The 69096-nt window shown below is 57.7% G+C and overlaps 1 protein-coding gene and 1 long non-coding RNA gene across 4 annotated transcripts; both read left to right on the forward strand.

Annotated features, from left to right (window-relative positions):
- The first annotated feature begins 16032 nt into the window (after window positions 1-16032).
- GADD45G (growth arrest and DNA damage inducible gamma) lies at window positions 16033-17563 on the forward strand. Its single transcript, XM_045882128.3, has 4 exons — window positions 16033-16199; window positions 16449-16550; window positions 16666-16879; window positions 16964-17563. The coding sequence occupies exons 1-4, from the start codon at window positions 16147-16149 to the stop codon at window positions 17072-17074; spliced, it is 480 nt and encodes a 159-aa protein (XP_045738084.1). The 5' UTR covers window positions 16033-16146; the 3' UTR covers window positions 17075-17563.
- Window positions 17564-19602: 2039 nt separating this feature from the next.
- On the forward strand, window positions 19603-35275 carry LOC135362763 (uncharacterized). Of its 3 annotated transcripts, XR_010407913.1 has the most exons (6): window positions 19603-21134; window positions 22908-23025; window positions 23949-24111; window positions 25174-25256; window positions 28429-28539; window positions 34550-35275. It is a non-coding gene; the product is annotated as an uncharacterized LOC135362763 (long non-coding RNA). The 3 variants fall into 3 exon arrangements; XR_010407912.1 differs by having other exon boundaries at window positions 22908-24111; XR_010407914.1 differs by lacking the exon at window positions 25174-25256 and having other exon boundaries at window positions 22908-24111.
- Window positions 35276-69096: the final 33821 nt, after the last annotated feature.

Raw genomic sequence — 69096 nt, forward strand, 5'->3', positions numbered from 1 at the left:
TTTAAGATGATTCTCTTATGTTTTAAATACATTGCTCCATTACCTTCCAATTGCGATCATTTTATTTCCCACTTTTAAATAATTTTACATCTTGTTTCTGTTTTATTTATTTTTTAATCTTATGAATTGGCTAAAACTTCCAGAAAAATGTTAAATAATAGTGGCAACAGGCAATTTTGTTTTGTTTCTAATTAAAATGAGTATCTCTGAAGTATGATTTTCGTTGTTGCTCAAAGGTAGGTAATGCTTTCTTTTTTTTACCGGTAGGTATAAAATGTTATTATGTTACTTTTGGTAAAATTTTTATTAGAAACACTTTTTACTAGACCTTTACTTAAAGACTGGAAGAGTCAAAGTCTGTGACTTTTAGATGCATCTTTCACCAGAGGAGGATCGTTTAATGCACAATTGGGCCACTAGGTGGTGCTGTGCCCCCAGTTTTTGGATTCCCTAGCATCAAATTACTGCTGAATCATTGTTCCTTTAGACCTTTCAAATTTAATCTGATCCTCAAAGTATTGTCCTCCTTTCAACGTTCTCCAAAGTGGCCCTAAATTAAGACTATGCTTTAGGGGCTCCTAGGTGGCTCAGTCTGTAAAGCATGTAACTCTTGATCTTGGGGGTTGTGAGTTCAGGCCCCACATTGGGCATAGAGATTATTAGAAAAAAAAGAAAAAGAATATGCTTTAAAAAATGCTTCTTTTCTTTTCCTTATTTGGTCAGTTTTATGCGGGGTTAATTTACGCACAATAAGATGCACCATTTTTTTTTTTAAGATTTCTATTTTATTTTTATTTTTGGAGGGGGTTGGGCAGAGGGAGAGGGAGAGAGAATCTTTTTTTTTTTTTTAAAGATTTTTATTTATTTATTTGAGAGAGAGAATGAGATAGAGAGAGAGCATGAGAGGGGGGAAGGGTCAGGGGGAGAAGCAGGCTCCCCGCCGAGCAGGGAGCCCGATGCGGGACTCGATCCCGGGACTCCAGGATCATGACCTGAGCTGAAGACAGTCGCCTAACCAACTGAGCCACCCAGGTGCCCGAGGGAGAGAGAATCTTAAGCAAACTCCATGTTGAGCGTGGAGCCCGAGGTGGGGCTCGATCCCACGACCCTGAGATCATGACCTGAGCCGAAGTCAAGGGTCAGACGCATAACCGACTGAGCCACCAGGTGTCCGAGATGCGCCATGTAAATAGAGCAGACAGTTCTAACAAGTTAGTCTTGCAAACCACCCCTCGGCTGTGACGGAACATCTCCGTCACATGGTGGGCCCCCTCCTGCCTTTCTGCCGTCAGTCCCCTCCCACAAGCACAAGCCACGGATCTGCTTTGTCGCTAGCTTCTCCTCCTCCGTGTGTTCATGGCGTGCAGCGCGTGTTCTGCAGAGTCTGACGTAGCATCGTGCTTTTAGGATCATCCGCGCTAGCAAGTGACAGACATCGCCTCTTTGTATTGTGGAATGTAGGGATACACGACAGTTTGTGAACCTGTTCGCACCTGCTGGACGTGTACGTTGTCTGTAGCTTTTCGATTTTATGAGTAAATCCGCTCTAAACATTCACACCCAATTCTCGTGCTGACTCGTCATCCACATCGCTCTCGAGAGATGCACCGCGGTGGGATTGCTGAGTCGGCCCCTCAGTACAGGTTTAGTCCTACGAGAGGCTGCTTTTCAAACTGCTTTTCCAACGTGGCTGCACCATTTTACATCGCTCCTACCAGGGCCTGAGGGCTCCAGTTCCTCCCCACACCTTCACCAGCACTTGGTATCCTCAGTCTTGTCAATTCTGGCCGGCGTGCAGTGACAGTTCATTGTGGTTTTCCTCTGTGTTTCTCTCACGTCTCACGATGCTGAGCATCTCTTACCGCCCCCTGATAGTTTCTTTGGTGAACTGCTTGTTCAAATCTTTCGCTCCTTTAAAAAAATTGGGCTATCTCCCTATTGTTGCATTGTAACAGCTCTTTACATATTCTGGATAGAAGGCCTTTATATGTTTTATGACTATTCTCCCACAGTCAATGGCTTGCCTTTTCATTTGGCTTAATGGTGTCTTTTGAAGAGCAAGCATTCTTAATTTTGTTGAAGACTAATTTACTACATATTAAAATATATGGTTCATGCTCTTGGGGTCCAATTTAAGAAACCTTTGCCTAACTCCAGGCGACCAAGACTTTCTCCTATTGTTTGTCTCTAAAGGTCCATACTTTCGGCATTCGCGTGTTGATCTAAGACCCAGTTCAAGCGAGCCTTTCTGGTTCGGTGAGGTATGGGTTGGCTTTAATTGTTTGGTTTGGTTTTGCTGAATCAGCACCACTTCCTGACAAGGGTACACTTTCAAAAATTCACTGGCCGTCTGGGTGGGTCCACGTCCCTCCCCTGCTGACGCCACGCCATCTGCTGACGCCACGCCATCTGCTGATGCACAGCGCATGATTCTGACTCCAGCTCCGGTATGTGGGGCCCCCGCCCCAGTGTGGACGTCCCCCCAGAACGGCTGGGTGTCCCGCAGTTCAACTCGATTCTGGCACCATCTGCCTAAGGACGGCATCGGACCCCACAGGGTGAAGGCTGGTGCACGACAGCCCTCTGAACTGAAAGAGAAGGGCCGGTGGGTGAGTGGGAGCGCACGCTGACCTGATGCGGTTCTGGAGCCCCTCCTGCCCTCCCCGCCCCCCACACCACAGGAGGAAGGGGTCCACCCGGCCGGGGGTCTCGTCCCATCCAGCGTGTCCTGGCTGGCGGGGGGAGTGGGGGCGTGGAATCCTCACGGGACAGCTCATGTGAAGGTGGGCAGCTGGGCCTCTTGCTGGGCTCCACGCTGCTTTCCTCACTGGGAGGAGGACAGTGCACCTGTCAGCCCGGGGGTGTACCCTCCCCCCCTCCACCGGTGGATGCGCTTGGGGTGGGGGCTCTTCCCCTACAGCTGAGAGGGGGGCCGAGTTTGTCTGGCTCCCTTGTCAGGAACTCGTGTCTTCTCTGCTGCTAACACAGGGCATCACCCACATCCGCTAGGAGACCTGTTGACCCTAACTGCGGTTGGGGCCACCGGCGGGCCGGGGAGACCGTCTCTGTGGTGTGGGCAACACTCCAAGCAAAGTGTGTCCAGCCCTGGCAGAGCCCCCACCGGGCAGCACGGGAGGGGCCGCACGTGCGTGTGAGTCAGGACAGGCTGGTAACAAACAAGCCCCAAGCCACCCACAGGCAGATGTGCTCAGCCCGAGTCCCATTTCCTTCATTGTTGCCGTGCACGGCACTGAAGAAGGAAGGGTCATCCGGTGAGGGCTTCTCGACTCGGGGGGGGTCTGTCCCGGTCTGGGTGCGGGTGAGCAGCCGCAAACCTCTCCGTGTCCAGACACGGGGTACGGAGCCGCATTCCAGGGTTGACCCAGGCGCACGCGCTCTGGGCCGTGATTCGCCGTCGGCAGAGTGAGAGTCCAGGTTCTCGACCCCCAGGAGGGGCCGGGCTCCTGCTGCAGCCCGGCTGGTGGCTGTCCGGGGCGCGGGTGACTCGCTGCGGGGTGGGGGGCAATTCAGAACAGAGGCCATGGACTCACACGTGTGCATCACACATGCTGGAAACACGCTTCCGTGTGTTCACAAAAACAACCTGGAATGCGCACGTCTCAGTGCGTCTCCTCTCTTCCCTGCAGCGCCCAGGCACACAGGGCTCTGTCTGTGCATCCTAAATCCTGCTCTGGGGTGCTGCCACCCCCGAGGGGCCGGAGCCTCTGGGCCCTCTGAGCCCCCTGAGCCCCCTTCATCTCTCTTCTGTGCCTTTGTGAGCCCAAGCGCGCTGTGGGCGTCGGGTGTGAGTTAATGCTTCCCAACGCGGTTCTGAAATTCAGAGTTAATGCTACTGTCTGAAAGTGCGTATGCGTATGCCCAGACCAGGACCGTGGAAACGCTACCCCCAAATCTCACACCCTTGAGTGAAAGGGAGACTGTGTAAGTGAGTTGCACAGTTTGGGGTGGAGAGACCTGTGCCCTCAGTCAAAACCTTCCAGCATCTAGGAAATAATCAGGAAAGTGCTACAGCAGACTTTGTCTTGAATGTCCACAAGGTCTGTAGAAGGACGGCCCTGCCCTGCTGAGCTGGCCACCATGCAGCCAGCCCTATCCTGGGGGAGAGAGGCGCGGAGGGTGGGAGCCGGCAGCTGACCTCAGCCTGGATTGTCCCCTGGGCATGACCTGAGGAGCTGCCAGGGGCTCACCCTGTTACTTCTGCTTAGTTTGGCCCAATTTCCAGCAATTAAAGTTCCCCCGGAGGCTGTGTTGCCCTCGGGGTGAGGGCTGTGTCCTGGTGGTGACATCTGGGTCCTGAGTATGTAGGGGGCTCCGGGGGGGGGGGACTCTGCTCCCCCTCTCACCCCCGCACGTTCTCTGGACAAGCCTCACGCTGCAGACGACCCTGGGCTTCAGGTCACGTTCCTGGCTGGCTGAGCCTGTCCGACGTTGATGTTTGCAATCTTCACCCCAAGGGACGAAAAGCCTCCGTCCCTGCATGGCGACAGGCCTTTTCCGGGTCTGGTGGTGACCGTGGGGCCCTGCATGGGGTGGGGGTGCTCCGTCACCCTGCAGAGCGGCCCTGGGCTTGGCCGCATGGCCCCTCACCCAGCTACCTTCAGCTCCGTAAACTGCCCCTAAAATTCCTTACTCCCTCTGTTGCCTTTGAGGGACCCTCCCTCCCCAGAGTCCGGCTTTGACGTCAGAGGGCGTCAGGATTGTCGTCAGGCTCCCCGATTTCCGTGCTTCTCAGACTGGGGCAGGGGTCAGAATGCCCTGGGGGCTGTGTTACGAGCTCAGGGTGTGGACGCCTCCTTGAGAAGTGCTGTCCTCTGCGAATGAACCCCTATCAGGGTTGGGGCTAGGACACACTTGGGACATTTGTCCCCCCCAGCTGTGTCCCATGGAACCCAGATGTCATGGCCCATACAAAGGGTGTGTGGCCACGTAAGTCTGATATCCACAGATTGCCAAAACCTCTCTCTCGGAAAGTTGGGAAACACTGTGATAAAGTAAAAGCTTTGCTAAATCCTGTAGAGCTGGTCCAGGCGTCTTCCGACCCAGCATTGCCCAAACCTATTTGAAAACGGAGCGGGTCCGTGGCCACCGTCCCTCCTACCCTGGGGTGGGTTCCCTCGGGTATTAGTCTGAGGAGCTGCTCTGGAGCTTCCCCTGTCCCCGGGACACGAGCGCCATCTGACGGCGGGGCAGACCCCTCCTGTTCACATGCTCCCCCGAGCCCTCTTGGCTGTGACTCATCTAACTGCCGTGCATCTCCCAGGACCCCCCCTGCCCCCCAAGGCCGCATCCTTGGCTTTCTGCCAAGGCCACATGAAGAGGGAGACGGTGATGGCCGGCAGGGTTGGAAGGTGCTCAGCGGCCCGTCCGCCTCCCCTGGACGCTGGACTTCCTGAGGTCAGAGCCCGTGTGAGCTGCCTTGCACACAGTAGGTGCTCAACTAGTGATTGCGGCCGGGCTGGGACTGGGCGGCCTGCCTGCCCTTTGTCCTCCTGAACACGGGGGAGCTGGCCTTTGGAGAGGACAGAGAGGATTACTCCGGGGCACACGGTCGTCCCTTCGGAAACGCTCGCTGACCTCACAGAGTTCAGCCGTGGCAGGGAGGACCCGTCCTGGCAGGGAGGACCTCTGAGCACCGCCCTGGGTGACACCGGCTTCTGAGGGCTGAAGAGGGTAGTGGCCACGGTGTGGACGGTCACACGGTCTCCGAGCCTGAGCTCGGCAGGCTCCGGCGCACACCCCCAGGGTTTCTGGGTCACGGGGTCCCAGACGGGATTGCACTCGAAGGTGACGGCCTCCTGCTGGGCTGACGTGCGTGTCACAACAACACACATAACCACAGACACAGAATCATCCCCGGCAGAGAAACACGGTCGCTCAGGCTGCTGTCGTGCCCCAGAGGGGACCCGTGGTCATGGGCCCAGTGCCGTGTCCCTGGAGGGGACGTGGGTGGTGGGGGGGGCTTGGGTCACCGGATTTTCCCTTCCTGCAAGGACCCTGGTGGGATGGCTCTGAGGGAGGAGTGGCCTCCGCCTAGGGCCTGGGGGCTGCTGGCTGTCCAGAGACAGGGTCCACTTCTCCCGTCCATCCCCGCTGATGTCTTTGCTGGTGACATGATGAGTCCTAGGCCCCCTGTGAACATAAGCCGTGTCTGTTAGGAAATTCTCCATGTAGAGAGCTCGGGGGAAACTTCCACCTGAGTTTCAAGGCTTCCTGGGATAAGATGACCCACATCCGCAGAGTGGGGAGAAGAGGTCTCAGCATAGTGCAGGAATTGGGAACTTCGGGCAAGATGTGTGTGGGGCTGGCCGTCTGGGCAGGGCCCGAAGGATGTCAGGCCCACCTGCGCAGGCTCTGGGCCCCCACTCTGGGTCCCAGTGCAGAAGGCAGTGGCCTCAGTCCATGGAGAGTGGCACGTGGGCAAGCGTGGCCCCATCTCACTCACAGAGGCAAGTGCTGTGTGCGTTTCAGAGATGAGCCGAGGCGAGTTTTCATCACGCTGCACACTTCCGACCACATGTCGGGGAGAAGGGTCTCTCCCCTCCTCTCCCAGAATTCATTCTGCTCATCCACTCACTCCTAGAAACCGCCCTGTGTCAGCGGGAGCTGGTGCTGACCTGGCATGTATCCCCACCCCCTCACATCTTCCCCCCTCCTCTGTCCTGGGTCTGGTCTGTGTCGCCCCCTGCCCCGGGCCTGCTGAGCAGGGGTCCCTGACTTCCCGTAGGGAAGGAATTCCCCTCCCCCTGGACGGGGATGTGATCGAAGCACTTTCTTCATCCAGTCCCTTTCTTGGGGGGGACAGTGGACGGGGATGTGATCGAGGGCTGTGCGAGGATGAAGGCCGCACTGTTTGCCCTGGAGATGGGGGTCTTGCTGTCGGGAGTCCAGGGAGGTCAGGAACCCCTTCCCTTAGTATGAAAATAAAAAGCTTCTGTGCAGCAAAGGAAAACATCAACAAAATGAAAAGGCAACTTAGTGAATGGGAGAAGATAATTTGCAAATGATATAACCGATAAGGGGTTAATATCCAAAATATATAAAGAACGTATACAGCTCAACACGAAAAAACCAAGCAATCTGATTAAAAAACGGGCAGAAGACCTGAATAGACATTTTTCCAAAGAAGACATCCAGATGGCCAACAGACACATGAAAAGATGCTCAGCATTGCTCATCGTCAGGCAAATGCAAATCAAAACTGCAACGAGCTATCACCTCACACCTATAAGAACGGCTTAAATAAAAAAAAACCCAAGAAATTAGTGTGGACAAGGATGTGGAGAGAAGTGAACCCTGATCCACTGTTGGTGGGAATGCAAACTGGGGCAGCCACTGTGGAAAACGATACGGAGTTTTCTCCAAAATTTAAAAATAGAAATATCATATCATCCAGTAATTCCATTGCTGGCTATTTACCCAAAGAAAGTGAAAACACTATTTCAAAAAGATATATGCAGCCTTATGTTTATTGCAGCATTATTTACAATAACTGAGATATGGAAGTAACCCAAGTGTCCATCGATCAATGGATTGATGGATGGATAAAGAAGAGATGGTATATATGTAATGCGTGGGGTTGTGGACTCATTATGTTGCACGCCTGATGCTAATGGAACATTGTGTGTCGACTCTACTCAAATAAAACAATGTTTACAAAGTTTAATGTGGGTCCAGGGGAACTAGCAAACATTCTCTGTCTATCCAGAACAGTAGGGGGGGATGTAAGCCTGTAACACAGCTAACCACTACTGCCCTTAGAGGGCTGGGGTCTGCAGCAGACCCGCCTGTCGCCGGGGGCAGGATGGCTGTCACCGTGGGCAGGACGGCCATCACCGTGGGCTGGATGGCCATCGCTGGGGGCAGGACGGCTGTCACTGTGGGCTGGACGGCCGTCGCTGGGGACAGGATGGCTGCAATGACCCCCAGCATCTAACTGCAGAGCACTCACTAGTCGGAAAGGACAAAATAGTACCTTCATGTTGGAGAAGCCTGGCCGACTGCCTTGGTCAGACGACCACCAACGTGGGACCGCGGGTAAGAACAGACCCATCAGAGCCGGCGCGACACCTAACGGGGAGGACACGGCATCCCCAGAATCGAATCCTGAGGGAGCCTCAGATGGACCCACGTGACGGGAGAGCCGACAACAAGATGTCAAAACACGTCATGTCACCGAACAGACCCGGAACGGTTTCAGATGACAGGAGACAAGAGTGTGTGGCCGTGACCTTGGGCTCCCTGTGCTGGCATGCACATCACTGGGACAGTCGGTGAAATTGCACCGTGGCCGCAGGAAAACTGAAGTTGCTAGAAAGCCATTCCTGTGTGAGCCAGGGCTGGGGACGCTCCCTCTCCGCTGGCCAGAGCTGGGTCAGGTGACGAGGGAGATCGGGAATACTGGTCCGTGTAGGAGGGGAGAGTGGGCTCAAGGAGACCGCGGCCTGCCACCTCGCCCTTTCTCGGGCTCAGAGGACTTTTGACAAAGGGCCATGGCCTTGAAGAGTCTCGAGGTTATGCATCCAGCCCGGGTGTCCCCGTCCATGTCCGTCCAGCAGTGGCCTCCCCGGGTCCTTCAAAGGTCCCAAGCCCACTGGGGTCCCGAACAACTAGCTCACGGCTCCTGGCTCGCAGTTCATCCTTCCTGTCCCCGCACCCTGCTGCACCGCCCGCCACACAGTGTCCTCGTGCCCGAATGCGGGTGAGTCCCCCCCACCCCAGCCCCCGCCCGGGACCTCTCGGCCTGGCTGCTCTCTGTCATCCTGCACCCGGGCTCCCTAACAGCACATCGCTCACAGGATGTGCAGAGGCGCTGCCCCATCTTGCTACAGTTGGGGCTCCCAGGCCGCGGGGCTCTGCGTGTGTGACGAGCTCCTGGGGGAGGCTGATGCTGCGGGTCCAGGGACACACTGGGCCGCCGGGGTCTGCGGGGCCATCGGGCTGGAGCTGCGTCCCAAGGTGACGGAGGAGTTGTCACCCTGTTACTAGTGAGACAGGAATCACAGGTGGAGGCAGATGAACCGGGGGCAGCCCGTGGAGCTGCCCTCATCTGGGATGGACATCTTGTGGGGTACTGTGTGTCCCAAACCGGCAGCATTTTGGGAAACGTTGCCTTGGAGGTTCCTTCAAATTTCAATTTGCCCATGAGTTTGCAAGAAAAAAACAATCCATACACTCACGTCTTGTGGCTGCTGAGGGGAGCTCAGAACGCCAAAGGACGTGGGGACACGCCGGCCCCAGGCCCGACCCACCATGAGGCAGCATGAACCTGAGGTTTGCATGAGGTCCGGCGGCGGGTGGCCAGAAATCCCAGCTCCATCATTAACTGTGTGACCCCGATCCTCACTTTTCCCATCTGTGTAGTGGGCAGGAGCATCTCCACTGACACAATGTTCCCGGGGGTCGGTTCTGCTCCCGTGACGTTGGTGGTTCACACTGACGATCTACTGTGGCAAACCCCACGGAAGCGTCCTCTAGGTCTGCCTGCTTTCTACCCCATGATTCAACGCGTGGATTGCGGAGCAGGCTCAGGGCTCCTTGCTTCAGGGAGGGAGCCTGCTGCTTCTGTGTGTTATTGGGGGCGTGTGGCCCGAGCTGCTGGCCCCGGGGAAGCCCAGAAAGGTCTAGATAGGAAGAAGAGGCTGCTTTTCAGAGCTGGAAGCTATACTCTTCCTGACCACAAGATGGCGCGCTGCAGTCACGCTATCCCGATAGGCACCGCTGGTCCCGGCTAAGGAGAGCCAAACAGGTTTTTGGTTTTTTTTTTTTTAATTTTTACTTCGCGGACCAAATGGTTTGCCCCAAAGGCCCTAGAAAAGATTTTACGGAGGAGTTTGTCTCTCCCTTCTTTGTGACGAGCTCCAGAGCTAGCTGGTCAGAGTTCCAAGCCACGCTTTGCCTCCTCTTGTCTGTGTGACCTTGGGTAAGTTGCTTACCCTCTCTGTGCCCACATTTCCTTATCTGAGACTGCTGACAGTTGTGACCTAACAGGGTCATCGTGAGGATTCAGTGATGTTTTTGAAGTGCTTGGAATCGTGCCTGACATGCAGCAAACGTTATAAAAGTCTGGTAAATAAAACCATAACATGAATACCCCTGATAACAGGATACACAAGACTTGCTCTGCTCTTTTCAAATGGATGCAGTCCGGCACTGAAAAATGGAACGGGGCGCCTGGGCGGCTCAGTTGGTTAAGCACCTGCCTTTGGCTCAGGTCACAATTCCAGGGTCCTTGGATCCAGCCCCATGTCGGGCTCCCTGCTCCGTGGGGAGCCTGCTTCTCCCTCTGCCTCTGCCCCTCCCCCTGCTCCTGCTCTCTCTCTCTGTCAAATAAATAAGTAAAATCTTAAAAAAAAAAAGAGAAAGAAAAATGGAATTGCACCTACAAGAGTCTCAAATATAGGTTAAAATATACTTAACTATATTGATTTTCTGGAGTTCCCGATTATATAAACAGTGGAAACAATTTTCACAACTTATTGCTGTAATTCACTTCTGGGAAGTAGACATCTTTGCAGAGGGGGAGTGAGAGAATTTTATCTACCGCTTCTTGCGAGAACGCACATCTTGGCGACCTGCGCATCTCTGGGAAGGCGCGTCCTCAGGTGTTTGGCGGCCATGCCTCCTCCTTCGTGCCTCTGCTGAGCCACCCGAGATCGTATCTTGGTCATTCCAGAGTTAACCTCCCAGGGCGACGCAGCCGCTGCCCCTCAGCTACGAACAGACCAGAGTCAAACGGCAGGAGACACAGCTCAGGAGTCAAAGGTCACGCTCCGGGCCTCTCCCTCCCTGGAAGCACAGCCCCGCGGATGTCTGGCTTCTCGATCTGTTACCATATGGCCACCAATCCCTCTGCACAATGCCCAGCGCACGCGTCAGGTGGACGCCGTCTGGCGCTGAGACTGTCGTCCCTGAGAAGTTTGAATTTGTCTTACAGAAGATCAAGTTGTAGGCAGTTTAATTGCAGAAAAGTACAGAGAAGAAGACAAACAATCTTGCATAGTCTCAGCCCTCCAGCATCCAGCCGGGATTTTGGTTTAGACATTGTGTGTAGTGAGAGTCATGGGCACCGAGGGCTTACACACTCCCGGAATCAGACCATTCTCCGCATTGTGTCTGAGGCTTTATTCCACCACGAGATACTCTTCAGAATATCTTTTATGGCCACATAGGTTTCGTTTAGGGCTACCCCGTAATATACCACCCGCCTCCATGGTGGCTTCCGGTTTCCAGTATTAGGAAGAAATGTTGCAACAAACATTTCCTTATAATACACATTTGGGGAATGCACTTTTTTAAAAAAAGATTTTATTTATTTATTTGTCAGAGGGAGAGAGAGCCCAAGGAGGGCAAGTGGGAGAGGGAGAAGCAGGCTTCCCTCTGAGCAAAGAGCCCGATGTGGGACTCGATCCCAGGACCCCAGGACCCCAGGATCATGACCTGAGCCGAAGGCAGATGCTTAACCCACTGAGCCAGCCACCCAGGCGTCCCAGGGAATTCACTTCTTTAGGAGAACTTAGAAAGAGTAGATTTAATGGGTGAACAAGCAGGGACTCTTCCCCTTACAATTTAAATCATGCACTAACTTTTTGCTCAAGGCCAAAGCTAAGTAAGTAGCAAAACCCAGCTCTGAGCCTGTTCTGCTAACCGCATCTCCAATGTCATGCTCCCTTTTCTGGGTATTTAGACACTTACTCTGAACTGTCTTTCAGAACCTAAAGGAGGACTTTCGGTTCGGAAGTTCTGTGGTTCTACTCGCCTCTTGTACGTTGTCCGTTAACGACCTCAGAAGGGCGACCACAGCGTCTCAGCTCACCCCTCGCTGCTACAGACAGGCTTAAGTGCCAGATCGAGTACCCACAGAGGCTGAGCAGGGGGCTCAGCGTGCCAGCAGGCCAATGTGATGTTTGGGACGTGTCTTGGGTGACATGGACAGCTACCACCCACTCCCACCTACACAAACAAGTCCGACTGAATTTGCAAGCCATCTTAGCACACTGCCCCCCAAACCAAACGAGTGTGGGCCAAATGGTGACCCGGTGTGACCTTTAGAAACTCCCAGTGAGGCTCATGAAAGGCAAAGGGCAGATCTTCTTTTCGTAGGGGGGAGCCCAGGCTCAGAAGACTTGGTGCATGGCCACGCCGGGAAGGACAGCACATCTGTGGTTTCTCGGGGGTGGGGGGTTTTCGGCGGCAATGAGAGCCGCCGGGTTATGACACGTGTCACACATCATTGCTGACTCATGGTGGGAAAAGTGGCAAGCGCAGGGATGATTTGCCCCCACCTCCTGAGGGGTTTCAGGGGGTTTCACCAAGCCAGGAGTAACTGCTCCTTCCAGAAAGCCCTCTCGACACAGGGATCGACCACAGGTGTCCAGCTTGCGCTCTAGGGATTTCCCTTTCTCGGTTTCCTGTCCCCGTCTCAGCTGCCCTCTGAAGCCTCCCCATCCACTGACCTCACAGCTCCCCAGGTGTGGCGGTGGGCGGGGGCGCCGCTGCTCTGTGCCCGTCAGATGCCGGGACTCACTGGAGGTGCTGCTGCTGGGTTTTAGGTCGTAGGTGTGCGTCTTGCACAAAGATGTAGTTTCTTGTTTTGAGTCAATTTAGTATTGTCACCAAGTCATGCCCACACTGCCTTCTGTGAGTTCCTGGGGGAAAAAACCCAACACTCTTCTTGAAACCCAGGAGGCCCACCCTGCCTCGTAGGGGGGCTGGACGCAGGGGTGGGGCTGGGGTACGAGGAGCCACGGGATGCTTTGATGCCCCAAGAGCCCTGGGCTGATGTCGGAGATACAGTCCTGCCCAGCATGGGACACAAATGGTGCGTACCCAATTTGAGCTCATCTTTTAAGAACCTGACCCCTTTATTTTGCTTTTCAAACTTGTTTCTTTGTCAAGTTTGCAAAAAGCCCCGCAGGGGAGAAGCAGGTAAGGAAGGAGCAGAGGGGCTGGGTGTCCTCAGAGGGCTGTGGTGGGGACTGTGGGGAACACTGCAGGGGAGTTGCCAGTCTGGGGGTCCCCGTGAATCTCCCCCCAGATGAAGGTTACTTGGGGCGGGTGGGGGGGACCTCAGGCACATGGTGGCCAAATCTCTCCATTTTCCAAGAGAAGCTGGAAATGCAGATTTTTATGTAAGAGCTGCTGGTTTTGAAAGGTGGTTCTGCCTTTGTCCCTGAGACAAGCCAGGGGCCACGGGAACCTGCCTGCAGGCTGCACAGAGCTCAGAGCAGCCCACCGTGTCCTGCAGCCTCTGGTGGGCTTGCTGTGCAACGGCACCGTGCTCGCTCCTAAGCAAGTGGTTTGAGAAACCGCAGCAGGGAAGGTCTCCTAAGCCTTCCTGCTTACCTGAAGCCTCTTCCTTCCATCCCCCGGGGAGCGGTAACCCCACCAACATTTTAGCCAGGCCACGAGAAAGAATGTGTTAGCAAAAACACTTAAATAGCATTTCCAAAGAGTTTTTCAAACAGAGCATCCCCGAGGATGTGTGCTTAATAAACTCACTACCACCTGAGTAATAAGGTCCAGGGGAAGGTTTAGGGGTGCGGTCCCAGGGAGTTTGGATGACATCACAGCATCCGAGGACTTGGGGCTCCAGCAGGCTGAGACACCGGCTGAATGCAGTTTGCGGGTGGGGGGCGTGTTGTCTAGCTTGGGGCGGGTGACCCCGGACAGGGTTTGGGCATTCCCTACTCTCTCCCTTTAGTCTGTTCAGCAGACGGGAATCAGCCAACCTAGAGGCTTCTGCATTTGTCTAGACTGCAAGGTGGTGGTGGGGTCTGGTGGAGGCCGAATTTGCTTCCAGATAAAATGTTTCTTTCCCAACTGAGATGAGGGCTTGACTGCCTTTTGGACTGACCTAATAAATCCATGTGAAGCCGTAACCTATGTCAGAAAGGCGGTTTTCCTGAAACTGAATACCTTAAAAATGTGAGCAAAGTAGAACAACCCCAAGGGGTTGTCAATCAGCCCTCTTCCTGCAGGTTGGCTCAGTGCCAACTAGAAATGCTACTCCCTGTCCGCCCCCCCCACCCCCCCCAGTCAGGCCTGTCCGGTGGCCTTCCTGTAAGAGGAGGGCCTAAGACCTGGGGAGCCTGCAGGTTTGTATTGTTATAAATGGAGGGGCAGGGTAAGATGTGAAATAAGTCTTATTTGCAACATTCCCTGGGGCGGGAACTAACACATTTTAAGAAAATCTGATACATAAAGATGAGCAATACCTACACCTCGGTCACTTAGGAATAAACATATTTATCCAATCCAGGCACACTATCATTTCCTAAACCACCAGCAAAGAAAGAAAGGAAGCAGTAGTACACGAACGTGGCAGGTGCACCCGGGATGTCAGGGACATTAGGTAAGCAAAGAGCGGCTTCTGGGATTCCGGGAGGAGGCCCCGACTTCGCAGCTTCTACTTCCACGGGAGGGCGCAGGACGCCGGCTCACTCGGTCCTCTTACTCTCTGTCCCGGTCCTGCAGCTGAGCCTGGGCTTGCCTGGAAACCCCCCGCGCTGTCCCGCCCAGGCTCCAGGCTCCAGGCCGCACGTAGGAAAGGGGGCCACGAAGGGCACCCCGGCGCGAGTTTCCAAGCAGCACGGAGAGATGCAGACACCCAAAGTGATGCTCTCCGTGGGCAAATGATCTGGACGCGCTGGCTTACGGGGTGGTGCCAAAATGCTGACATCACAGCACTGTCTGTTCACATCTTCTAGTTTTATTATGCTATAACTGGAAAACGACTTGTACATATGTATATTTAGGTAATTCGAACATTTCAAAAGAGCGTAAGAAATGCGGGCTCTGCCTCCATCAGCGCTGGGTCGGAGTCTCCTTTTGTCCTCACCTCCTCCCGGGTAGGTTTACGCAGCCCTTCCTCTGGCTGCCATGAGCGCGCAGCCGAGATGGGGCTCAGCGGACCCGCCAGGGCCTCTCGGTGGCCGCAGGGCCCGGGGCTGGCACCCTAGACGCCAGTGCAAGTGGGGGCGGGGGTGTCCCGAGGTTTTCTAGACAGCCTGTAGATGGCGCCCCAGGAAAGGGACTCCGAGCCGCGTTCTCAAGCTCCGGGGGACAAGAGCCCCCTGGTCTCGCGCAGCGCGCAGACTGTGCCGCCGGTGAAAGGACCCGGGTGGGGGTGGGGAGGGAGGACGGAATTACATTCAAACGGGCCGCGGGTGCAGGGGCACCGTGCAGCGGATGAGCGCCGAGGGGAGCAGGAGCGGCACGTGGCCCGACCCCCACGCGCGGCGGGGCCCCACCCACCCCACCCTGCGGCAGGTGGACAGTGTCGCTATGAAGAGAAAGCCTCGATTGTCCCTCCTGCAAACCGCCACACGCCAGACCTCCGCTATTGTGCGCGCTCCATAGAGATGCAAACGAGCCGCGTGCGCCGGCCGCAATCTGCTCGCGCGTCCCAGCGCCCCGCGGCGCTCGGCTGCGGGCGGGGAGGTCGGCCCGGACCCTCCAGCGCGGCGGGGTCGGGGCGCCGAGCGTGCGGGGAGGCCTCGCCGGCGCGCTGCGGATCCTGCGGGCGCTGGAAGGGGCGGGCAGTGGCCAGGCCTTTTGCAAGCTTAAAGCCCGCGCTGGGTGTTTTTAAGTTCCGGCTTAAAAGCAACAGTTTTATAAACTTCCAATTAAAAGTAAAGAAAAAAATAGAAAAGTAGCAACAAAAATAAATGCAAAAAAAAAAAAAAATCTTCAGTTTCCCCAAAGGGGCATTTCAGAAATTGCAGCGTCCTATTAGCAAGCAAGGTGCTTTGTGCTTTTTTTTAATTTTTCCTTTTAAGGACGTAAAAAACAAAAAGGCGAGCGAAATCTGCAGGCTCCAGTCTGCCTGGTAACACCCCGACAAAAGCGGCAGATTTGGGGCATTGTCATCCCCCGCGCCCCTCCCCACGTGGCCTTCTGGCACGAGCCGCGGCGGCCGCCTCATTTGCATCAGAAAGCGGGCGCCGGCCAATGGGCGCGCAGCCTCGCGCCAGCTGGCGGCGCCGCGGCCGGGCCTATATTAGGGCGCGCGGCGCGCCGGGGCGCACTCGCCAGCCGTGCGCTCGCCGGGCTGCCTCGGCTTCCGCGCTCGCCGCGTCCGCGCCGCTCGCTCCGCTCGTGGGTAGCTAGCGGCTCGCCCCCCGAGCCATGACTCTGGAGGAAGTCCGCGGCCAGGACACGGTTCCCGAAAGCACCGCCAGGTGGGTCGGCGCCGGGCGCCGGGCGCCTCGGGGCGTGGGGAGCCTGTCCCCGTCCGGGCTGCAGCGGCTCGGGCGGCCGCCTTCGGGGCCCGCCGGGACGGGGAGCCGCGGGGCGGGAGCTGGGCCCCGGCGGTGCGGTGCGTCCCCGGGGGCGGGGCGCCGGGCAGGGGCGCCCGGGCTGTGTCCTCGGGGCTGGGGATCCGCCGCGCCTTCGGCCGGTCCCCGCTCACCGCGCTGGCTCGTCCGCAGGATGCAGGGCGCCGGGAAGGCGTTGCACGAGCTGCTGCTGTCCGCGCAGCGCCAGGGCTGCCTCACCGCCGGCGTCTACGAGTCCGCCAAAGTCCTGAATGTGTGAGTGTGGACACGGCCCCGGGCGGGGCGGCCGGGGCGGGGAGCCCCGCGAGACGGCGGCGGGGTCCCCCGGGGCTCCCACCTTGCCCTCACCACCCCGTGCCCGCCGGCGCAGGGACCCCGACAACGTGACCTTCTGCGTGCTGGCCGCCGACGCGGAGGACGAGGGCGACATCGCGCTGCAGATCCACTTTACGCTGATCCAGGCGTTCTGCTGCGAGAACGACATAGACATCGTGCGCGTGGGCGACGTGCAGCGGCTGGCGGCGATCGTGGGCGCCGGCGACGAGGCGGCCGCGCCGGGGGACCTGCACTGCATCCTCATTTCGGTGAGTGTCGCCCCCGCCCCAGCGTCGCCCCGCCGCGGCCAGCGGCCCGGGCCCGCCAGGCTGACCCCTGCGCTTTCCCCGCAGAACCCCAACGAGGACGCGTGGAAGGACCCCGCCTTGGAGAAGCTCAGCGTGTTCTGCGAGGAGAGCCGCAGCATCAACGACTGGGTGCCCAGCATCACCCTCCCCGAGTGACAGCCCGGGGGGGGCCCTGGTCTGATCGACATGGTGACGCCCCGGGGCGCCTAGCGCGCGGCTGGCTCTGTGGATGCGCCCTCGGAGGGCGCGGGCCCGGCGTGCTGCGTGGGGAGCAGCGAGGAGGGGCGGCCCCCGCAGGAGGGGCCCGGCGGCCGCGGCGGCGGCAGGGGCGGGCTGGCCCCCAGCCTGGGACTCTGCGAGTGTGGGGAGCGGCTGCTTGCCCGGGACGGCCGGAGGCGGGCCGTGGGCCACGGGGCCGAGAAGGACGGGCGGCAGGGCAGGCGTGACTCAGCAGCCTGCGCTCTCGACAGGAAGGAGGGGAGAGGCCAGGCGGGCGAGGCCTGGACTCGGACAGTTGAAGGAGCTCGGAGGGACTGAGCAGCCTGCGCCGCTGTCTCAAAGCGGACGGGGCGATGCTCGGGTTCTAAAGGATCATACGGCTGCAGCGTTGACTCTTTTTTTTTACAATAAACGTACTGAAACAGACTTATTCTCTTTATTGAGGGTAGGGGTCCCCGTCGAGGGGGAGGTGGTTTGCAGGGGTCCCGTGATTGTTGAAGCCCCCGGACGGGGACCGGATGGCACCTACGCTGTCTTCCTGTGGGGCTGAGTGACGGGCTCCCGGGGCGCTGGGAGTGGGGGCGGGGACGCAGAACTTGAGCCCTGCTCCCGTTTCTCTCTTTTTTTTTAGGGAGATTTTTAAACCTGCAAGACAGGAGCATACTTGAGATAAGCCATCAGTGCAGCAGGTCAAGGCTGGTCCTCCAGCCTGGTAACAGCGGCCTCTCCTTCCCCTCCCCCCCTGCCCCCCGCAGCCCCCTCCCTTCCGACAGCCGCTTATCGCAACAGCTTGCAGGATGTAGGCGGTGCCCTCCCCGCACAATGAGCAGGCCTTCTGCAGCCGCCGCCCTTTGTGGTCCCTGAGGATGGTGGCGGCAGAATGCTCTCAGGAGCCTTTTCCTCTTAAAGGCATGGGGCTTACGGCAGTGTCACCACGGTATTAATACCGTGTATGACATGATGACTGCATTTAAGTATGAGTCATCATTTGTCATAGCTGTGATAGAACTTCAAACATCTGAGCAACAATGGGAAGACGGCGTCCACAGGAACGGGGTGAGCGACTGTGAGCGCAGTCAGCATCCGCTACCTGCTCTTCTGAGGGCCCTCTGCCCACCGCCGAGTTCTGCCGGCCGCCGCTGCTCACGACCCCATTTACAGACTTACGGGAGCGGAAGAATTGAAATCTTTCCCACAAAGACTTGGCTTTGAGAACCATCCAGGGGGAAGTGTCCTGAGTGAATCAATCTTTTTTATGAGGCCGGGATGTCTGGACTGCGCCTCTGTGCTTGACCGGAACCCTGTCCAGCCAGGGAAAGGCGCACGGGGCTGGCACGCCGTGAGCAGGCTGCCCGGCAGGCCAGGGAGCCTTCTGGGCAAAGGCGGGGTGCTGTGTTGTTTTTCTAGCAAGAAAATTCTGCTGATTTCCTAGCAGTCCCAGGTGGCTGATTCACCCTGTTGGGCTCCACTTTTTAAATTCTTTCCAAATCCTGGAAGCATTCACAGGAAAACAGGACTGTAGGAGCTAAATTATTCTTCCCAGAATGAAAGCATCCTGTTTCTCATATATCAACTCTCCAAGACACTTCCCCCCTTGATTAGACGGAGGCCCAAGGAAAGAGTTCAGCTGTGTTTGTGCCCCAGTTTCATCAATATTTTACCTACTTGCTTCTCAGAGCACTGACTTCTCCCTGTTGGGGTGGTGTCCTGAGGGGTGGGCGTGCAGTCTGCATCCTGGCAAATGCCCATCTGCCACAGCACGCTTTAGCAAACACAAATGCGGCATAATGACTTTAGAATGTAGCCTTCGATGAATACATTTAGCAGAACACAGGGCAGGGCAGGCAGGCAGACCCTACGGCTGGCCGACTAACCGCTGCAGAACATTAAGCCAGCAGCTCCTAAGAAATGTGGCTTTCTTGGATTAGAACCTACAGCAAGGGTACCTGTTGGAACCCCAGGGGCTAGGAGAATTTGCCGGCAAAAAAATGCACGCTTGGACACAGTGCCAACCCCAAACATGCTGCGCTTCTTCCTTCCTTTCTTTCTTTCTTTCCTTTTTTTTTTTTGATGAATGGGATTTTGTGCTATTAAAATAAAATACTCCAGAGGACAGGTAATAAAGTGCACAGTGCTTACAAACACATTATTGCCTTCATACTTCCAACAGCCCTCAGTGGCAATGCAGAGATAAGCTAATTATCACACACATGTTGAGGTGATCCATACAGATTGTTGGACACCATGCCCTGTGTCTAGAAAGTGCTGGATGAGTGTTAATGACAATAATACTCAAAGGTTAATGAAGGCATTTGCTACAGATCATGGAGCTCGAAGTGGACCGGTGGATTTAAGACGCAGCCGTCTGGTTCCGGGACTCAATGCTTGATCTACTGGGACCCCCATCCAGGTCCCAGCTTATGCTGACTTCGCAAGGGAGGCTACTTTCATAAGGTAGTGCTGTACATTCCTTAAAGTTTTAAGTGGCCTGTTGGATGCCCCCATGTCCCTCAGTGACCTTGGGGGCTGGGGTCTCTTTGCGCTGCGGGATGCACTCCGAAGCAGGGGATCCCGTCAGGGCACCTTCCTTACTTGGAAGGCCTCTCTCTCCAGCGCAGCTGGATGTCAGCTCTTTGCAGGCCTAAAGCAAAGCTGTGCTCGCCCCAAACGGTGGGGGTGAGTCGGACTCCTCTTTATGGCAGGCGACCCTTGTCCACACCAGGAGCCGCGGCCTCCGTTCTTTCCCTGGTAGGATGGGCGGGAGGCTGAATGCATCCCTGAGGCTCGTGTATGTTGACAGCCTGCAGCCCTGGGGGTTATACTTTCTATGAAACTGTTAGCAGCACGAGCACAGTGAGTGTTGCACTTGGTGCTTACAAAGAGCCATTTGGGAAAAAGGCGATAAAAAGAAATTTTCAGGAGAAAAGCAAGGATGTTGGCAAACCAAGTGACACTGTGGGTCAGCTCAGGGAACGTGTTTTGTTTTTGCTTTTTTCAAAGTTCTTGAGCTTAGATGTTGGGTCTTCTAAGCTCCTGTCCTTTTCATTTGGCTGCATTCCCCCCAAAGGTCAAAGAGAATGATTCCTCCCCAGCCAATGTGGAGAGACTTTGGCTTAACGGGGGGAGGGATGGGGAGGGGCGTGATCCCACCCGGGGAACCCGAGTCTCTCTGGGGGGACTGTGGCATGCCTTCAATTCCTGTTTGAGGGCAAAGTTACACTTGGTCTTTGTAAGCAGCCCTATGTCCTAGTCTAGCTCCAGCTTTCCTTGTGTGTCTTCTAGGAAACGATTGGCAGATAATTTCACTTCTCTTGCTAAGGAGAGGTATGTATGAAGGTCTCCCGAAGATCTCTCTTCCAAGTAGAGGCAGGTGTGGCCAGCGGCATCAGCGAGGGGCCAGGACTACTTGCAGGGGTCTGGATTCTGGGAGGAGGTGGCTGCTGGAAGCTGCTGGAGGCACCTCAGGGCTGCACGGTTCAGGCCGGCAGGCAGCAAAGACCTTTAGAGCCGTGTGAGCAGAACCTGGGAGGGGCTGCCGCTCATCCACCTCCTGGTGGGGAGGAAGGCATGGCCCTTGGCTGCCAGGCTCAGGGGTGGGAGGCAGGCTGCTGATTCATTGCCTCATTCCCTCCTTCATTCAGCTGGTGGTTACTGTGTGGGGCACAGTCTTCGGCACAGACTCCTGCCGAGTTCTTGCCACAGAGACTCTTGTTCCAGCAGAGGGGCGAATGGTGTCAGGCTGTGAATCAGCCAAGGTCCCAGGAAGAGTTTCTCTCTGTTGGGGAGCAGGACAGCCCCACAAAATCCTCTCCGAGCTGAGCAGCTTTATATTGGTACCTCTCTCAGGAGGACCCAGAATACCCGGTGCCACCGCCCACCATCCTGATCCGGGACAAGCCGCTGACCACTGAGCATCTCACCTGGAAGCCCAGCTGATGATGAGGCTGCCATGTGCCCTGCCCCTCCGTGGCTTCTTAGAAGCTGCCATCTCCAGCAGGTCTCCCCCCACCCCCCCGATTCTGCTCCTCCCATGCAGAATGTGGGATTCCACCATGGCCCCCTGACCTCCACCCTCTGGGGTCACTTCCCCGAGAATGGGATTAAAGGATTTTGTAGATGCAGTCAAGGTTGCTAATCAGTTGACCTGAAAACAGGGAGATGTTCTACATGGGCCAAGCCTAATTTCCACGGGTGCTTTTAAGCAGAGGGTTTTCTCTGGCTGGTTGCAGAAGAGGAAGCGAGTCTTCCCCCCGCCTCCTCCCCTGACATCAAACAGCTGTGTTTTTTACACCAATTCTCCAAATCTCCAATGCCCACTGGGTGTCCGACTAGTCAGTTCACTTCTGACTCGCCAGAATTAGCATCAGAGCTGACAAGTGACACTGTTCCCCACTTTGGACACCAGCCACAAACGGAGTCCCTGGACTACCCACATTTCTGCTTGGCTGTGTACACATTTGGGGCTCCCATGATCCCTCTCAGGATTGATAATTAGCTGGATCAACTTACAGAACCCAGGAAAAGAGTTCACATAGTAAATCACCAGCTTATCATAAAGGATACAACTCAGGAACAGCCAGATGAAAGAGACACACAGCGCATGGTATTACAGGAGGGGGAGGGGTGTGGAGATCCATGGCCCCTTGGGCACACCACCCTCCTGACACCTGGATGCGTCTACCAACCTGCGAGCTCTCCAAACCCAGTTAGCGATTTGAATGGAGATTCCGCTGCATCGCACGATTGATGGAATCATTGGCTGCTGGTGACGGAACTCGGTCTCTGGCCCCTCTCCTCTCCCTGGAGGTAGAAGTGGGGCCGAAAGTTCCAAACCCTAATTGGGGCTTGGTCTTCCTGGTAACCGGACCCATCCCAAAGCTGTCGAGGGGTCCTCCAAGAGTTACATCCGTAGTGTAAACTCAGGTGTGGTCTAAAGGGGGCTGTTCTGGGTAACAAAGGAGGCGTTGCTCACTCCCGCCCTTCTCGTGTCCCAGAAGCTCTGTGCCAGGAACTGGGAACAAAGACTAATTTCTCAGTACAGTTGACCTTTGAACAACAAGGGTTTGAGCTGCACATGTCCACTTGTATGTATTTTTTCCATGAATACAGGACAGTCCTGCAAATGTATTTTCTCTTCTTTATGATTTTCTTAATGATGTTTTCTTTTCTCTAGCTTACTTTATAGTAAAAATATGGCATATAATACATACAACATATACAAAATACTTGTTAATCAACTGTGGTTATCTGCAAGGTTTCTGTCTGAAGGAGACTCTTAGTGTTTTGAGGGTAAAAAGTTATACACGGATTTTTGACAGTGTGGGGGCTGGTGTCCCTAAAACCTGCTTTGTTCAGGGTCAACTGTATACTGCAGGAAGTGAGAGGGAGTCGATGTGTAGAGGGTTTGACATGTCAGTGCTGGCTTTGAAGATGGGGCGGCCAGGTAGCAAGGAATGGGGCGGGCCCAAAGCTGAGAGGGGCTCCCGGCCAACAGCCAGCTGGGGAACGGGGACCCCCATCCCACAGGCACAAGAAACCAAATTCTGCCAACAACCTGGATGAGCTGGGAAGTGGATTCTTCCCGAGAGCCTCTACCTGGGACTCCCGGCCCAGTGAGACCTTGAGCTGAGAGCTGGCTCTGTCCAGTCTCCAGTTCTGACCGGGAGCCGGCTCCTGCCAACCTGCTAGCCCTCACCTTCCCCGGGGAGTCAGCAACTCTAGGGCCATTGACCGAATCATTGGTTTTTACCCCCACCCCCTCCCCTTACAGAAAATCTTCAAGTGGCACAGAATCACACGTTCTCCGTGCGGGAAGGAAGTCTAGTTGATATTGATTCCTCATTTTGCAGATGAGAAAGTGGCCTTAGGGAAGCGAAGTGTTATTGCAGGTGAGCTTTTGGAGGCCCCGAGCTGTGTCCCATGCCCAGCAGACCCGCATATTCAAGGCTGGCCACGCCATCCCCACGGCAGCCGGTCCATCCCATAGCCAGCTGATGTGCCCAATGCTGGCACCTCAGAATTCTCCAGAGGGAAGGAAGCATCTGGAAGCACGTGGTCCAAGCAGCTTGGGGGTCTACCTGCCCATGACCTCTGGAACTGGCCTGACTGGAAATTTAGTCTTTTGGTTAAAGCCAAACTTTTTCTTGCTGCTGCTTGTGGCTTCCTGTCGCTCAGAGTAGACACACTGGTCTGTCTGTCCAGCCTCTGGTTGTGGGGACAGCAGGTCAGTGACGGACAGGAAAGCCTGTTGTGGTCTGAAAGCCAAGACCTGGAGAGCAGTCAGTTAAGGGAACATCGTCAAGGTGATGTAGAAGCTTTTTTGTCCCCGCAAGGCAGGCTCTGATCCTACAGCCACTGGCCATTTCTTCATCTCCTACCAGGCAATATGTGGTTTTACTTCCTCACCTCAAGGGGAGGTGGGATTCCCAGCTGGTTTTCATGATTCATTGTTTCAGGGTTCCAGGCCCGCCTCGGCTTGAAGTCGTAAGCCCCGTGGCCACGCACGCCGAGAAGGCTGGAATCCATTTGGCTCTCCGACATGGTCTCCCTGCCTTTGTGACAGGGGCTCTGGCCACATTCACCTTCGTCTTATCCTCCTGGAGTGGGGATGATCCAGGAGCACGATTTAAATTTGTTGTTTTTTTTGTGTGGAGGTGGCTCAGTCCAATAGAATTCTAAGTGGCAACATCAATACAAAGTGAAAAGCAACATTGCAAGAGAAGACAAAGTATCCTCATTCTCAACAAGACCTGAGCTCCCCAGGGTGTTTGCTACATAGCAGCTAATTGGTGCCTGGAATTCCTTCCACCAGGCAGGATGGATGGGATACGCAGGTTCCAGGAAAGAGGCTGCTGATGGTGGGTCAAGCACGGCTGCCGGAAGACCCGTCGGAAATCATTGCGCACCCATTTGCTGCCCTGGGATTTCTGCAAATCGCTCACGTGCCGGCTCTGTGGGGCCCAGACAATGACAAGGTAAAGCCCAGGGAATGGGGTGGCTGGCCCTCTGTCATCAGATGCTCAGCTTTGGGGTCCCGCCGGGCAGCCTGAGAGCCGAGGCTCAGGCCCCACGTGGGCCAGGGTGAGAGCCGGTGGCTGCTCTCTGCTCATGTGGCCCCCAGGCCAGCCTCAACAGAGGCACCGAGAGACTGGGGGGAACCACTACCCACCCAGGTGGGGCTGAGGAGCCAGAGAGACCCGTGGGACGGAGGGTGAAGCCCACGTCTCTGTTGCAGGCCGGAGCCTTGGCCATCCCGTGCCCGTGCATCCCATGCCCTTGGTGAAGCCCCTTGCCCTGAGTCTTGATTATGTTGATGGAGAAGCAGCCCCCTCTCAGTGGGCCGTTCCAGGTCGTAGGGGCATCCCACCTCAAAGCCATGCGTTCTGCCAGCAGCTGGGCTCGGGCCCGGGCTAGGACCCCTGCTGACCCCCACGCAGCTCAGTGGAGTGAGGCAGGGTACCAGACGCTCCTCTAGGAGCTGGGGGTGCACGTCCCCAGCCTCATCCTCTACGGGACTGTCATCATGGACAGGACACTGCAGGCTCAAAAGACCGCATGGAACCATGGGGGACGAGGGGCTTCATTGCGGCAGTGGGGGACACACGGCAGATAGGAGCGACCTGCCTCCTGGGCTTTAAAAGCAGGTGGAGGGCATGGCACAGCCCTGAGGATTGTCGCTGTCCTGGGGCGTGTTCTGGGTTTGCTCTGAAGCGCGTTCCTCAGAGGGGACCACGGAGTTTTCCCGTTCAGGGAGCTGCACTCGTAAGTTCTTGTAACAGGAGAGATTCAAGGGGCAGATCTAGTGCTGAATGGAGAGATCTTCCCTCTATCCCAGCTTCCGCACCAGGCTGCCAGTTACCTGCGTGTGACCCTGGTAGCATCATGGTGCCCCTTGCTCTGTGGACAACCGAGAGCGAGTATTCTTGCTGGCCCAAGGGCCCTGCCCAGCTCCAAGCACTGCGGGGGGACCCCCTCCTTTACAGGCCTCCTCCTCTCCCACTCAAGCCTCTTTTGCATACTGTGGACGTCTGTTACAGCCTCAGTGTTCCTCCTTCCGCACGGAGAGGGAGAGTTTCACCTGGAACACCTTGACTCCCACGCGGGGCTCAGGACGTCATTGGTAAGGACTGCTCTCTGAATTCACACGACTGTGGTAGGTTCTGGCCCTCCGTCCTCCTCATCGGCACCATCGCCCTCAGCATCAAGCATGTTTGCCAAGAGCCCGTCCGGGAACGGAATCTAGATGCTGGACAATGTGAAGACCTTATATTTTACAGGACACAACACCAATTTCTTTCCAGCCGTAGGAAGAAACACATGGAGAGAAGCACCAACTTCATGAAGGATGGAGGACGGGGGAGGAAGCACTGTGAACCCCGAGTTTGGCACTTTCTGAGTTTCCCTGCAGAACAAATGGCCCCAGAGCCGGTTGGGTGTTTCCTGTGTCTCCCAAGGGGCTGGCCCGGGCTCACAGTTCTCTCGCGCTCTCTGGCACTGCCTGGGCTGGGCCAGGATGCCTGGAGCCCAGGGCTCTGCCTCCCCACGGGCCCCGCCCAGTGCAGGCTCGGTGCTTTCTGTTAGCTAATCGGAGCCCCCGGCCCGCATCAGACACGGGGCCTCGGATCCTGGGAGGGTGGCCCTGGGGGGCAGGGTTTGGGGCGTACCTGTGACTCATGTCTCTGTGTCAGGTTTGAGGCGGCAAGCCCCCTGGAGCTGTAAAATTTAGGTTATAGAACCCACTTTGAGAGAAAGACCACTGGGAAGTACAAAATGTGATCGTCTGCAATGCTGCAGTTGGTCCAGGGCTGGTCTCCCCTCTGGGACGTCCCTGGACATTAGTAACCACAGAGGACACAGCAGCCGGCTTAGAGCGGGGTTCACTCAGCAGCTGGGCATGAGGGCGATCGTGGTCCCCATAAGCCTTTCCCCGGCACCCAGGGGGGACCAGGCCGTGCACCAGGCCCACACGGCCTGCTGGCTCCAGCCTTCCCCAGCGGACCCCGTTCCCGGGAAGCAGAGGTTTCAGGGCAGGCCTTTCCTGTGCCCCCGTGCCTGGCCCAGCTCCCGTCAGGTATCCCTCCTCGGAGCGCACGGTTTTAAGTTTCCGAAAGACAAATCCTTTATCTGGAACATCTGCACAGTCTGAGCATGTGTTAGACACATGGCGAGCAGGCTCGTGGCTGGGGTGGTGGTGACGTTAGACAGAGGAGCCACCCCGGGTCCAAGCGACCCACAGCCCCAGGGGGTCCACTCGCGCGGGGAGGGGGGTCGCTGGTGCCCATGAGGAAGGGACTTCAAATCTCATCCAGGCCTGTTCTGTTAACTCACCCATCTTCCCTTCCTTCCTGGTGGAGGGAATTCCAATTCGTAGGAATTGGATTTCCAATTCATAGGAAGATTCAGGTCTGAGTAGAAAAGTATCCATTAGTGTGCTAAGTTTTAAAATCTGGACTCTGGCCTGAGGTCCGGCTGTGCTCCCCATTCCCGGCTCCTCCGGGTCTGTGTCCGCAGCGGCTCGTCCAGCCCGGGAGAGCACGGCATGGGCTTCTCCTTGGATTTGGCCAACGGAAGTGTTTGGGGAGAGAGCTTTCCTCCCTCTCCCTCTTGCTGTGGGGCCCTGTCCCTGGCAGCGACCCCATCCCTGCCCTGCACCCCTGCCGGGAGCCCCTCCCCCGTGTGGTCTGGGGTGCCACCTCCTCGCTTGGCCCTGCAGCCCCACGGCTCAGGCCACGTGCACGGCTCCGTCCAGACCTTGGCCACCGCAGCTTGGACCGGAGGGTGGGGGGAGTAAGCCTGGGGGCTGCAGGGAGGATTGTGGCCCAGAGGAAAGCCAGGGCACCCCAGGGCTGTTCTTGCCCATTTCCTCCATGTTCCGGCTGGTGGGTCTTCCTGGAGCAGGGAAGAGCAGGGTTCTGAGCCTCTAAGTGTCTGCCCATCTCCTGGGGCTCATGTGGATTCGGAGGTCTAGGGCACTGGGGACGTTTCATCTCCAACAAGCTCTGGTAGCTTGGCAGCTGTAGGCCCATGGAGCACATCTGGGCCCCGAGGGCATCCCACGGGACTGCGGGCTCCTCCGGAATGGGAGTTTCCGTTTGCACCTGAGACCCAGCAGTCCACCCTGTTCCAGTTCCTGCTGATTGCTGGAGGGGTCTGACCCCCCGCTCCCTGCAGATTGGACCCTGTGGAGGTGGCCCTGGAGAAAGGGGTGCGGTGCTCGCCCCATGACTAGGCGTTCTCGGCCCCCGGCCCCTATTAGGCATGGGGCCAGAGCTCTGGGTGGGATGTGGGGTGGGACTGCATTTGGATTTCTGACCCTTGGCCACTTCCCGGCTGTGACCTCAGGAACCCTCTGCACCTCTCTGAGGGTTAATGTCCATATTTGAAAGAACTTGACCCCACACAGTACCTGTGGGCTCAGAGGGGCCCAGTGCCCTAGCAACTGTGGATCTGACGTTGGGGTGGGTTGTTGGTGGTCCCTGCCTCAGTTACTCAGTGCCTGTAGGAGTCAGAGGCCTTTTTGCTCTTCAACAAAGCTTTGAAGTCAACAGGCTCTTATAGTGTCCTGGTAATAGGAGTCCAGGTTTCTGTGATCCCATAATAACTTGTTCTATTAGCAGCTTTCTCTGACACACACCCACACACCCATGCACATACCTGCATACACACAACACACACGCACACAAGTATACAAACACACCATGCGCACACGTGTGTTTCCACAGCCATCTGTCGTGAGGCTCAGTCTCTCAGTCTTGCTGGACTGCCCGACTGTTGGCGAGGTCAGCAGGGTTTGCTTTATCGACCTCAGATGGTCCAGGATGAGTGGAAAGAAAGGGAGCTGCGTTATCCTTTTGGAGAGCGGAAAGGCTCCCGAGAGGGGGACTGCAATCCCGTGCTCCGTGGCCTGGCGGTGCATCCTGTGTGAGCTTTGCCAACATGCCCACCAGCTCACTAGTAGAACAGTGAGCACTGGGAAATAAACTGACTGGGCATTCCATTCTCTCCAGAGAGAGCCTGGCTGTCCCCCAGCTATGCTCCCGAGCTGCCACCACCGAGCCACGAGCCACACCCTGCACATAGTCCATGTGCTTGCAGTCCTTTCCCTTGCTTCTGCTTCTGCTCCTTCCCGTGGAGGCTGATCTCCGTCCCATAAAAAGGCAAGGAGACCATCCTGTGTCAAAGCTGAAGGATCCTAAAGGCCTGCCTTTTCCCACAGGGAAACTGTTAAACAAAGCTCTTCCTCCTACAGGCAGTCTCTGTTCCTTAGCACTTGCTTTATTATTTTTTTTCAGGGCTGCAAATTACTCCAAATAAACAAGCTAGTACAGAAAAAGTAATGGTCAGAATGCTTGGTTTCCACTAAACGATTATGTTATGGGAACATTGTGCCTCTGGAATACCAGGTAAGATGATGGATGGATAGCCAGTGAACAGTACGTTCTGTTCTGAGCTGCAAGTTGGTGGCTTTCATCCTCGTGCTCAGTCTTGCACAGGTTTGCAATTAGTGAAGGAGAATTTGAGCTCTCAGGGCTCTCGGGGAGCCTGTCTTGTTTGCCCCGGACCAGCATCTGGCACGAAGAGCAGATTCCAGAGCCTGGCTGCCTCAGCAAGACTGAGCTGCCCTTAGCAGGTCTGCAGAGATCAGGGACAGCTCTCCAGGGCCACTGGGCAGGGGAGGAAAGACCTCTCTGGCTGGCGGTGTGCCCTCGCGGAGAGAGGACCTGGGGCTCCAGGGAGCACCTGCTGGAAAGCAGGCAGATCCCTCCACTCCCTGCCCCTGCCTAGGGCCCACCCACTAAGGGGATCCTGGCCCCAGCCTCGCCCTGCCATTGGAGAAGCCCACTCGCACTTCTCGCGGGGATGCTGCGGAGACTGGCCGGGCAGAGGTCTGGGGGGCACCGCAGTGGCCGCCCAGGAACAGCTGTCTCCGTCTCCCCTGCCTGGAATGGGGGTGATGCTGATGTTCTAGTGTGCATGAAACTGGCGCCTGCACTCCCCACAAAGCACCCCTACCCTCTGGGAGTCCTGCTGTGCGGCCATCAGGCTGACAGCCTCGAGTCACCCACCTTGGTCTGCCTTTCCCGTCTGTGCGTCCTGACCACCCAGGGCCTGCTTTTTGGGGCGGGGCGGTTGGGGCTCTGGGAGGCTGCTCTGTGCACTGTCTGTCTTATCATGCAGGGCCATGTGCACTTCTTCACACGACCCCCGAAGCTCCCGTGTCACAAGGCAGAGGGTAGCTGAAATTGCATTTGCTGTTGTTGAAATGTGAAAAAGCCTCTCCTGTGCCTTCTGATGGAAGGCCCCCCCCGCCCCCCAGAAGGAGATGTGGCTCTGCAGGCGGACGGCTGGGGCCGGCAGCCTCACCCTACCCTGGGCGCTCCTAGTGTCTGGGTGGGGGGACCCGGGCCTCACACCCCTCGCTCCTCAGTGAGCAAAGCACTTCTCCTTCGAGCTCCAGTTGGTGCCCCGATGGGGTGCTCCCCACCGCGACCCCAGAGCTCGGTACACCCCTTGGCTGTCCGGGGAAGGCAAGGCCACGGAGGCGCCCTGAGTGTCCTGCCGACGGATGACTCCAGCATCCCTGGGGAGATTCCTGCGGCCCACTTCCTGCCCTTCAAAGCTGGTCCAGGAATTGTTTGCAAGGCCTGGTGAACCTTGTGAGCCGTTCACTGCAGCCGGACTGCTCAGATATCTTTGGGAAGCGAGGAGCCAGCCCCCTCGGTGACTTGGGGCCGCCTGCTGGCAGCCTCGCACTGCCCCAGGCTGGGTGGTCATGGGGCACCGTGGGCACAGCCCTCTGCTGGCAGGGACCTCCCGTACTGCTTTATTTTTATCTTCGTGTCGAGTTCACCTTTGCTGTCCCGGCTCCGCTAGACACGGTGTGCGGTCTTCCCCGCCCTCGTTCTCGGCCCTGACGCTGTACACCTGCCTGCCTTTCCGATCTTTGCGGCGGGCTCAGCGCACCGGGCGCGGGGCCAGAGGCTCCAGCGGTGGGCCGAGTTGAGAAGGCGCAGGCTGTGCCCCTCCACAGGGACTTGCCCCTGGAGTGGGGGTGATGCTGGTGTTCTAGTGTCGCCTCCCGGCCAGCGTGCTCAGTCTGGGGGTGCGAGCACGCGATCCACGCACAGGCCGTGGGCCAGGCGGGGCCAGGAGGCGCCCCTCCCCGGGGGCCGGGGACGTTGCTGCCCACGTAAGAGGCGCTGGGCGCCCCACGGGCCAGCTGGTCGGCGGCCAGGCAGCACTGAGCGCCCTTTGTTTCTCGCTGCCGTGACTTCCCTCTTTGGGTCAATTATGCAGCCTAATAGCTGTTATTACGTCTGAACAAAGTGTGCCGCGGCCTGCAACCCGTGCAGTTCCAAGGGCAGCTCACCCTTGTCCCAGCGCCCTGCCACCCTCCAAGACCAGGCGCCAGTGCAGCTTGGCTGCTCCTCCCGGGGGCCCCCTCCCCCAGGGTGGCCGGTACAGAGCTCAGGCGGAGCCTGAGGAGGGCTTCGGAAGAGGGGGTGGCGTGGACAGGGGCACCAGTGGACCTCAGCCTGTTTCCTGGAGCTTCTGCCGGGTCTGGGTGCATCTGCCAGCCAGCTGTGTGCATTTCCACTTGCCAGGTTGAAGCCTCGGCAGGGTGAGCTCACTTTCCCCTTAGCCTCCCGTGGAACGTTCTGGAAGGAACGGCAGAGCCCCGCTGGCCTCGCTGCAGCTCCCCTCGGCATTTGCTTTCTCCCCAGGATGACTCAGACTTCTTTCCTGGGGCTCCGTCTGCCAGGTGCAGAGGTGCAGTCACCACGCATACGAGCCGGGAGCTTCCCTCGGCTAGGGGGCTAGGGACCGGCCTGGGCGGCATGGGGCTCCGAGGTCGTCAGCCGGGCTCCTGCCCTCGGGGAGCAGTAGCTGTGGTCCAGGGCAGAGGGCATGGCCTCAGGGGCAGCCAGGGAGAGCGGAGGGATGTGGCTACTGCAGGAACAGCCATCAGGTGGCCACCCCGCCAGGCATCGGGTGCGCGGCCATGCCCCTGTTAGAATGGACGTGGACATGCTTACTTCATCATCATCACCTTGGTCACCACCGCCAGGAAGGCCCAGGAGCCATGACAGAGGCCAGGGCTGCTCACATGGCGGCTGCGGGTTTCCCAGGGCATGGAAGCTGGGATGAGAGGGCCAGCGAGGCCGGGACCTCCACGCTCGGTGCCCGGGGTTGACTGGGGAGCCCCGAGCACCGTGGATTCTATGTGGGTTCCTGCCTTCACTGTGTGCTTCCTACTGTTGTTGAAACAGGGTGCATAACAGCGGGATAATAAATTGACCTTTTATAGGGTTGTTGATAAAGATTGTTTTTTGAGCTTAAAGCAAAATGTTAGCTTTTCCGTCCAATCCCCTCTTATCGCTGGGGTTCTACCCACCGACAGGCAGCGCAAGGCTTCCTGCTGGCTCGCACCTGGGAAATGTGCACGGCGGCCCTCCTTTGCGGCCAGCATCTGAGCTTGGTCCAGCATGAGGGAGGCCCTGGGAAGGGACTGCAGGAGGGTCAAGGGCCCAGGGGGAGGGGTAGACAGGCCCCCCTTCCGGGCAGCAGTGGGGACGGGCCAGCCTCGGCAGGGGTGTTCTGCAAAGCCCCTGAGGGCGGGCTGCCCCCATGCAGCAGGGCCGGGAGCCACTGAGGATCTCACCGGGACACAGGCTCGGATGGGGCTGGCCTGGGCCCTGAGCCTACCTCTCTAGCTGGTGCCACGGCTCCGCGGTCCACACGGAGCAGAGAGCAAGGCTGGGATGGTCCCTGTGGGGCTTATCCTTCTTTTCCAGATGCATGTCCCTTTCCTCCAAAGCACACTTTGGCATTCCTATGGACCTTCCTTGTCCACAAGCCAGTCAAGGGGGGCCCCAAACTGGCCAGGCAATACGACTGAGGCAGCGGGGTGCCCCCAGGTGGGAACTCCTTTTGGGCTGGTTGCATGACAAGCACCCTGGGCCTGCTGCCGTATGGGGGTGGGGGGGTGGAGGGGTGGGGGGCGGTGTCTGGCCCAGTGGCTCGGTCATCGGCAATCACACAGGAGCCACGCTTGCTCTGAAGCTCTGCCACATTGCTGTCCTGCACTTTGTACTGCTGAGCTGGGGCTGTGGTCTCCCTGCGAGCAGCCCCGCTTTGCTGACGGCCACACAGAGCCCTGCCCTCCTCCGGGCCCACGTGGTTGGTGGAGGTGCCTCCCTTGTTGGTGGAGGCAGGACCCTGCTCCTGGGGCAGTTTTCCCAGCCACGTCTGGGCTTGGCCTTGTGCCGCTCTGTCTGGTAATGATGGAGACACTGCGCCAGACTGGAAGGCCCCCCCCCCCACGTGGCCTCCAGACTGGACCCTCCCTAGCACTTCTGTCTTCCCGTGGGCGCTCTCCGCCTGTAGCGTCTCCGTGACTCCTCGAAGGGCAGGACCATCCCAGCCCCCCACCGTCCCTGGCAGGTGCCATGTCCCCCCAGCCAGCATTCAGCAAGTGTTGGCCGAAAACCCTGGTCTGCCACTGGCCTCGGAGCAAGGCACGTGGCTCCTGGTGCAACGCTGAGTCAAGGGGGACCCGAGACAGGAGTCGGGGACCCCAGAGGCTCCACCCCCCAAAGTCACAACATTCCCTGCCCCCGCTTCCCCCACTTGCTGCATTTCACCATGGCTCCGGTCTGGCTGGGCAGTTCCTGCAGCCCAGCTGACGGGGCTGGGGGCTCAGCCCTCTGCACAGTGGCCCCAATTCACCTAGTACAAAGTACTACATGGGCGAGGGCTCACTGGGGCTGCTCCTCCCAGAGGCAATGTTTTAGTTAGCTCACGTTTCTTCCAGAAGTCAGGGGACACTCTGTGCTCAGGCGTGTGTGGAAATGCCTGTGGGGATGGGCCGTGACCTGCGGGACCCACAGAACGTCTCGGAGAAGTGGGAGAAGGGGTCCTCGTGACACAGCTCCGGCTCGGGGTCCAAGGAGCAGCAGGGGCCCCAGCGAGAACTGTGACAAGGTCAAGTTCCGTGGAGTGGACATTAAGTGCCACGGGTGGCTGGACACTGTCGAGCCTGGCCTTCTCGGACGTGGGGTCCTGTACACAGAGAAGTGGGGGTGGTGGGGAGCGGCCGGGCGACAGCACAGCGTCCGTTAAGGCATCCCTGGGACGCGGGGGTGGACCCTGCCCTTGGTCTAACTGAATCACACAGTCAGGTGGTCACGGAAGGAAGCACCGATTACAAGGTGTGAGGAGTGCTCATAGCGCAGGGACATGCATGCTGAGGAGGGGACGGTGTGCAGAGGGCTGAAGGACCAGCGGCAGGGATCTAGGTGATGTGTGTGTACAGACTTATCCCAGACAGAGGAACAGCATGTGCAAAGGCCCTGGGGCAGGAGGACCGACAGGCCTGTTGTGGGGGGTTGGGGTGGGATGGAAGCAGCCTGGTGCTAATGGGGCATCTCCCAGAGGAATTTACTTTAATGGGTCCACTGAAGAACTTGCTTTCCCCATGTGTGTGTACGGGGGCAAAGCAAAGAAGGGAGGAGTGGCCGTGGGGCAGAGGACGGAATTGGTCAGCCCCTGGTAGCCCACCAAGCGTCATGCAGCTGGTTGTGAACATTCTATACCAGTGGGTCATGGAGGTGGGTGGGGGCCCGGGAGAGCTGCAGGTGCACCGCAGGCCTCTGACCCCCAGGCTGTGCCCTCATGCCCAGCAGAGCCAGCCTTGCTCCAGGGCCCGCCCTGCTCCAGGGCCCAGCTCGCCTCATCCTCCACAGGCTCCACCCTCGGCCCCGCCCACTTCCCCCAGGCTGCCGGGTGGAGGCCTGTCTCCCAGGCACCTGTCCTGCCCCAGCTTCCCACACCTGCAGCCTCAGAGTCACCACTTCTCTAACTGCTCTGGCCTGGAGTGCTTCCTGAGCCACCATTAGGATTGGGCCCGGGGGCCGGGGGCGGGGGGTGGTGGGGAGGGCCCTTGGCTTGTAGGTTCTGGGGGTTTAGGGCCTGGGGGGGTATGGGGTTCTGAGGGGTGTGGGGCCCAGGGGTGTGAGGACCAGCGTTGTGGGTCCTGGGGGTGTAGGGTCTGGGAGGGGGCGTGGGTCCTGGGCAGTGTGGGGTCCTGGGGATATGGGGCCCTGAGTGTGTGGGGTCCTAAGGATATGGGGTCCTGAGAGGTATGGGCCCTGGAGGTTGTAGGTCCTGGGCGGCTATAGGACCTGAGGGGGTGGGGGGTCCTGGGGCTGTGGGGCTGGGGTGTGGGGTTTGGGGGGGCTGGGATTGCGGGGCTGGGCATCAGGACTTCGGTATTAGGGAAAAGTCAGGTTCTTGGTGGGCCTGCTCACCAGCAGGTGAATTCACTAACCTTGCTGTCTCATTCCTACAATGAGATCTGTGTCAGGTTATTCTAGGAACAACACAGCTCAGCCTGTGGTCTCTCTCACACAGATTTGGCCTGAGTGAACTCTGTCCGGATGAATGTCCTTTCTGCCCCTCTTCTGCTGCCCCCTGCCTCCCCAGCTAGGCTGTCCTGGGGTCCCCAGGAGCCCAGGGTGGGGCTGGCCGGAGTCAGGTGCTGGACCCCTGCACGGACACGTCTAGGGACTCGGGCCAGCATGAGGACACCCGGAAGGGTCTCAGCAGCTGTCCCGTGAAGCAGAATGTTCCCAGGCATAGCATGTCCCTTTCAGGCCGTTTCTTTCTGGAAAACTCGGAATGTGCCAGGAGTAAGAGAGGCATCCCTGAGGATCTCTGGACCCGATGGAAGTATTCCCGAGCACGTTTCCCTCTGCTGAGCATTAGGAGTAGGGGAGAGGGAAACCCAGCACCACCTCGGGTGCCCCAACAGAATGTGCTTCCAGAATCAGGGCATCAGGCCGGGTGCGGGGCCCACTGGCTTCCTTCCTGTTGACTGTTCCTGTGTCCCCAGACCACGCCCCTGCGCAGCCTCTGCCTTGCTGGTCTGGGTGTGGCTTCCCTCCTGCTCCCAGTTCTGCAGAAGCCACCAACCGTCTAGGAAGTACAGAAGTTCCCTTCCAGAAAGACATCCTTTAAAGTCTGAATTCCTGAAGACAATCACACCGTCCGTCTGGCAGGAGGAGTATGCCCATTATGGGCTGCTAAATATTGAATTTTGAACCAATGATGTATTATATGGTGACTAACATAACATAATAAAATTAAAAAAAAAATTGAATTTCGTCTTTGAATCCCTCCTTTCTTTGTTCTAGTCGCAGAACTCTTCAAAGCCAGCACGTGGAGGACAGGAATTCTTTCCACTTGGGCGAAGGAAAAAACGCCCTCCCGCACGCGTGCTGTTCTTCTGTTGGTTCCTCCTGTGATTGCATCCGCGTGGGGCCGCCGGGACCACCACGTGACTAGGAAGAACTTTCAGTCCCGCCCACAGCCTCTGGGGAGGGACAAGGGACTGGCTTTGGATCAGTCGCCAATGGCCAGTGATTTATCAACATGCCCATGTAATGAAGCCTCCATAAAACCCCAAAAAGATGGGGTTCAGAGGGCTCCGGGTTGGTGAACCAGAATGCTTCCACACGCCACCATGCCAAGGGGACCTTGTCCTCTGTATCTCTTCATCTGGCTGTTGATTCGTATTTTCGAACGTCCTCTATAATACACTGGTAATCCAGGGAGTAAACGGGCTCCCTGAGTTCTGTGAGCCTCTGGAGCAAATGAACGCAACCCGGGATCGGTTGCCCGTGGGCCACTTGCGGCTGGAGTGTGAAGGGCGGTGGGGGCAGGCTTGTGGGACAGAGCCTCTAACCCATGGGATCTGTCTCAGCCTCCAGGTGGACAGTATCAGAAGTGAGTTAATGTGTAGGACGCTGGTCAGCGCCTGCTGAAAATTGGAGAATTACTTGGTGCAGAACAAATACACACCCTAACAAGCCATAGGCAGGTGGAGTTTGATGCCACGGAGAGCATTCCAGGCGGACGGACGGACACCGTGGTGTGGCTGGGCAGCGGTCGGAACAGTTGGCGCGGGGACGGCGCGAAACGGTCTCTTGGTGACTTTCTTTCGAGCACGGGGTAGTTTCGAGGCATGCACATTTGTATTGCTTTTGTGTACTCGTTGCATGCACACAGCAGTCCTGGGCAGCCAGGCTGTGCGTGGCCCTTTGGAGGAGCTCTGACTTGCTGGCTCCTGAGTCCAGTCTACAGAGATGCTAAGTCCTGGCAAACACCAGCTGTATTGAAAATGCTGCTTTGAGAGTGTCTGGTGGGGGGGAGCCCTGCCCAGTGCATGCGATCTCTGAGACGGTGTTGCCGTGGTCCACTAGGACCCTGCTGCTCTCCCGACTTCACCGGCAAGGGCCAACCGTCCAGGCCCTGCATCTGTAGGGAGGAGGTGCATGTGCCCCCCACCATGTTCTTAGGCCTCCCAGTAAGCATCCTGTTCAGGAGCTCTCAGCGTTTCCTGGGCGAGTCTCCTGGACCTGGAAAATGAGCCCCGGGCGCTGGGTCGGGGGGAGGAGGAGTGGCTTCTTCTGGATGCCGACGGTGCTGCTGGGTCATCAGGGTGATGCCAGGGTGATGCCAGGTGATGTGGGGAATATCAGCGCCCTTGTCATGGGCGTGATGGGCCGTGGGAATGGTCCCTTGTAGCTGCCTTCCCCCCCTCAATATCTGTAGCTTGGGGAACATTCATCCCAACTGGATGAATACGAATCGCAAAATTACAGTGCAGTGGGGAGGGTCTCCCTGGCACGGCTAGACCCCTTCTGCACGCTCCTGATCTTTCCGGGATGTCAAAACCAGCGCACAGGGAAGTTCTGTTTCCTAACCCATGGATGCACTTGAAGTAGGGGAACGAGAGTTGCTTTCTCTGAGCTGCCCCGGGCCCCTCTCCTTCTGTCACCACATACCTCAACAGGTACAACTGGTGGCCCCGTGTCCTGCCCTGCCCAGCCCCCCTGGTCGCTGCCCTCCTAAGTTCGTGTGTGGAATCTTGCAGTGCACGCGACAGGCTGCCAGGCTGAGCAGCAGTGGTCCCGGGGCATCCTCAGCCCTTAGGATGTCTCCACGGCACACCGCCCCCCACCCACCCGCGCCCCGGAGGCAGCCTGGAGTCTGGGGACGCATCTGGCATGCAGCTGACTGGCCCTTAGACACTCCGGTCTCGGTCCTTGAGAATGTGAGCCCTGGCTTGTAACAGCCAGCACGGGCAGGACGAGCCCAAGCCTGGAAGCCGCGCAGTTTCAAAGGCCCCAGCTTGCTCGGGGCGGGGGTGGGGGGGTGGGGGGGTGGTTCTGAGCACGCTCGCTCTCCCTCGTTTGTTTTCCTGAGCTTAACTGGCTGACAGCCACGGCTGCATGTACTTATTAGCAGCTCGTAGAGAGGGAAATCTCTCTCTTTTACAAGAAAATGGGATGTTTTCTGCTAGAGCCTTTCAGGACTGGCAAGCAGAACGCTGGCAAACGTTGAGAGAGTTTAGTCCATGTGGGTCCCACGAGATGTTTGATTAAAGAAAGCTTTTGTAAACTTCTGTCTCAGAGAGGGCTGGGGGCTGGCGTGGCTCGCTCTGGCCTTATCAGAGATCACGAGGAGTAATGCTTGGGGACACCTGACATGCAGGACAGCACGCTGCTGTGTCTCCAGGTCTCATCCCCGGGGAACCTGCTCTGGGGAGGAGGTTCCTGGGGTGCTCCCGCGATCAATGCCCATAGAAGGGAGTGGAGGGCTGCAGGGTCCGGCAACGGGGGCGTGGAGACAGCGCAGGCCCACTCAGGCCGACCTCGCTGGGCGCCGGGCAGCAGGCCGCCTGGGGGGACAGGGTGGCTCGCTTCGGGGCCCTGTAAGGAGCACTGCGAAGCCCACCACAAGGTGGGGGCACACCGGCCTGCAGCTGAATTGGGGCCCCTGGGGCTTGGTGCCTTCCGGGCACTCACCTGCAGCCTTGTCGGCCCCCTCTCTCCAGTGTCCTGGCTGTGTGGCTGTGCTGGGGACTGTGCCCTTGAGAACAGCCTGCCTCAACGGGAGCTGGGTGCTGGAGGGCAGACCGGCACATGGACCCCTCCGCTGCGGCGTCTCTGAGCCCCCCAGAGCCCCCAGCAGGACCAGCTCCACCGTCTGCATGTGCTTTGCTGGACAACAACTCCTCACTGGCTTCCTCCCTCCGGGCCTCCCTGTCCCCATCCTGTGCCCCGTCCCCTGCCCACGGATGACCTGCATCAGGTCCTGCCTCCTAGTCGCTCCTGGAGGATGCGTGGAGAGGCACCCCCTCAGCCGGGTCTGATGTAGCAGGACCCCAAGGACCATGAGCAGTGCTTCTAGTCCAAATGAAGCCCCCCGGTGAGGAAAATGCCACAGCGGAGGGCCTCCCCCACCCCAGCGCCTGCCTTCTGTCCAGACACTCAGCAGGACCCAGGCCTCTCGTGCCCGCTGAGCGGTGGTCCTTGGAGACCTCACTTGACGGGGCGGAGGCCCCCAGGATAGCCTGAGGATCTCCAGGAAGATCTCACAGAAGCCCCCACCTAAGACATTGAAGTCTCAGCCTCTGGTGCCTGTGAATGTGACCTTATTTGGAAATAGGGTCTTAGCAGAGGCGATCAAGATAAGGCGAGGGCATCAGGTGGGCCCTAGTCCAGTAGGACCCGAGTCCTTATAAGAAAAGACACAAGGAAGACAGCTTGTGGGAAGAGGGGCAGAGGTGGGAGCAATGCATCCAGAAGCCAGGGATGCCAGGGCTGGCGGCTGCTGTCTGAAGCCGGAGGACGCAAGGGCTGATTCTACCCCGAATCCTGCAGGGAGGGCGGTGCTGCCGACGCCCTGGTCTCTGGCTTCCGGCCTCCAGAACCGGGAGATGCTAAACTTCTGATGTGTAGCCCTGGTTTGTGGTGCTTTGTTATGGCCTCCCCTGTACCGAGACTCTGTGCTGTGCTGGGCCTTCGTGCTCGGGTCAGGGGTCTCCGGGAATCACGGGCACCTCATCAGTGACTCTGTTCCTGACCTCACAGTTAGGGGGATACAGGTAAACATACCCGCACAGCACGGCTATCTGCACCCCTCATAACCCGGCCAGTGCGGGGGGGGGGGGCGCGTCATCACCCCCATCCTGCAGAGGGAGAAACTGAGGCTCAGAGAGTGCTCAGTTCCAGGTTCATAGCACTGCCCGACTGCACAGGTGGGAGGCGGGCGAGCAGCCACGAGACTGCAGCTTCCCTGCCAGCATATCGTGGCCTCTGGACTCCGTGCCCCACGGGCTTCCAAACTAGAAACCCAGAGGGGCAGGGTGTTGGCATAAGAAGGCAACATCTCACGGTGCAGGAACGACCCCCTTCAGAATCACATCTATCTGCTTGGCTTCGTTTCTGGAGTCAGCCGTGTGATCCTCACCGGGTTGCTGGAGCCCTGGGCTTCCAGGTGCTCAACTGTACAATGGGTCTAACGAGGAGTAGCTCCAGGAAGCGGACGATGAATGAGTGGGCGGCCGCGTGAGCCTGGTTGTCCCTGCAGGCCCAGCATTTGGACTTGCGCTCCCCTTTTGCCGCACCGTGACGGGCCGGGGCGACTGTATGTGCTGCTCGGCTTTGGCAACCTCTCCGAGCACCGAACCCACGGACATGACAGCCCGTGGTGGTCCGGGACCCGGACGCTTCACGCCGTCCACCCAGCCTGGAGCGTGGCACCTCATACCTCCCGCTCCCTTGGTGGACTCCCAGTTGGTAACAGGAGCGTCAGTGAGAGGCACGTGCCTGTCGGACCCTGACCTCGGGGGGAGTTTAGGAAATGCTGTTTGGGAGGGCAGAGGTGAGCAAGGTGGTTCTGGAGGTGGCCGGGGCCCCTCCTGCCTCCCGTCCTTCCCACTGAGCTCGCTCACGGCCAAGTCCTCCTGAGCCATGAGACCCACTGACTCCCCTCGTTTTCTGCCTCCTTGTTCGCACTGCAGACACAGTGACAGAATTCAGCGCTGTCGGATCCAGGTCTTTGGATCCTACACTCTGCTCATCAAGGTCAGTGCACACTGTAATTGTTTTCCAGCATTTCCAGGATGAAAAAGTGGGTCGAATCCTAAGTTAAAATGTACCAGCAGCAAAATAATGACTTCTTGCCTTCCTTCCTTCCTTCCTTTCTTCTCTCTTTCTTCCTTCCTTCCTTTCTTTCCTCTTTCTTTCTTCTTTCCTTCCTTCCTTCCTTTTCTTTCTTTCTTTCTTCCTTCCTTTTCTTTCTTTCTTCCTTCATTCCTTTCTTTCCTTCCTTCCTTTCTTCCTTCCTTCCTTCCTTTTCTTCCTTCCTTCCTTTTCTTTCTTTCTCCCTTCATTCCTTTCCTTCCTTCCTTCCTTTCTTTCTTCCTTCCTTTTCTTTCTTCCTTCCTTCCTTTTCTTTCTTCCTTCCTTCCTTCCTTTCTTTCCTTCCTTCCTTTCTTCCTGTCTTCTTTCTTTCTTTCTTCCTTTCTTTCCTCTTTCTTTCTTTCTTCTTTCCTTCTTTCCTTTCTTCCTTCCTTCCTTCCTTTTCTTTCTTTCTTTTCTTTCTTCATTCCTTCCTTCCTTTTCTTTCTTTCTTCCTTCATTCCTTTCTTTCCTTCCTTCCTTTCTTCCTTCCTTCCTTCCTTTTCTTCCTTCCTTCCTTTTCTTTCTTTCTCCCTTCATTCCTTTCCTTCCTTCCTTCCTTTCTTTCTTCCTTCCTTTTCTTTCTTCCTTCCTTCCTTTTCTTTCTTCCTTCCTTCCTTCCTTTCTTTCCTTCCTTCCTTTCTTCCTGTCTTCTTTCTTTCTTTCTTCCTTTCTTTCCTCTTTCTTTCTTTCTTCTTTCCTTCTTTCCTTTCTTCCTTCCTTCCTTCCTTTTCTTTCTTTCTTTTCTTTCTTCATTCCTTCCTTCCTTTTCTTTCTTTCTTCCTTCATTCCTTTATTTTCTTCCTTCCTTTCTTTCTTCCTTCCTTCCTTTCTTCTTTCTTCCTTTCTTTCTTTCTTCCTTCCTTCCCTCCTTTCTTTCTTTCTTCCTTCCTTTCTTTCCTTGTCCTTTCTTTTTTCTTCCTTCCTTCCTTTCTTTTCTTTCTTCTTTCTTCCTTCTTTTCTTTCTTTCCTTTCTTTCTTTCTTCCTTTCTTTTCTTTCTTTCTTTCTTTCTTTCTTTCTTTCTTTCTTTCTTTCTTTCTTTCTTTCTTTCTTTCTTTCTTTCTTTCTTCCATCTGTTGCTTATCTCTGTCTATATCTACGGGAAAACATATACATGCAACTGTTTGGCCAGCCCCCGCTGAGCAAGGTTGGAGCCTGGAAGCTGAGCAGCAACATCAACAGTGGGTTTCAACCTCGGGGGCAAAGCTTCCTGGGAACAAATGCTGAAGCACAGCTGCGTGTTCTTGGGTAAATCTCGGGAATCAGAGTCACCGCAGGTGCAGAGCAGGCTCCACAGTGACAACCAGGCCACGAAGCCACGTCCGCAGGGCGCAACAAGCGTTCCAGCAACTTTGTTTTCTCTAGAAGCTGTAAGGTAATCAAATCCCACGGTTACCCATGGAGAAACGCTCTGCCGCCTCCGTTCTCCCTGGCTGAGCCGTCTGCCGTCCCCAGCAGCCCCCGGTGGGCTCCCAGGGGAAGCGTCTTTCCCTTTACACCCGCTCAGGGGCAGCGTCTCTCCGGTCCGTCCCCTGCCCGACGGGACCGTTTCCTCCATTATGGGTTATTGCAGAAGGCAGGCATGGTGAGGGCGCTGTGGTCACTTTTCACCTAGAGAAGGCAGCACGTTGAAAACACACAACTTGTAACAAGGTCTCCAGAAAAACAGAATGCACAGGAGACATGTTGCTCTAAGTACAGGACATTTATCCTAGCAACTGGCCCACGTGCTTATGGAGGCTGAGAAGCACCACCGCCTGCACGCGGGAGATGCGGGGACAGAAGGACGGAGAACCAGAGAGGATGGACGCCCCCGCTCCAGATGAGAGAGCGAATTCGCCCTCCTCCCGCACGCTGCTGTTGACCGAGTGCCGCGCATCCCCATTGGCGAGGGAGGGCTCTCTATTCAGTTTCTGAGTCAAATGCTCATCTCTTCTGAAACTGCCACAGACACACCAGCAATCTGGGCGTCCTTTGGGTCAGTCAATTTGACGCAAAACTAATCATCATCGGAAAAACCAGCCCCGTGTGGAGAAACCCTGGCTGCCCCCAGCGCAGCTCCACTGGGAACGCCTTCTTGCAGTTCTCTGCCCCCAGCACCTCCAGTCCTGACTCAGGTGGCTTTTGGGCTGCCATCACACCGGCCATTGCCTCCCACCCCCGGGAAGTCTTGCTCTCCCAGCTTTGTTCTCTCAAGTGTAAGGCTCTCCTATAACAGGAAGCCTGTTTTCCAAGCAGCCTTGGCACCAGCAGCTGGAGGATTCTTTGGGGATGAGCCGACAGCTCAGCTCTTGTACTGAATGTTCTGAGTTGGCCTGGCCACTGCAGGGTGCACTGGAGGGAACCACATAACGGGAAACGGAATGGCTTCTCGGCCCTGACGCTCGCTTGCTGACATTCCTTTCGGCTGCCTGGCATGCCTTCCTGCAAGCTCCATTCAAAGAGCAGCTGCTGGGCTGGGTCTGTCTCTCCTTCCTCCCCTCGGACATCCCCGTGCTTGCCTTTCCTGCACCCCATCCTGGCTGTCCCAGAGTCGCCTCCCCTCCCGGCCCCCGACAGAGGCTGCAGGAGCCTCATACCAAGGCCGGGAGCAAGGCTAGCAGGCCCGGGAGATGCTCGGGCTCCATGTTCGGGGTCTGGGGACCCGAGGAGTAAGCTGTTCCCCCGAGCACACTCCTCGCATCCGAGTACTCCCTGGTCAGCGGGTGTGCTGGTGGGCAGCCCCCGGGCAGGGCCCCTGCCTTGTAATCACTACAGTCTGTGGGTAATGAGGAACATCAGACTTTCACTTCCCCAGGCTCACGGCCAAGTGGGGCAGCAGGAAAATCACAGCCAACTGGCAGTCTCCATCCCCCCGGGGAGGGGGTGGGCAGAGTCTCCTCCTGAGGACCAGCGTTGTGGGCCACCGCCCCGCACCAAGGTTGCCCTCCCTCCTCCCTGTGCCCTCTGAACCTCTCCAAAACAGAGATCCTCATGCTGCCGTCGCCCCTGCCCTGGGGAAGGATGCTGGAGGCGGGGGGAGGTGCTGGGGAGGGCATGCTCCTGCCCCCAGGCCCGCCCAGCTGCGCACTACTTTAGAGGCCCTGTGGGCTGTCACCATCCTGGCCTCCTGGGGGGGGGTCCCGGGAATGACAGCCCCTGAGCAGTCAGCTGCCTTCCTAGAAGGCACGGAGTCTGAGTCCTGGTGGGGTGTGACCTCTCCTGTCCCTTCCCTTCACTGCCTCCTGGGCCCTGCAGGGGCTGCCGCTGACCGGGAGGGAGGGGATTTGGAGCTGCTGGCGGGCCCCTCTGCACTGCAGTGAGGAGATGCAGTGATGGTCACCGTGTCCAGGCCTGCCCAGGACAGCCGCCGCCAACATGCTCCAGGGCAGGGCTCCAGCCCACTGGTCGGGCCGTCCCCCCCCGCTCCCCACGCTGCTCTGGGTCCGCCCGTCCTGCCTCCCCCCATCCAGGGACACCACAGGACTGCCTCCCATCAGTCCACAGGCCGTTGTTGGAACACCCCGTGGCAGGATCCGAGCGGGTTGGAGACCCCCACCTGGCGGAAGTGCATCCAGGAGGGGCTCTCAGTGAGTCTGTCCAGGGTCTCCCGGTTCCACATCCACTGCGCAGGACCAGTGCCATTCGTCCCAACCCGGTGTGCCCGGCCGAGCCCCCCGGGGGTGTGGAGGTGCAGACAGGCATCTGCCCACCTTCACCACTGTCACAACAGGTACCCCGCTGGGCGGCCGCTGCCTGATGCCGGCCCTGGCCCTCCACCCGATGGCCCCATCCCTGACTTTTCCAAAGTCCGGTGGAGTGCTGGAGAGAGAGAGAGAGCGAGCGGGCTGTGGGCAGTCGCCAGCTGTCTTCTGAGACCCCAGAGAGGCTCCACAGAATTCTTGGGGCCTGGAGCAGGTCCCGCGTTCCCTGAGTCCCGAGGGCGACTGTTCACCATCCCTGGAGGCCCGTGGTCGGAGACCTACTTCCAGCAAGATCCCCTCCCCTCCACTGCCGGCGGTCTGAGCGGGGCAGGGCTGGGGTCTGAGAGGGCCGAGATCAGGCACCTGTCACACGGCACGAAGTCCTGGGACCCCAGGCTTGTTTGCCCAGCCACTGAAATTCATACTTGCCTTCGAGCTGCCATCTCGCAGCCTTGGCAGGAAAGTCTCCAAAGCCAATCTTTTGTCTCCCTCTAAAGACACCCAGCGTTTGGCCTTGGTGCGGACGTGGCTGGGGGTGAACAGAGTGTGTGTGCCGGGTCCTGGAAGGGGAGAGGTCGGGAGCTGCAGGCCTGGCTGTGATCCGTCACTGTTGATAATACAGACCTGAGAGCTTACCTCACTCCCTGTCCCCCTGCCCTGACAGCTTAGTTAGGCTAGCCCCATGCTTGCGGGGAGAGAGCGAGTGCCCTTCAGGCCCCTCAGTGGAGATCTTCCTAGTGGGATGCTGGGGTTGGGGCTCTGGAGCCCCACTGCCTCTGTCCCAGTCTCAATCCCTCCCGGTGTTGGTCTTGGCCGTGTGAGCCCAGCCGGGTCATGTCACCTCTCTAAGAGGCTTCTCTTATTTGAGGCTTAGGTGAGTCCAGGAGCAAGATTTGCACACCAGACCCTGGGGCAGATTGCCTTTTCCAAAGAGATCCCGCCAACGTCCATTGCCCCCCACAGGCTTGTCTTCCAGTGCAACTGATCTTCCTACCCCGAGAGGCGGGGGTCGTTATCCCCACCCTCTGCAATGGTGCTGGAGCCTGTCACGGGATCTGTCACTGTCAGAGGTCACCGGGCTCTTCTCTCTGGCTTTGCTTGCCCTTGGGCTGGGGCGGGGGGAGGCCAGCAGACAGGACACTCACGCGGCCAGCACCGACCTTCCAGCCGGGAGGGACCGCAGCCCCCTCCATCCCTTAGCTGAGTCTCACAGGTCCTTGAGCCTGAGACGCCCAGGTGAGCCCAGGAGAGATCTCAGTGACAGCTATTGTTTTCGGCTACTGTGTTCTGAGTTTTGTTGCTTAGTCATTGCAGGGAACAGGTGCATGGCAATATGGAGACCGGGACCGTGCTACTGAATCTCGGAGGTCAGGCAGGTGGAGGCTTCCTTGCTGCGAGAAGCATCTTCCGAAAATGTGGACCGTAGGCCTCATGTTAGGAATAAACTATCTGTTGCTTCCACTGACCGTTCAGGTATCAGTTTCCATTGTTTGGGAAAGCGGCTCTTTTGTCTCTCATAAAACAGAAAGCATGTCCCACGGCACATCCTTCCTGGGGGTCCCTAGGCCACCTCACCCAGGCTCCGTATACACAGGCACCTGGGCTCTCATTTTTCCCTTTTCCAACCAGAAAGCACTGGAAATAACAAGAACAGGACTGGTGACCTACACGTTTTCCTGGGCATCTAGAAAACAATTTTAAATATTCATGTGTGATCTGCAGGCGATTACACATTTGCTGTTGGGAGCTTCCATTACTAAGTGATTCGGTAGAGGAGGGAAAAAAAAATGTTCTCTGTAGAGAAAGCATTTTATTTTCCTGCTTGAAATGTTGCTCTGTTCTCCTTAAATGTGTTTGAAAAAATAAAATTGTACTCGCAAAGGGAAGTTGTCAGGAAGAAGCTAAGTCATTGAGATGGAAGGATGCCCTTCGACTTGGATGCTAGTGGGAGATCAGGAGCACTGGCCGTGAGCACCCCGCTGTACACACAGGTCTTGTCAGGTCCTGCTGGGAGCAACTTCCCGTGTAGAGTGGCTGATGTTTCCTGGTTGGGGCAACCAGACCAGGGGACGGGGATGTGTGCATGCTCCCCCCTCCCCCTCCCTCTGGGGCACCAGGTCCCACTGCAGGTGGGCGCGACCTCGGGACCTCCGTCTGGGCTCTGGTCCCAAATCCCCTGCATCTTCGTTCATGTTCCACTGGCCGGACATGGAGGTTCCGGTGGTGACGGGCCTCTGGGTCCCCAGTGACTGTGGAGCTCGCACCCTCCCACCTGCACGAGACCGGGGTGGGGGGAGCACACCCATTCTGTGAGGCCATAGGCACCTCTCGATGGGCAACTATACCCGTGAACACCTGCAGGACAGGTGCACAGCTGAGTTTTCCTTGTCTTTGCGGAGCGCGGCAGGTAGTGTTCGCGGAACGAGTGAGAGGAGAGCGGCGTGCCCTTCTTGGGGCAGCATGTGGCTCTGATTTCCTTCCTCTGTTTCCACGAGATGCAGAAGGAGGAACGGGCTGCTTGGGCAGGGGGACACCACCAGGCTCTTGGTGTCGCTTCTGGAGGAAAATCTCTCCCGGAAGCCCCACACGGCTGGGACAGCGATCAGGGGCATACGTCCCTCGTGTGTGCCTTTCTCCAGACCTGTTCCTCGTGGTGGCTGGACCTGAAGAGTTAGGCCTCGTTGTTCTCATCACTGACCACAATCGGCGGGAAGAGAGTAGCGAGTGAGGAAGTGCCGTGCGATCCGGGCCCTTTCGTTCACTGTGCTTTGGGAAATCTGCTTGTCTGGAGCCGTGGACAAACATCAAGACACCCAGGGAAGGACAGAGGTCCAAACAGGCTTGCACACGAGTGTCCAACTTGCATCCGGGGGCGAGGACGAGCGCATTGTTGACTGTGGTGTGTGTGTTTGCACGCTCATCCATCAAGCTACTGGTTTCCCTCCTCCCTGGGCATGAATGGTCACTCCAGGCCCCTCCCCGCTTGCAGGCCGTGAAGCCTGCTCAGAATCGGATGGCCCGTGGGCCCCACCGCCTTCAGCTCCAGGTTAGAGGAGATCACGCTCGTGGACAGCCATCATGCACCATGTTTAACCTGGAAAACAATGCAGGGAAACATGCAAAATGCTGCTAATAGTGACGGAAATCTGTTTGCACGAGTTGGCTCATTTGAAGTGAGGACTCCCCACTTAACGTTTCCAACACCGTAAACAGTTTTGTCGTGGGTCTTCATGTCAAGGGGGGAGATTTTATCTTATTCTTTATTTTTGAAGGATTTTACTTATTTATTTCAGAGAGAGAGAGCTTAGGCTGGGAGGTTTGCCTTTTTAGTCACTTGAAGTGAGGCTAAGGAAGGACAGCTGAGGCAGGGCCACCCCAAAGTCGCTGCCTCGGCCTCCGCCTCCCAAAGCTGGAGGAAAACAAGACTGTCTGCTAAGAAGAGCAGAGCATGACTCCGCAGTCCACTCATGCTCACCAGCAGGCGCAGCTCCGGGAGGAATTTGTCTCCCACAGGAGGAGGGAACAAAGACGATCATAAACTTGGAATTCACCATCCCACACGTCAGAGGGTGCTGGAGGGAACCGTAACTCCTGTGGGCTGCATGAAAATCTAATCTCCTAAGCATTCAGCAGGACGATGTAGCTTGCTAAGGCTGGGATTCTGCCTGCTCTTTGCAGACCCAAGCATTCATGGTATGATGTTTGTGCAATAAAAACTTTAAATCAAACCCCCCGTGCACTGAAAACATAGAAGGATATGCCCAGGGTCATTCTTGCAGAGAAGAAGGAGAAAGGAGAGGAGGAGGAAGAAGCGGAAGGAGGAAAAAGACACACACAAGTGTTTTGATTCTTTTTTTTTTTTTTTTTTAAGATTTTATTTATTTGACAGAGAGAAACACAGCGAGAGAGGGAACACAAGCAGGGGGAGTGGGAGAGGGAGAAGCAGGCTTCCCACTGAGCAGAGAGCCTAATGCAGGGCTCGATTCCAGGACCCTGGGATCATGACCTGAGCCGAAGGCAGACGCTTAACCATCTGAGCCACGCAGGCGCCCTCTTTTTTTCTTTTTTTTTAAAGATTTCATTTATTTATTTGACAGAGAGAGACATAGCGAGAGAGGGAAAAGAAGCAGGGGGAGCGGGAGAGGGAGGAGAAGCAGGCTTCCCGCCAAGCAGGGAGCCCGATGCAGGGATCATGACCTGAGCCGAAGGCAGACACTTAACGACTGAGCCACCCAGGCGCCCCAAGTGTTTTGATTCTATCTGTAGCAGATTTTAGCCCCATTTTTCGAAGAGCCTCCTAATCTATTTATGAACACTGAGTGTTTCTAGCCACTAATTCCAATAAAAGCCATATGCATGAACACAGGAACATCCACACTGACCACAGCCCTTTGCCAGGCCTACAGTGAAGCAAATGTAACTGCAGGTGGAAATGGTTGTGTGTCCCCATGGCTCCTTTTAAAATTTCCCCTTTGGGGGCGCCTGGGTGGCTCAGTCGTTAAGCATCTGCCTTTGGCTCAGGTCATGATCCCAGGGTCCTGGGATCGAGCCCCACATTGGGCTCCCTGCTCAGTGGGAAGTCTGCTTCTCCCTCACCCTCTGCTCCCTATTTGTTCTCTCTCTCTCTCTCTCTATCTCGGGACTCCCCGTGGATCCTCGTTTGTGATGTGAGCACAGAAACATGGTTGCTGTTTCGGCCCGTGGGCCCACGAGAGGCCGCAGGCCCCGGCCCTGGGCTGCCTTCTAAGGAAAGAGAGTCAGGTCAGCAGTCTATGTGAGCTACCGGCTCTGTATCTACTTATTTAAAAAAATGAAAAGCTTTACTTATTTATTTATTTTTAGAGCAGTTTTAGGTTCACAGCAAAATTGAGTGGAAGGAACAGAGATTGCCCTCATGCCCCCTTGCCCCACCCACGCACAGCCTCCCCGCCATCAGCACCCCCTCCCGAGTGGGGCATTTCTTATAACTGATAACCCTGCACGGACATGTCATCATCACCCAAAAGCCAGAGATCACCTTAGGGTTTACTCTTAGGGGTTACTCTGGGCGTCGTGCATGCTATGGGTTCGGACAAACGTATCCATCGTTACAGTGTCATGCAGAGTAGTCTCACCGCCCCCAAAACCCCTGCTCCGCCTGCTCATCCTTCTCTCCCCCACCCTGGCATCCACTGATCTGTCTCTCTCTCTCTTTTAAGATTTATTTGTTTATTTTAGAGAGAGAGTGAGCACGAATGGGGGGAGGGGCAGAGGGAGAGAGAGGATCTTAAGCAGACTCTATGCCCGGCATGGAGCCTGACTCAGGGCTCGATCTCGCGACGTCCAGGTCATGACCTGAGCCGAAACCAAGAGTCAGTCGCTCAACCGCCTGAGCCACCTAGGCGCCCCTGATCTCTTTACTGTCTCCCTAGATCTCTCTTTTCCAGGAGGTCATAGCCTTTCCAGATTGGCTTCTCTCACCTGGTAATAGACACTTGAGTTTCCATCATGTCTTTTCACGGCTTGATAGCTCACTTCTTTTCAACACTGAACGATATTCTACTGTCTGGATGGACCACGGTGTGCTCATCCATTCACCTACGGAAGGATGTCTTGATTGCTCCCAAGCCTTGGCAATGATGAATAAAGCGGTTGTCAACATCTGCATGCAGGCTTCTATGCGGACATCAGTTCTGAACTCATCTGGGTAAATACCAAGGAGCACGACCTGCTGGATCACATGGTAAAAGGATGTTTAGTTTTGAGAAAATGCTGCCCTATCTTCCACAGTGGCTGGGCCAGTCCTCATCACTTCCCAGTAAGGCCACCTCCTGTCGCTTGGCATCCCCGCCACGGTCTGGTGGCGTCACTGTTGCAGATTTTGGCCTTTCTAATGGGTGTGCGGTGCTGTCCCATTGCGGTTTTACTGAACCTGGTTTTAGGGGATGCGGTGACATGGAGAAGAAGACTTTTTTTTTTTAGATTTTATTTATTTAAGGGAGAGAGAGCAAGCACAAGCAGGAAGGACAGAGGGAGAGGGAGAAGCAGACTTCCCGCTGAGCAGGAAGCCCGACGTGGGACTCGATCCCAGGACCCTGGGACCATGACCTGAGCCGAAGGCAGATGCTTCACCGACTGAGCCACCCAGGCACTCAGGAAGGCTGTTTCTATAGGACAGACCTGAACAGGACATCGGCAGACTGGAGTAGCTTGGAAGCAAGCCGAGCAGCCGGAACCCAGGCAGGGGCAGCGCTCCAGGGGCACCCAGAGCAGCATGGACCTGCCTGCACGGCTGTGGGGCTGGGACACAGCCCGAGACTTAGGGTCGCCGACCCCTCCTGGTCCCCGCGGTGGGTCCCTGGCCCTGCCCTTGGCCAGTGCAGACACCTATTTGGAAGTTCTTCGGGGAGTGGGGTGGTGAGAGGCGGGGTTTAGGGGTGCCCACTTCCTGCGTTCTACGGGACACAGAGCTGGAATGTGCCCTTGAAGCAAACTCTCAACACCCACAAAGCAGCTCTTTGAGCAGTGAGCTAATCTCTCCTCCCAGAGGGACTCCGGGCCTGTGTCACCCTCGCCCATCTGGGAGCGGAGAGAGGGAGACGGAACGTGGTTTGAGCCACAGAGGGGAGAGGCGGCGGCTGGCTTACTCTGGGGCCAACAGTCTTGGGTGCCGCGTGCACAGCCAATGGGTGTCTGGCTGGGATGCCCCGTGCCTGGGGGGCTCCACGAGGAAGTGGGGGACATGCTTCTACTCTCTCCCAAGGACAGGGCAAATCCAGATGTGCAAAGACGAGAAAGCAGCTAAGAAGAGGAATAAAAATGGGGTAATGAATTCGATGGGAAGGAAGCAGCTGACCCTGCTTGGACACCACCAGAAAGTCAGGGGACCTCAGCTGAGACACCAGGTCCCTGAAATAGCTCCAAATTTAGCGTTGCTTTGCCTGGGGTCTCACAGATGGGTCGCTGTCGGGCTTGGTCTCGGCAACAGCGAGTCGCTGCATTTCCAGGGACAGCCGTGGCCAGGCTACTGGTGCCGTGGGTCCAGGGGCCACCAAATCAGGGAGCTGGATGCACCGGCCGCCCCGCTCCCGTGTGATGGGGTCCGCGACCAGTCCTCGGGGCCTGTGCCCGCAGTGGGAGGCTGGCCGGAGGGCACAGGGAGGCTGCCGGGCACATCATCCACACTGCCCGGCTTCTCAAGGCCAGGCCTGCAGCTCCGAGGTGGGAGGAGGTGGCCAGGGAGAGTGTGGAGGCGGGGAGGCCGGGCCTCGACAGGGAGCCCACATGTTGGACTTGGAAGACGGGAAGATGCTTCCCGGCGCTGCTCAGGGTGCACCTACCTAGGCGGGGGCCTCCTAGAAGAAGGAGCTGTGGCGAGCATCTGAGGGCAAATGGTGTATTTGGGGGTGATCACGGCCCTAGGAACCATGGGGGCACCCACCCTTCCTCAGTCTGACCTTTCACACCTGCACACCTTTGCAGACTATTCCTTCTGCCTAGAATGTCCTGCCTCTGTTCTCCTATCTGAGTAAAGCCCACATTTCCTTGAGAGCATGGTCCCACTCCACTCTCTTTCGGGTATTCCCTGAGCTGCCCGAGCACCGAGTCTTTCCCTCGCTGTGTCACCCCGGCCAGAGCCCAGCTATTCCGGCCATTTCCCCGAACCTTGTGACACCCATCACTTGTCTCTTGCTTCTGAGGGGCCTGGAGCCTCGCATGGGGCAGGGCCTTGATGGGGACACACAGCTGGGGTGCGGACTCTGGGAGAGGAGCGGGCCGGCTACGCTGCCTGCAATCGGACAGGTGAGAATTTGGCACCAGAGAGGAGAGTTGCCCCAGGCGGTGGACTCTCGCCGCGGCCAGAAGGTCAGGCCACCCAGCACAGCCCTTATCTGTTCAGCTGGACGATTCAGCTGGGAAACTCTGTGGCTGGATGCCCTGCCCAGCCCGAGCACAGCCTCTTTGTAAAAAACAAAACACATTTTGTTCTTCAGATCCCTAAGCCTCCGGCAACCCTGAAACCACGCGGACTCCAGAACAGCCTTGCCAGGGTTGGGTGCCCGGCGCCCCTCCGAGGGAAGAACCACAGTCAGGTTGTCTTGGGACGACCATCTCCCGTTGGGGTCTGCCACAGCGTGCCCGCGTGGACGTACACGTCCCATTGCAGCATTTTCCCTGGGCCCCTGGAATGAAAACAATGGGGCGGCCGCATCTCCTTCAGCAGGAGGTTTCGGTTTCCTGCTCCCGGAGGGTGTGGGGATGACCGCAGGGCTGGCCGCTGGGCCGCGGCACATGCCCTGGCCTGCTTAGAGGTAGAGGTCTGGAGCAGGTGGGGTCACTGTGGACCTTTGCCGAGCAGAGTGAGTGAGGAAGCCCAGCTGCTCTGAGTCTCGGATGCCGGCCAGCGCCATGGTGGAGGAGCGTCTATAAACCTGGGATGGCAAGGCCCCAGCGCCTGGGCCAGCCCCTCTCCCTGCCTCCTCCTTGGCCGGTGCACTGAGGAATCACAGGCCGAGTCTGGATGCGGCCCGGGAGTCCTCCTTGGCCCTTGCCGAGAGCGCCATTCCAGGCCGCTCGTGAACATTCCAGACCGTCGTGTGGCTGGGTCCGTTGGGAGGCACCTTGCAAGCCAACCACTCGTGGCTGGAGTGAGAGCAGAGCACGCTCGCATGTGGGCGTACCAGTCTTGGAGCCTGTGTTCTGGATGGGGACACTGAGGCTCACACGGGGCAGGCGACTTGTCCCGGATCCCTGGCTGGGAGGTACAGAGCAGGGTTAGGGCCAGCTCCTCTGCTCTTGTCCATGAGAACTTCTCTAAGGAGAGTCAGTTGTTGGTCCCTTAGAATCCGTTTTATCGCCCTGGGGACGTTTCCCCTCGTTAGGAAAAACCTCACACTCTCAGGACCAAGGCTGAGGCTGCTGAGGTTCGTGGTCACCCCGTGGGGTAGAGTAATGAAGACAGACATCTTGCTGCACTGGAAATGGGTTTCCAGTGGGAACAATGGGTTAACGCCTCAGAAGGTGCTCCCTGAAATCCCACTGACACTAGTAAAATTCACGTCTTGGCTAAGAATACCTCATCGCTCCGGCACATTGCTGTCACTCGGGTCTTGCACGCCCCCCGCAGTGCGTGAGATGTATGTACGCACTGAAGACCGTCACTGCCGCAGGGGCTCTGTCTTCCCGAGGCCGTGTGTGCGGGGTGCAGCGGGGTGAGCGCTGGGCCTCCGCCTGTCCCCTCCTCCACCTTGCTTGGGACCGCCAGGTAGACAGGGACGAGCTCGTGGAGGCGATGGGGAGTGGGACAGAGACGTCTGTCCCGATGGTCTGTGGCTGCACACCCACCACCCCACACTCAGAGGTTTAGAGCAACAATCATTTAATTGTATGCCCTGATTTGTGGATGAGGAGTTTGGGCAGGGCTGGGCTCGGCGGGTCCCCTGCTGCTCCTGGAGGTCATCTGGTGATACCCCTCTGGTGGGAGGCTGGCCTGGCGGGGCCAGGACAACATCACTCTCGTGCCCAGGCCCTCCCTGGGGACAGCTGGCCCTTCCCAGGGTGAGAAGATGCCCAGGGAGGAGGGGGCAGCTACAAAGCTTGGCAATCTGGTCCCTTCTTTCCTGGGTCCCCGTGAGGAGTGTCATGGGAGCGGCCCGGACCCCAAGGAGGGAAGTCGGTTGCCCTTTACAATGGGGGGAGCAGGAGAGAGTTCGCAGCCCCCTATCATCCCCCACAGAACATGTTCAGCCACCTGGAGTGTGGGGGCAGCGAGGGGGTGCTCGGGTCCCTTGAGGTCCCCCCCAGCACTTAGTGCCCGGAGTCTGGGCTCTCATGAATCGGCTTGCTCTATGTCTCCCACTGGCCCTGGGATCACACTCTGCCCTTCCCTGTGCCCTGAGGGGCCAGCCCCACACCCTTGCCCAGAACCCCCCCACTCTGGTTTATGGGTACGTTGTTCCTCTCCTTGCCCCCCTCCCCCTTCCTCTTCCCCAGTCCTCCCATTCCCTGTCCCCTGTTCCCCTCCCTCCTGCCCTCCCCCACCAGCCATTCCCTGGCCCTCACCCCATCACTCCCTAACCCCAGGTCACCCCTGTGTGCAGACCCTTCACCTGCACCCTCCGTGCTGACTCATTGGCTCCCTCGGGACTTGACCCCTCATGGGCCCTCTGCATGTCTGTGTGTTTCCCCACAGGCGCCTGACCCAATGGCACTTCTAAAAATAATTAACTTGATCATATTTTCATAATAAAAGAACATGACCATTTTATCATCTGTTACTAGCAAAACAGCAGATCTAACATGTAACTGGAGAGATCTGCCTCTCTGGGGATGCCTCAGAGGTTGGCGGGACCTTTTAGAGACAGACCGAGTCCACAGGTGGCCGCTCAGCTCACCAACACCAGCCTCTCCTTGTGCTAGAGGCTTTCCAACTGCCTTCCGAGCTGCCCTGATCCCCCCTGAGGACAAGCGCAGGGCTGAGTCCTGCATGAGGCGAGGGCCCGGGGCTGTGAGGCTGGTCTGCCGGTCCTGCGTGCTCACCAAGCCAAGCCACCTCCCTTCTGCTGTCCCCATCACTTGGAGGTGTGGGCACCCGCCGGCTGGCTTATCTTGAAACACGGGGAAACCAGGGGTCAAGGTCAAATATTTGCCGAAGTCATCCTCACCAAAGAGGGGGTGAGCTTTATGCCTCCCCTTCTTCCTCGGCGGCAGGGACCCCTGCAGGCACCTTCCCGGTGCTCACCCAGAGCCGAGCGTGGCCATCGCTGGGCACCAGGCCACAGAGCCTGCCCACTCAGCCCTCATCGGCGCGGCCGGCCTCTCTCCAGCTACGAACACTGACCTCTGCTGACCCAGTCGGCCCCAGTCTGGGGGCACAGGACGGGAGCAGGGCCCCACTGCCAGTGGACCTGAGAGGCTAACGACCAGGGACGCTTCTCTGGGTGGAAGCTGGTGCCAACCGGCCTCCTTCTAGAACAATCGGGGCCTCCTTCCTGGAAGTGAGGGGATTAGATGCATTGGTACATCTGCAGGGTCACCTTCTCTTGTGAGTGTGTTGCAGCAGGGCCACCTGGCCAAGGAGCCAGGGTGACACTGGGGGTCCTGCTGCGTCCAGGAAATCACCTCTCTTCCCGCATCTGTGTCTTTGCTACTTCTCCCCTATCTGAATATCGGACAGAGGAAGCACCCCCCCCCAACCCGGCCCCCTGGAGGTCCCCAGCCAAGTCCTGAGTCCCGTCACTCACCCTACCAGCTGGCCCTCCTTCCAGCCCTCTGGGCTCCTCACAGGGTGGGGAGAGTGCAGGGCGCAGCCCCCTCCTCCTCTGCCCACCTGACCCTCCACGCAGCAGCCCCCAGCGCCAGGAATGCAGGAAGGCCTCTGCGTGTCCCCGCCGCTGAGGGACGTCCAGAAGGGAGAACGGACCGGGCCCAGAGTGCAAGGGGAGCGTCCCAAGGACGAGAGCCGAGAGGTGACCTGGGCAGGGTGTTCGTGCCCCTGCGTCCATTTCCGCGAAGGCGCGAGCGAGCCCCCAGCCCTCTCACGTGGCTCATGGACTTCACGCAAATCACAGTGGTTATTCTTTAATGCAAACATCCCCCAAATGGGATACCAAGTAGGTTGCATTGTGTCTCTGCAAAGCCCTGTGCTCTTTATAGAGACAGTTTCCTTTCTGATGGGGACTGAGCCCCAGGACCTCCTATTGGCACCTTGCACAAGGAGAGCCGAGACAGGAATCCAGCCCCGGGGGAAGGTGAGAGAGCAGGGGACGGCCTCTTTCTGCAGTGTTCAGTGATATCTGGGTTCAAAGTACATCGTTAGAATGTATTCGGGGAGAAACTCCTAAGAGATCATACGTTTGTCCTTGGGCACGAATGGTGTGGCCAGCACAGCCAGTGGAGAGACCACCAGCGGAAGGCTGGTTTCTCAGGGGGCTCACGCTCTCCAGGGAGGCCAGGGCCCCACAGACCTGGCTGCAGATACCAGACCTTGCGTGCATTTGTCACCCGTGACCAGCTGCCACCGTGGTGAGGCCACCGTGGGCTCTCACACCGGTGTCCGGGGAGCTCTGCACACGGCATTCCACCGCGAGAAGATCCAGAACCGGGACCGGGAGGCATGCTCCAGGTGGCTAGGCAAGGAAGGCAGTGAGCAGAGGTGTGCGGGCGTGGGCCCAGGCCGCCTCTGGGGAACGCGTGCAGGGCGGAGCAAGCAGGCCCTCCTGTCCCGTGGCTCCCCGGCCCTCTGCAGAAAGGCCCTGTGGACAGAGGGAACGGCTGCTCTGGCCCCTCGGCCTCCCCGGCCCTGTGTCAGCTGGGCCGGCCAACAGGCTCCGTCCGTCCCCGCTCCCCTGGCAGAACAGGGCCAACCACCTGCCAACCGGAGGGGACTCTCCCTGTCGTGATCCCTGTTTGTCACTGGCTTGTGCTAAGCCTGTTGTTTCTCATCCAGCAAAGGCTCTCACATCCTGGCGCGCCTCTGGGGGGCCTGTGCCCAGCACAGGGGCCGTCTCCACTGGGCGCGGGGACAAACTGTGAGCTGCGGGGCAGGGCCGGGTGACCAGAGGGCAGTGGGGGAGGGGCTGCGCCTCCTGAGAAGTGGCTTCTTCCCGGAACCCAGTGTTGGTGAGCAAACAACCCAGAACAGAAGGAAACCGCTCTCCCTCCATCCTCCTTGCCACCTCCTTGGCTCACTGGAGACAAAATGGGCCTCACTTGCGAAATGCATCTCCTGTGTGGTCCGCACCTGCCGCGGGCTCCTCGCCGCATTTAGGCACCGATGATCCCCTGCCCTTGTCCGCAGAGGGAAGCTGGGAGCACCGCACCCCTGTGCTGGTGGCCCTGGGGCCGAGCACGCCCGCCTGTCGTCCAGCCTTGCGGCGCTGTCTGGGCACCAGTGACGTCACACTGCAGCTGGCCTCGGTTTCCCCGTTGGCCCGGGTGCCCGGGAGAGTGAGCATGCAGTGATTAGTGATGCCTGGGGCACCAGGCCAGGCAGGGCACGAGTCTCCAGGTGTGGGGTGGGGCCCAACTTGTAGGCGGGACTCTCCTCAGGGCTGTCCTGACCGGGGCCCAGGCTGGTGATGAAGGGGGCAACAGGTGTCTCTGCTCTGAGGGCAGCTAAGAGATGAGTCCTGGGGGCCGTGTGGATGGTGCTGGGGGCCGTTACGGGCTGGGACCCAGCGCTGTGCCGGCGAGAAGGCCCAGGCTGCTCTCTGTTGCCTGTTTCCACTCCTTGCAGGAGAGAAGCGGCCGGGGGGCCGGGGGCACTGCCACCCCAAGCTGTAACACTGGGCCCCCGGGGCCCTGTCCCCTTGCAGCCAACGGACAACAGCTTTATCTCCATGGGCAGGACTAGCAGCAGCTGGAGGGGCTGTGGCTTGGCCTTGGGGTTCTACCCTGTTCAAGTACAGACGTCCTTCTGCGGTGTCACCCACAGGGCTGCGATATGTCCACACCCAGGGTGCCGGGAAGAGAAACAGGACGCAGACAGGATCTGGAGGCAGAGGACATTTGAGAGGGTCTGAGGTCAGTTAGGATGTCAAGACAGGGACCCCAGACTCCACACTCACCCCCCCACCGCAAGGGTCTTAAGAAAATAGGGCCAATTCCCCCGAATAAAGGGGCTGCTCCCCCAGTCACCCTGCAGTCCCTGCCACTCACCCTCCAGGGGCTTCTGTGGGCCATCTGGGAGGTCCCAGGGTCCCCATCACCGCCCCACTCTGGTGACCAGGCGGGGCTGGAGGGAGACAGGGGAGCAGGGTCCCCTCCACGTGTCTGCCCCTCCCGGGTGGGTGGTGAGGGTGGGCTGGGTGTGGCTGTCCTGCCCACAGCCCATAGCCCTGTGGAGATGTCAGTTTCCAGAACAAGAGCATCCCCCCAAGTCCACGGCCCTCTGGTTAAGGACCCCCCTGGCACCAGGCCAGCTGGAGCCCGGACCCTGCTCTGCCGGCAGCGACCTGGGGCCAACAAGCTTCTCCAGGGTGGAGAAGATTACCGCCCTCCTTCACAGGGTATTCAGAACCATGAATGGGAGAGCGTTTGTGACTGCCCTGATTGCCAGCCGTGGATTTCCATGAGCGCCCTATGGAAGGGGCTTTTGGGAACAGTATGCTGGGGAATTGCTGCAGGCTTCCCAGGAGGGCTCTGTGGAGGGTGGGCTGAGTGGGAGGCAGGATAGGCCGCGGGACCCCCCCACCCCCAAGCCCCTTCCCCAGAAGCCTGCTCTCACGTGGCCGGTGGTCCGTGGCTCATTTCAGGGAGGCTCCAGGTTGAGCCATCTTGCCAAGTGTGGGTGTCTTGCAGGGTGCGGGGGTCGCTCACAGGGCCTGGACACCCACGTGATGGCGTGAGAGGGGCCGCGCAGGGCCGGTCAAGCAGAGGGAAGGCTCCGGAAGCCCCAGCAGGTCCACATCATGGAGTTTTGCTCTAGGACTTGATTGGATTTTAATGGTAAATGGCCGAGGGTGAAATTCATGACGATGGGGATTTCTCAAGACGCCTCAGGCTTTGTTCTGCCCACATTGTGTGTAGTGAGGGGCTGGGATTCCTGGGGCTCCGTGGCCCTGCAGCCTCAGAATCAGTGGGTACCTCTGGGGATCCCCTGCCGACCTGCTGTCCAGGCTGTCTAGACCCCTCCGGGGGGATGTGGGGCCGGCGCTGCCCTCCCAGGAAGCCGCACAAAGGAAAAAGCCTCAGGCTTTTCTCTCTGTGTCTCTTCTCTTTCTCTAAAAACTCCTGCAGGTTCAACCTCCACCGAGGCAGATTTTTCCCTCCTGTGGCCTCCTCCAGGTCACGCTTGGGGACACATGAGGGTTCGACACCCACACACGCCTTGGTCACATTCTGATCACACACGGAGTCTGGACGGGGAAGGCAGCCCTCCAGGACACAGCTCAGAACGAGGTGTTCTGGCCTGCCACGCTCGGCTGCCACGGCCGGGAGAACCTGTCTGGCCACTCTCAGGAGGACAGAAGCCAGAGGGAGCCGGTGCAGGAACCGGGCTCCCCACCTCAGACACCCGCGAAGGCCCGGCCCTCCGCAGGGGAGCCCCAGCGAACCGGCCTCTGTCACATGGCACCCATCAGTGTCTTCCAGCTTGAGGCTCGTGGAGCTGCATCCCCCTTCCCCACCCACCGGGCCCTGGAGGGTGCGCGCTGTTCCTAGTCTCCTTATGGGCTGCGAAATCAGGTCTCAAGGAGGCAGAGGGAGGCGTTTGCTTGCTTGGGTTCAGGACTGCTGTGTGCAGGGCTGGATCAGGGCCCCGGCCAGCAAGCCCGGCCCAGCGCCTCAGCCAGGGGACCAGAAAGCATGCTCCGAGGGATTTTATAACCGGTTCTGGTTTACCTTGTTTGGGTTTAAATGTGCATCTATGGTCTCCACGCAGCCTGATGTTCCTGTTGCAAGTAGTAAAGTCCTGAGCAGAGCCAAGGTGGGCGCCTTCTCCTTAGATTTGGCAGGAGACCCACATGATTCCCGGAATGTGGTGTTTTTGCCTGTGTACTGATCTTAGCAGAGAAGTGATTGGAATAAGAGATGCCAGTAAATCTGGTTTTGATCCCTGGCTTACAAAGACACCAACTTTCTATTTTTCATAGCTGCAAGGCTCCAGGCCCTATAGCTCCACCTTCATCCTGCAAAGTGTCCCTCCTCATCTGGTGGACGTGGGGCCTCTTGTTTCTGCGTGGCTGGCTGTGCCACGTGGCTGAGGCCATCAGCAAATGTGGATTGGTTGTTCTTGAAGGGGCGGGGAGACCTTATCTTGTCTACATTTCCCTATTCGGGAACTGGAGGGCGCCTCTAAAAGGAAGATGCTCAGCGCTGAGGGATGTGGTTGGCCATCCTGGGGAAGGGACCCTGTGTCTTTGGGGTCTGATGCTTGTGGATGGGACCGATGGATGAGGAAGTTCAAGCAGAAGGCCTGGTCCTTGTCCCTGGTTCTTCCTTAGGATTTCTCTGCTCCCCACCCAAGGATGGCTGATGAGCAATGCCTGGGGAGGGGTGGTCCACCTCTGCAGGCCTTCTCCTTGGCTTTGGGTGCGGGCGATGAGATGGGGGCGATGGGTGTGGGAGCACTGGGCTGCTGGTCCCTGGGCTCTCTCTATATTTCGGAAGGAAACAGAAAGTCCAGAGCCCCTTCCTGCCTGGCCTGGGGTCGCCCTGCAGTGGGGAGGGCTTTCCTGTGAGATAAGGAGCCGCCTGAGCTGGAACAACACCTTCTCGCCGCCGCTTCTGTCTCTCCGGCAGACAGGCAGGCAGGCGTGGGCCGGGTTTCTCTGCTGAGTCCCAAGCAGCCTTGCGAACAGCTCCACGAGAGGCTTCCAACACTGGAATAAGATCCCGGAGGTCAGAGCAGGGCGCTCCCAGGAGAGCTCGCCGCCAGACAGCCTGCCTCTGCTTGTGAAAGTTCTGGCAGGTTCCGGGGGACAATAGGGAAGCAGCCAGACCTGTTGCCCTATTCACGCTATGTTCACATTCCAGATGATTCCACTTGAGCAACGTGAGTGCATACTACCGCTGGTCACTCTGGATGCTGGCAGACGGTTATGCCCAGGAAAACCTGATTACGGAGGGGGGTGTGTGTGTGTGTGCAAATGTGTGCACTCGTGCATGCATGCGTGGGTGCAAACCAGTGCATGCTTGTGCATCCAGTCATCAGAGGCCCTTGACAGCGTGTGGGGCATCAGCAGCATTCCCTGGACCTGGCTCTGGCCCAAGAGGCGCTTGGAGGCTTCCATCCATGTCTCCTAGGGTCTCCCGTGGGCACATCTCCTGCTCCTGTTTGAAAAACACATTGGAGCACATGGGACGTGACATGTGCCTGGGGCCCAGCTCCCTGCGCCCGTCCAGGGACAGGCATGTCCAGCAAGGGTGGCTGGGCAGCAGGGGCCCCCGAGACCTCAGCCTTCCCCGGTGCGGGGCCCTCCTCTGTGCATACAGGCTGGGATTTGGACTCAGGCTTTCTGGACGTGCATATGCCATGAAATACCACCACCCCGGGAGCTGATGCATTACTATTTTGTCTTGACACGAAGCGACGTAAATGAGCCTCATGTCCATCTGTTCGGATTGGACTTTGCCTGCACATGACTTAGAGAATGACTTTTTGGATTTCGAACGAGCGATAAAGCATGACAGCCCTATAGAAATAAGCCAGCCTGTAGACACAACGGGGCTCTAAGGCACAGTCTGTGTGTGCACAAGGCATGCTCGCTCCAGGCCTTACGGTGCTGGTGAGGTCAAAAGTCAGCTCTAGACGAGCCGCTCCTCGGGGCCCTGCTTACAGGGGTCCAGCTGCCGCCCATGCTTCTGGCAGCAGGTGGCCCCTGGCCCTGGGGGGGTATGGGGGAGGTCGGGTGGGGGCAGGGAGGCCAGTGCTGAGCGGTCAGCTCTCAGGCTGCCAGCCCCCTCCTCCCCTACGCGCTCTCTGCCTTCGGCCAGGAGAGCCTGGAAGGTTCTACAGCTACTGAGAGGGGCCTGGCTGCCCCCTCCCCAGGTACCACAGGTGGGAGGTGGGGTGGGGACGCAGGGCTGCTCTCAGGGAAGTAAGCAGAGTGAGGAGTGGGTCGCCCAGGGGCCGTCGGGGATGGTGCATCACCCCACTGATAATCTGGAGGCAGGTTTGGGAGAGGCTGGGTGCCCCTGTGAGGACGAAGGGCAGTGGTCAGAGGTGACTCTGTGCCTGGTGCATTTAGCAAAACAGCCTCCACCTAAGTGCCCGCTTCAGGCCTGGCGCAGATACCAAGCTTCTAGAATGCAGAGCCCTGGGGCCGGGCCAACCTTCTCCTGCTCTTGTGGAAACCACTGTCAGGGACAGGGGTGTCCTCGAGGGGGAGGCAGCCCTCCATGCAGAGCCTGAGGAGTGGGGGGACCCGGGGGTGGGGGGTGGGCTGCATGACGTCCCAGGGATGCTAACCTGAGCACAGGGCTGCAGGGCATCCGAGATATGGCCTGTGACAGCCTGTGGCACTGCCTGGGTCTGGGGCTGCACAAGGCTCAACGAGTCTGAGACTGGGTGTCCTATCCTAACAGACTGACAAGGCCTAGAGTTGGCTTTAAGTTGCTTTAAACAAAAATAATGAGCTGTGATATGTTTGCACAAACCGAGATGCACAGTAAGCGGAAATCTATGGATCATTTTTCCCATTCAGTGGAGACGGGGTGCTGGAGGGTGGAAGGTCATCTCTGGGGGGCTGGAGTTGAGAGCACAGGAGAAATCTTGAGGAGGGTGCTACGGGAAAGAGCCACTGGCTGGGAGCAGGAGTCTGGAAGCTCCTTATCACCCTTTCTTTTCTTCTCTAGTTGAGGATCAAAAAGAAGCTTTTAAAATAATTCTGAAATATGCTATACAAGAGTGTATTTAACTTACGTGCCCATTAGAAAGAACAGTAATAGAGACACCCCTGCGAAGTCCCCATGGGGGTAAACACAGGAGAGTGGCCACACCTCCACATACTCCCAGCTCATCGTCCTCCCTTCTCTGACTGTGACTTCAGTGACCACTGGCCTAAAAGCTGCATTAATAGCTAACTTGTCTTGTTTAAAGTGTTACTGTATACAGATATGTTGCTAAGCAAGAGATTGCTAAACTTTGCCAGTTTTTGAACTTTCATAAACAGAATCATACTGTGTAAATCGTGGACTTGGATTTTTCTGCTCATGAGACGTATTCCCTGTGGGGCATAAACTTGTCTACCAATTGTTCTCACTGCTGCAGAGTATTTCACTATGCTCCCATAGTGAAATTATTATTTGAGTTGTTTCCAGGTTTTGCCATGGCGGACAATGCCCATCTGAATATCCCTTAAGGTCACAGATCCGAGAGTGTGACTGCTTTGGTTCAAATCCTGGCTACCCAGTTCCTGCTTGTGTAACCTTGAGCAAATTAGTGTACCCCCTATGCTCCGTGTTCTGCACCTATAAAATGCAGATAATAATAATAGTGCATGCCTTAGAAGGCTGTGGGGTGAATTAAGTAAGCTAATGTAGATATAGCACTTAAATTGCCATCTGGCATGGGTCATTTTAAAGATTAGATATGATGATGGTGATGGTAATGGTTGTGATGATGATGGTGGTGATGGTGGTGGTGATGATGATGATGGTGATGGTGGTGACGATGGTGGTGATGATGGTGATCGTTGATGGTGATGATGGTGGTGATGGTGGCGATGATGATGGTGATGGCGGTGACGGTGGTGATGGTGATGGCGGTGACGATGGTGGTGATGATGGTGATGGTGATGGTGATGAAGATGGTGATGACGATGGTGGTGATGATGGTGATGATGGTGGTGATGGTGATGGTGGTGATGGTGGTGATGGTGGCAATGATGATGGTGATGGCGGTGACGATGGTGGTGATGGTGGTGATGGTGATGGTGAAGATGATGATGGTGATGATGGTGGTGATGGTGGCGATGATGATGGTGATGGCGGTGACGATGGTGGTGATGGTGGTGATGGTGATGGTGATGATGATGGTGGTGATGATGGTGATGATGATGGTGATGAAGATGGTGATGACGATGGTGGTGATGATGGTGATGATGGTGGTGATGGTGGTGATGGTGATGGTGAAGATGATGATGGTGATGATGGTGGTGATGGTGACGATGATGATGGTGATGGCGGTGACGATGGTGGTGATGGTGGTGATGGTGATGGTGAAGATGATGATGGTGATGGTAGTGATGGTGACGATGGTGGTGATGATGGTGATGATGATGGTGATGATGATGGTGATGGTGGTGATGGTGATCCTCTCCAGTGTGCACATGCCTGTGTGCTCATACTTCAGTGTCTATGTCCTTGTTTGTGTGTCCCTGTGTGCACAGCTCTGTTGCATGCCCCTTCACCAACAGTTTCCAAGGGTTCTCAGCAGGCTCTGCCTCCTCGTCCACATAAACATGTCTCAGTTGAGTTGAAAGCTATCTGTGTGGTGGTGAACACAAAGCTGAGGACAGAAGGATGGGATGCACCCGTCCTCAGGCACCCCTGTCCCTGTGGTCAGGGGGGTCTCAGGTGCATGAAGATGCCCGTGGTCCGTGAAGCCTTCTGGGGGCAAGCGAGAGGGGCAATGGGCTGAAACCAACATGCTGAGAGTACAGCTTCTTTCTTCAGTCCCGGTTCTTTGGGAGGAAAGGCAGCCGCTGTGCTGGGAGGGGTCCTCAGTGCGCACGGTCAGCTCCTGCCTCCCCCGCCAGCAGCCGGGAGTTCTGCCCAGCAACCAGGCCACCCTCCATCTGCCGTCTGGAATAATGAGCTCACCCCTCCGCTGCTGGCACAGGCCAGCTTTCCTTCTTCGACTCACTGGATTATCCTTTCAGCTTCCCATTGTGTTGGCTAATGGCCTCACAACGTGCCTGCCTGTTACCTTTCCTCCCCTGCTGGCGGCCCTGGAGGAGAGCCTCAATCTCCCTGACCTGCAGGGCTGGACGTGTGGTGGCAGGAATGCAGCCCGGAGCTCGGGGACCTGCATCACCCTCTGGCCTTCAGGGCAGCCAGCAGCCCGCCCCTGGTGTCACAACATCGTCCGGGGCGCCCGCCCCTCCTCGGTGCCATGGCCCATCTTCTGTGTCTCTTTAAGCCCTACCCCAATTAAGCACATGGCTGTCCCTCGGTGTGACAGATGGCCAGGGTGTCTGAGGTGGGATGGAGCCTGTGGACGGGCCCTCAGTTCAGTGTCGATTTCCTCAGCACCCTGAGAGGAGAGGCGACGGGACTGTGAGGCTGGACTTCCAACTCCTTCTGGGCTCAAGGCCAGGTCCTACAGGGGAGAAGCTGTTGGGGGGGAGGCTGTCCCTTTGGCCTTCTCCCACTATCCCTTTGCAGGGCCGAGCGTGCAGATGGGCAGAAAGGGCAACACGAGGTGTCCCCTGGCAAGAAGAGAGCTCATGTCCTCTGGGGGAGTTTGGGAACTCAGCAGTCACCACCATCAGGAAGCAGTGGCCTTTGATAATGTGACCAGTCAGTGGTGGTTGTCCGCTTAGCTTCGCTTACGGAAGGATCAGGAATAGAGGGGTTGTTTATCTAAAAAGAAGATGTCAAAGAACGGAAACCACCAGGGGGGACCTGTTCTGACTTAGGTAAACGGTGGCTTCACCCAGCTTTCCTGGGGGGGGGTTCAGCTTCTTGGGGGGCTGCAGGAGACTGGCCACGGCCCCCAGGGCAGCCCAGCTCTGACCTCCACAGGTCCCTACCCCATAACACGCAGCCTGTGGGCGGCGGTTCCCGTCGGCGCCTGCCCCCGAGAAGGCCTGAGCACACGTCCCAGCCGGCTGCGGCTTTGTTGTCTGAGCGCAGCTTTCTCCAGATTTGCTGATCTTAAAAGCAGTGACATGCCGTGTCAGATCTGCCTGAAGTCCAGGCACGTGGCCGCGTCGAGCATGCAAATGAGTCGGACGCTTGCCCCTGGCCCCGGGCGGCAGAGCCGGCCGCCCCACACCCCTGGGAGGCCCAGCAGGTGCCGCGCAAGGCAGGTGTGTGGCTCACCATATGCTCTGGCCAGAGTCGGGTTTCTGCCGGCGTCTTTCAATTACCCACCAGGTGAGATACAGCGGGTGGGGAGGGGCCCCCCCCGGCCTGCGGCTGCATGAGTCACCTTCGGGCATTCATTCGCAGTGCATGGACAGCGCTGTTGTAGCTCTGGGACCGGGGCAGCCCTGAAACCCTGACGACAACGGGCAGGAAGGGACAGAAGTGGGGGGTGCTGCAGCTGACTGTCAGGAGCCTCCAACCCGGGTGGCTCTTGCTAAAATCCTCTGCATTTTGGAGAGCTCTGTTGCACCCCCAAGAATGAAATTGGACCCTCAGGGAAATGGGACCCAAACATCTGTATTCTCTGTGTCTCATGGGATGCCATGTTTGAGGACCCATAGTGTAGAGCTTCGCTGTCCAAAACTGTGGCCACTGGCCACATGGGCCCACTTAAGGGTAAGTTAATTGAAATAAACCTGAAACATTAGTTTTTTGGTGCTCAGTCGTGCTGTTGGACGGTGCAGAGAGAGAGAGAGAGGGAGCACTCCATCGCTGCGGACTCGCAAGCAGGCCATAACGGGGGGCTTAGGGAGGTGGCCTGGGGCTCAGGGCAGAGCCCCTCATTCCTGGGGTGCAGCTGTGCCCAGAGAAGGGCCTCCGGAAAATCGCACGTGCAAGGACGAGGCAGAGCCCGCTTCGGAGCACTGGGCTAGCCTTGGTTGGCCTCAGTGGCCTGGCTTCCCGGGGATCCTCTTGCCCTCTGGTCACACATGCCTGGAAGAACCCTTGCCACGCATCAGACTTTCTGCGGTGACTCCCGAAAAGCATGACTGCCGCTAGGCAGCCGCCTCCAAGGATGTGCCAGGGGCGTGCAGCCTCTCTCGGGCTGTCTGGGTCTCCCCCTGTAATTTAACAGATGATCATTTTGCAGCAAAGGGATAACGACACAACCCAAGGTCTGGTTCTCAAGCGCACTCAAGGGCACACCCAGCAGTGTGCAGCAGGGAAGGGGTTCAGACAAAAACGGAGGGGGGGGCTTTGCTCGCAGGGCAGCATTTCACAGCACGCGGTGCCAACTGTTGCAAAAAGGAAAAGCATCACCACCGAGAAGAAAGAGGGGAGATGCGCGTATGAGTGCAGGCCACCCCCCTCCTGTGGCCTTGCTCTGGGGCACCAGGCCCGCGACAGCTGGGTGTCACTGACAGCTGCTTCTTCCTGGGGAGAAATTAAAAGATTAGGGGACGTGGGCACGTGCTGGCCTCAGGAGCCCAAACAATGCTTGATTTAGGGGGAAACTTGTCTGGGGAGGCTGACAAAGGAGGAGGCTCCGAGTTGGCCAGGGGTCAGCGGGGGCTGGCTCTGCCAGAGACAAAAGGGCCGAGGAGGGGAGGGGGCAGCGGGCTGGGGGGGGAGCCACCCAATGAAAAGGGGCCTTGCAGCAGCTGCTCCAGCTCCAGAAATTTGAGACGGGTCTTTTCACAAACACAAATGCCGGAGAAGAATAGGGGGCCACGCTGAGCTGAAATGGCTCGTTTGCAAATGAAAGGCAGATTGAGAGCCCGTCCAGGTTCCAAGTTGTCACCTAAGAGGGTGGAAAATGGTTAGGGCAGGGAGAGCACGCGTTCGGGCCAGAAGCGTGCCGAGCAGATGGGCCTGCCACCCCCCACCCCGCCCCGCCCTGTGTTTACATCACAATCGCAGGCCCTGCCGGGCGGGCGCAGAAGCCGGGTCCCTGACGTCCCTGTGGACACGGGGCTGGTGCCTCCGCCTAGACCCGAGCGGATCCAGCCGGGTACACGGGAGGCCTTTGCTGTTAATGTATGCACTGGGCTAAATGAAATGCGCTCACAGCCAAGAAGCCACAGATGATTGCGGGGAGGCGGGCCTGGGAGGGGGGCACTGTGCTGTGCCCCCCTCCCCAGGTGGGACACCTGACTTCCTGCTGGCTGTCCCCGCTCAGTGACCAGTACTGGCCAGGGCAGCCCATTAGCCGGGCGCCCGGGCTGCTTGGCAGAGTCATAAGGTTTAACCCCGGGATTGCACAGAGCCCATCCCCAGAGTCAGGGCCATCCCCAGGGCCTGAAGCCTTGAGGAGTCTGAGGATGGGGCCGTGGGTTTGCATTCCTACTCCTCTTCTGGAGGATTTCTGCCAAGAAGGCATAGCTTCGTCAGACGCACCATGCCAAGGGCCAGGCGGTCCGCGCTCCTCAAGACATCGGAAGGCAGAGAAATGCTGTGGTCACACTTTGGAGGGGTGGACGCTCCGTGCTGCTCCGTGCTGTGCATGGCACTGTTGAAAAGCAGAGTCCGAGCGAGGCCTGCCCGCCACGTTTGTAGACTGCATCCCGGTGACGTACAGGATGGCCTTGAGTTTTTAGGAAGGACAGGATCTAGCGGAAAAGGGCACCACCCCTACAAGGGGCTGTCACATGGTTCAGAATAGAGCTGGCATGTGCATGTGTTGGGGAAATCGGACTGCACTGTGGTCCCTTCGTCTGCGATTCTGTCAAAATACGGGTATCTGGAAGCCCACAGTTCTGGGACACGCATGCCTCACCCAGGAGCCCCGGGGCCCAGAGCCACTCTGACTGAAGGCCCTCCCAGGACACCCTGTGTGCACATTTCCTGCCGCCTGGCGTCCCGTGGGCCCACGTGGACTACGCGGGGGAGGGGCAGTGTGGTGTTTGGGGCTCCCAGGCCGGCCTGGGGGCTGGGTGACTGTGGGAATGGGGGGCTGGCAGATCACCGGAGGGGAGGTCGGTCCCTGTGGAGACCATAGGGGGCTCAGCAGGAACGAGATGGATGCCCCCGTGCTCCCCAGGGGGGAATGAGGTGCCCTTTCTGATGATGCGTTTTTTTCTCCATCTACTGACTCATTATTACATCATCCTTGCTAAGTTCAAGCTTAAGCTAAGTTTCACTCTTTTTGCAGTTTTGGTTCTCACTTCCGCCCACGTGTCTGGACCACCTAGAGAGGTTATGAAGAAATACCCAGGCCCCATCCCAGAGCACCTGCATCAGGACCCCCGGGGTCAGGGGAAGCTGGGCATTCTTGTGCTTTAAACAGTTCCTTTAGGGGTCTTGAAGGGGCATGCAGGGTTGCAAAGAGCTGCCTAGAAGGTCGGCCTCAACGACCTGCCTATATTCCTAAAATGAGCAGGGACAGGATGGGGCAGGAGTGATCCTGAGGGGCGGGTGGGGGTGGGGCTGCGCCGTCTCAGGCTGCAGGACACACAGGCTGATGTTGCCTGCCTGGCCTCCTTCAAATCCCTATCCCACGCCTTGCTCGGGGGCCACGGGGTTTGCCCTGTAGAAAACCTAGGCGATCAGATGCACAGGGATTGTCTCCACAGCACAGAACTCAGGAGAATTCAGCTGGCCTGCTGCTTGTTCGGCCCGGGCTGGTGGCCCTGAGAAGTGTGGGCTCCCCCCTCGGTGGAGAGCGTGGAGGCGTCCAGGCCAATGTGGAGGGGATCCGTGGAAGCGCTGCCTGGAAGCCAGTTATGTAGGCATGAGCACCTGCAGGAGCGTCTACACAGGCTCCCCCACCTCTGGGAGCTGCAATCTGGCTGGAAACTCATCCAAGTGTTGCTTTGTCCGCAGGGAGGCAACGGAGGCATTGGGAGAAGCACCCGGGCCGCAGGAGGAGACTGGATGGGGCCTCGAGGCTCCGGGTCCCTCCTCAGCCCCACAGCAGATGGGGGCTCAAACAGCAAACACCTTCCTCACACTCTGGAGGCTGGATGTGGATCAGGTGCAGGCAGGGAGGGTCGGGCTCTGGGCAGAGCCTCC

This window comes from Mirounga angustirostris, unplaced genomic scaffold, assembly GCF_029215605.1.
Source record: "Mirounga angustirostris isolate CCGP_5_RB_7025 unplaced genomic scaffold, mMirAng1.0.hap1 SCAF_15, whole genome shotgun sequence".
NCBI classification, from domain to species: domain Eukaryota; kingdom Metazoa; phylum Chordata; class Mammalia; order Carnivora; family Phocidae; genus Mirounga; species Mirounga angustirostris.

Bases quoted from the DNA above. Each gene is read 5' to 3' on its own strand.
- GADD45G (XM_045882128.3), top strand. From the start codon at position 16,147: ATGACTCTGGAGGAAGTCCGCGGCCAGGACACGGTTCCCGAAAGCACC. The intron at 16,200-16,448 runs GTGGGTCGGCGC...GCTCGTCCGCAG, and splicing joins GTTCCCGAAAGCACCGCCAG to GATGCAGGGCGCCGGGAAGG. The intron at 16,880-16,963 runs GTGAGTGTCGCC...CTTTCCCCGCAG, and splicing joins TGCACTGCATCCTCATTTCG to AACCCCAACGAGGACGCGTG.